At 42.5% G+C, this 72,089-nt stretch overlaps 1 long non-coding RNA gene and 1 pseudogene across 7 annotated transcripts in view; both read right to left on the bottom strand.

Annotated features, from left to right (window-relative positions):
* Nucleotides 1–25,205: 25,205 nt before the first annotated feature.
* Nucleotides 25,206–58,801, bottom strand: LOC146759806 (uncharacterized). Of its 6 annotated transcripts, none has more exons than XR_014932055.1 (8): nt 56,996–58,801; nt 56,576–56,661; nt 55,861–55,970; nt 55,432–55,555; nt 37,325–37,435; nt 32,439–32,523; nt 30,927–31,147; nt 25,206–25,429 (listed from the first exon to the last, which is right to left on the bottom strand). It is a non-coding gene; the product is annotated as an uncharacterized LOC146759806 (long non-coding RNA). The 6 variants fall into 6 exon arrangements; XR_014932059.1 differs by lacking the exon at nt 25,206–25,429 and having other exon boundaries at nt 30,741–31,147; nt 56,996–57,142; nt 58,703–58,787; XR_014932057.1 differs by lacking the exon at nt 25,206–25,429 and having other exon boundaries at nt 30,741–31,147; nt 56,996–57,414; nt 58,703–58,768.
* Nucleotides 58,802–65,498: 6,697 nt separating this feature from the next.
* Nucleotides 65,499–72,089, bottom strand: part of LOC146759805 (hydroxysteroid dehydrogenase-like protein 2) — an 8,962-nt pseudogene continuing 2,371 nt past the window's right edge. The window contains exons 4-11 of the transcript XR_014932180.1: nt 71,903–72,017; nt 71,276–71,379; nt 70,367–70,465; nt 68,497–68,691; nt 67,888–67,983; nt 66,865–67,011; nt 66,179–66,307; nt 65,499–65,802 (exon numbers count right to left, since the gene is read on the bottom strand). The product of XR_014932180.1 is annotated as a hydroxysteroid dehydrogenase-like protein 2 (transcript). The remainder of the gene's footprint in view (nt 65,803–66,178; nt 66,308–66,864; nt 67,012–67,887; nt 67,984–68,496; nt 68,692–70,366; nt 70,466–71,275; nt 71,380–71,902; nt 72,018–72,089) is intronic.

Raw genomic sequence — 72,089 nt, 5'->3', positions numbered from 1 at the left:
CAAACACACACAGCTCTCCGTGGATAACAAGCTCAGAGTACCAACAGAACTCTCGTCTATGAAAAGCAATAGAAAGCAGCACAAACAACCACGAAGCAAATCTGTTTCAGAGTAACAAGAGATCTTTGTTTAAGAAAACAAAGCCAAACAAACGCACACAGAACCCACCAAAGTTGTGAGCTGAAGCACCAGCCAGAACACACAATGTGTGTGGATTCCACTTCTCTACTACTGACAGTCCTCAGCATCTGCCCAAACGGTGCCACCAGCTAATCCTACATACTTCCCACTGCTACAGTGCAGAGGATGGAGTCAGAATGGATACAAGGATGAAGAATGAGTAGTATTGCAAACATGTATCAACACTGGTACTCTAAAGCACAGTAAATCTGCTGCATAGCTGTGCAGATACCGCGATGTTGGCTCGTTTTTAAGAAGTTGCCAGAATGATGTGCACGAGAGCAGCAGAGAAACGGGGCATCCTTTGTGTGCAAACACTCTCACAGCGGGTGTGTAAAACCTTGGCAACCCCAAGTGGTCCACAGATGTTAAACACTATTAGATCACTTTAGGGGAAGATCATGAAGCACTGCTCTGTCAGATGCACAGCTGCTGTTCCAGAAAATTTCAGATTAGAAGGACACATTTTTTAACAGTAAGGGTGATTAAACGCTGTAGCAGAACACGATGGGGGAGAGCTGCATCCTCCGCATCTCTGTGTTTGAGATGAATCTCTTAAAGACACGCGCAAGCTAAAATCTGTTCGGTTTGATAACAGTCACAGTCCATTTCTAAGCTGTAAGAGAGAGAAAATAAGTAAAGAAGGAGCAGAAGTGCCTGTCAGGAGGCGTGGGAGCAGATGGCCTCTCCTACAGCTCATTCCTGGGAACCAACAAGTTATAGGGATGGTTACAGTACATGGTTCACTTTACAGCCTTCTGAACTTTGTGTCTTAAAAGGACGAGAAGAAACTGCTGAAGCTGAGCGGCATCCTTGGGTGATTCGATCCTTAATCATCACATAATGCCCCATGGTTTCAACACTGCAAATAGGAGGAAGGTAATAAATTTGCTGTTGCGGAAAACGGGAAGCCAAACATCCTGGGATAGACTGCTTCAATAAAAATCAGAGCAGTGGCTGAGCTTAGGAAAACTCATATGAGAAAGTATTTACTGAAACCTGATGGTTAGATGAAGAGCTTTAACATTCAAGCAGGAAGCTCCATGAGATTTAATAAACAAGCAGAAGAGCAAAGAGAAGCAAGAAGATACAGATCAATAATCCTTCAGAAAATGACTACATTCCTTGATTTAGAGGAACACATGAAAGGGAGACCCCCAAAAAGCTGAAAAGCAGTCTTAATAAAACAGTTCTAATAAGGTTGCTGATGAAAACAACCAGACTATTAAGTGTACCCATTGCTGAGATTAATATAGACAAAACCTACACTAATATTGTTTATATGTTCACATGCCAGGATTTATTTCTAGAAGAAAACAAACCAACAAGAGCATGCTTGTTGATTCATCCAATATTGTTACTCTTCTATTAATTCCTCTGTACCACTGGAGTAGCAACAATCACAGGCAAAGCAAGAAAAGATCTTTGAAGAAACATTGTGATCTGACAGAAATGATGCTCCATCTCTAGAGGATGGTCAAGGTTTCCAGCTGGAAAATCAAGTGTTGGCAAAGAGTACAGAGAAAGGAAGGAAAAGAGAAGGGAAACCAGCAGATCTATTAAAGCTGAAAATATGCAATGGTTTCCTCCCCTAAACCAAAAATAGCACAATTATCATATGCAAAGGCTAGATTGACACCCATTGGCCTCAGAGGTTTTACACAGCATGTTGCATCACGCGTTTTACAAGATCTCCCTTAGGATGTTAATGTGGTTCAGTGGGCCACAAAAGGGAGTTTGCTTCTCAGAGAACTGAAGACCCATTTTATCCAGCTTCTGTGTTTTGTGAGGAAGAATTTTGTGGAAATGGCTTGAGAAGTCAAGTCTACAGAGACACATGATGTTAAAATTGCCTCATTTTAGATAACGTAACACTACTGTTCTTAACAAACATTTCCTATGGTATGACAAGCCCTAGATTGAGTTTGAACTATTCTTCTGTTTCTAGCAGAAGTGACTGCCATGGCATGATTGGGAATGCAAAGAGGATTTCAATAAAGCACTTAATCTGTTCAATCTTCCATACACAAGTCCAGAGCTGTAAGAACTTCACCTAACTATAAGACGAAATAAAACCACATTGTTTCAATCTCACAGCTCCTGCTTCCATCACCACCCCAAATGAAGTCTCATGTCCAGTTCTCCCATCCCTAAAGGTTACATATCTAACCTGGGCAGTTGTTCTCTTCACCAGGCCAACCCACAAAACAGAGCTGCAGTGTGCTCAGAGCAATATGTTTGGGACCAATGATCCTTCCACAGAGTAGCACAGATCTGAGCATATTACATAAAAAAAGGACTTGTTCAAGACAACTATTCCACATTGAATGAGTGCTTTAAAATTATATTCTATGTAGGAAAAAAAAACAAACCATGTACGATTTTGTTTTGGATACATGTTTTACTGCTGTTGCTTTCAAAAACAAAAAAGCCATTTTGCGATTACCTTCCTACATAATCAGAAAAATCTTGCCAGTACAAAGCTAAAATATTCTGTTGCTTAGTAGTTCTCATCTCTTAAAACAAGACGGCACAAAGGGACTTAGCACAGCCTCAGAAGCAAACAGTGCATTATTTCAGCATGCTTTCAGAAACAATAATCTCATCTTTACCAGCACTGAGCTTTAGAGCTTATACATCTGTGCAACTGAATGTTTTTATGGCTCTTATAAGATCGTTAGTCACTTTCTTACATCCCTTCTTTTCTTTCACGATAACAAATGAACGTGTCAGCTATACAAGAGGAATTCTCAGACCCTGATGCTATGTTTAGTTCCACAGAAGCACCAGCAGATCTCACGTGCCTCATGGTCATTCACATGCTCAGATGCTGTGGGTACAGTTAACACCTGGAAGCCATAACACCATTTACACGCTTACAGAAATTCATAGTAATTAAACGTCAGGTAATTAATCCCTTAACACTGTGACCACACTTTCTTTTTCTCCCCTTGAAATCCCACTGTCACAAGGACAGTGAAAACAGAGCGCTGGTCCTAGAGAAACACTAACCAGAATAAACAGCCATTGCTTCAGGACTGATCTGTGCTTAGCTGTGGTCTACAGACAGCATTTGTAGAATCATGGTGGGAGACAAGGAGGCAAAGATGTGGCAATTCTGCTTCTTCCATCACTTTCATTTCTCTGCTGTTGTATGGCATGGCAATTCTGAAAGCCTCGTTTCCTCAGAACCTCAGCACTAAGCCTCAGAATGTTGGTACCTTCTGGCAGGTTTACTTTGCCTTGGAGCATCAAATGACAGAATGGTTTGTGTAGGAAAGGACCTTTCAGATCATGTAGCTCCAATCCCCTGCTATAGGCAGGGACACCTTGGGTAACCTATGGCAAATTCTCTACTTTTGATTCCAAATCTTTCAAACAACATTGATATTCATCTTAGTTGTCTAAAGCACTCTGATCTGAGGCAGCAAGGCACACGCTAACTGGACAGGATCGAGTGATCTGCCTTTTCCAGCACAGCTGTTTACGCACTGTATGCTGGAGCCTATTTAAACAGCAAACCAGAAGGAAAAAAACAACAGAATGAATCAGCATCAGAACCTCTGTCAGATATCTATTATTTTATGGAACAGAGGTAGGGAAGGGAGTTTAGCAGAGATCAGCTGATAATACTGTTAAGCTGCACTTCCTAAACTTACAATTTCTGTTCATACAGACAGACATTACCCGAATTTACAAGTGTCCTCAGAGTAATATGTATTACAAATTGGCTTCATAAAGCATCTGAACAGGCAGAAGAAAAACTCGTGCTACTCTTCCATAAGGGCAGAAAAATGCCCCAAAACGTGCAGAACTCTCATACAACTCAAGTTTTAAGGGGTGCGTGTGCTTAATTATTTGCTGAGTTAATCAGCAAAGGCTGCCTTCAGAGGTAGGACAGCACAGTCTAATAATGCTTCAGATGAAGATCTCCATGATGCTAAATATACAGAAACCATTACCCCCCCCCTTCTTCCCCACCATTTCCCAAGATTTCTTAAGCTGGAATAAGTCAGAACAAACACAAGCTGCATCCTGTGACTGATGGAACAAGAGATATTGATGAGGAGGATGTAAAAACCCAAATCCATCAGACAGGGTTTATTTATTGAAGTTGAAAGGCTTATCAATGCTCTGCAGCTTGGAGCATGCAGCCCATTCCAGCTGATGCAGGAAAGAAAACATCCCAAGGAGTTGCACTAGAACTCTCCCTCAGCAGAAGGAAGCTGAACCTGCTGCTCTGAACTGCTTAGTGAATTAATGTGTTACTTCTGCCAACTCCTAATGCAAAAAGAAGTCACACGTGACTGCCAGAGAACAGCTTCCCCCTCCAAAAACCTGAACAACCCCATTCCCAGCAAACCCAACCAAAAGCCATCTTTTTTCCTGAAAACATAACATGAGAAAGATATAAGGACTACTTATGCAAGGTATTTTATTTGATTTATAGATGGTTGCATCTCTTGCTACACAAGCCACACCGTGAGTGATAAATTACAGGGATGCATGAAATTACAGAGTACACGTTGTCAGAGATGCCAAGCGAAGATGCAAAGTGCATCCATTCACAACAGCCAGTGGAAATGAAGCTCTTTTTGTTTGAAACGTTCCTAGGTGTACAAGTTCCCTGTGTCTGATTTGTTAGTTTGGGGTTTTCAAGGAGGAAAGGAAAGAGAATACTCTCTTCATGCTCTAGCTATAGAGACTCAGATAAGCAACAGTAGTGCTTAAAGAGTGCTGGTACACCTCAGAAGAGTTCTGCAGCTTTCCTAGGGTTATCCCAAGCACTGAACTGCTGCTGCTGCTCATCCTGTGCATCCTCAGACAGTGGTCTGGGTCCTACCCAGAGATGATCACTTATTCTCTCTTCCACCTTCCTTGCTTGCCAAGAGCCACATGCACCAAGTCCAAGGTGAGAAGCCCAGCTGAGAGGCAGTGTTTGCTCAGCACTAGCACTGCATTGGTGCACTGACAGCTTCTGGACCAAACACCTATGGCCTGCAGGTATATGACAGGAACCAGTGCTAAGTGAACAGTTTGGGGGTAGACTAGATGACCTTAGTGGTCTTTCCAACATTAATGCTTCTAATTCAACAACCACGTGCCCTGCTGACAGGGCACTCACTGACTCCTATCCACATGGATCTCCAGCAAGGCAGAGCTGAGCACAAGGCAGCCCAGTGTCCATACATGCTCTCTTGCTCTTGCAGGGTTGACAGCAAGCAGTAATTTCTAGAGGTAGACATCCTTCGGTCCCTGTCACAGGCCTCCCTGGAGACCAGAAGTCTCCTCATCCTCTGAAAGATGGCTTAGAACCCCAAAGGGAACTGAAAAACCCACCTGATAAATAAGGAAAGCACAAAAGAAACACACCCATGGGGTATTAAGAGTTAAAGAACTGAAGGGAGCAAAGTAGATTTAGTTTTCTTTTTCCCATAATAAGGACCATAATTTACACAATAGTAAAAGTCTCACATGCAAATGCAAACATCACTATAATCCCTATTAAGAAAGCACACAGAGAAATTAAAGCAAGCTTAACTAAGCAGTGTTTGTGAATATTAATGAGCCTAAAAAGCTAAATCCAAGCTTTAAAAGTTCTTTAATATAAAAAAAAAAGCAAAAAGAGGATTGTTTTCAAACTGATTTGTATTTTAAACTGGATGCTTTGCATGCGAAATGCAAGAAGAACCAACTATCTTGCCCTAGAAAAGCTTCAAAAATGAATACAACAAAGATCTTTAAAAACATCCGGATATCTGGATGGAGTCAGCATTTAAGCTGATACACTGAGCTGGGGATGTCACCGGACAGCAGCTCATTCCAAATCTCCACGCTGCATTTCTATACAGAGATCAAAAGAATGCATATATTTCTTCCTTCCTGTCAGAGCCCCCAGAAGTGAGGCTTTTCCACCTGACAAGTGGAAGCAATGCAATTCGCCGCCCACTGAAGTTTAGGACAAATGCGGAACGGCTTTCACATCTCGCTGGCAGCTCGGGATGGGTTTGGTGAGTGTTGTACAGCCCTCACTTCAAATGGAATGCTTTGAAATCCCACCAACTCCAGGGAGGAACAGAAAGCATGTCAGCCAGGATCCACTTAATTCTTAATGTGTTGGTAACGCAGAGATCTACGCCACCTCTGCTGGCTGCAAAGACAGTAAAGAGACAACAGTACTTGTATTCTGCACGTCATCTCACCCTCATGTATGTGTCTGGGTGAGAGGAATCACCCCTGAGAACCACCAGCTCCTCTCCACTGATTTTTAAAGAGAATTGAGGACTTACTCTAGTGCAGTCCACAGTCCAGCTGTCTACAGTGCTGTCATGGTTTAATAATTTTGTAATTTTTGCTATCAGTATTCCACATCATAACATCATATTAAGCATGAATAATTTTACTGAATCTGCAACTTACAGAAGAAGACTACATCTCCCAGAGAACAACACGATAGGTCACGGGACCTGGACTCTATATTAACTCTGTCGCAGAACAGACTGACGTCTTTCGAGTTCTGGCGTTCAGGGCAGTGTGTGGGAGCCTTCAGCCGTTCGCCTAGATTTACAGTAGGCCTCTCGGTTACGGGACTCATTCTCTCTCCTATTTTGCTTGATTCGTTAGCTCAATTTTCAATTATATTGTATTATATTGTGTTATCCTGTATTTCGATATAGTATTTAGTAAATAAGTGTGCCTCCTTAGATCGTTGCCGCTGTTTTCTTTTCCTAATTAACTTTTTCCTTTCGGCCTAGGGCCCCTCCGGGGCCCACGGCCCCCTGTCACGGACGCAGGTGGATTTTTAGTTCAAACCGTGACAGATTTTGGTGGAGAATGCGGGCAAATTGAGTTGCTGTTTTTCTGTGTTTTCTTCTGTTGCTCTTTTAGCTTTTAACAGAGCTACGAGTTTTTTCCCTGTTAAGGAGCTATCTCGTGTTTGCGATTCTGCACCTGCGAGCTTGACCTTGAAAGTCCAGGCGGACTGCCAATACTCCGGTATATTTTATAAATACTGCTGAGCTTTGTTTTCTTTTACTTTTTTCTCTCTATTGGAGGAAAAAAAAATGTTTTCTCTACTAAATTTGTTTTACCAGGGACTGTGTGCCATTGGTTCCTTTTTTGAGACGCTCCGAACATATTGGGTCATGTTTAAGCTAGCCACTTTTTCTTATGGAGCTATACAATTGTATAATGGATTGAAAGCATGGTTAGCAATGCTCACTTCGTATCTGTATACAGCTCCAGAAGGAGCAACTAATGCAACTAATTATACAGAAATGGTGATTTTTAAGCGTGCTCCTCTTTCTTTCTATGAATCCTTTATGCAGTTTTTGAATGATCAGTGGGCCACACTCTCAATCTCCCTGATCTTACTGTTGATTATTGTAATAATCTCACTCAGTATCTGGATTTATAACATCCGGAGGAAGTCTTCTCTAGAACCAGAGAATACTGAGTGGCAGGGAGTGTGGAGAGGCTTTGAAGAGATTCTCAAAGGACAGACATCTTCAGTGTTATGGAGCTTCACTCCTGAACACTTGAAGAATCCTGAGAGTTTGATTGCATATTTGAGGCAGGAATGTTGTGGCTCAGGCAGATCTCAGGAGGCACAAATGATTTTGGGCCTAGCTAATGCTTATCGGGCCTTAGTCAATACCATTCCTGAGAGGGAAGTTTTTGAAGCTGAGAGAGAGAGTCTCAGGGCCGAGAAGGAGAGTCTTAGAGCTGAGGCAGAAAAACTTTGGACTGAGAAGGTAGAGAGAGAAAAAGCTTTTGAAGCTGAGAGAAAAGATCTCCTGTACCAACGAGACTCAATCTGGTACGAGAAAGAGAATCTTAGAGCTGACGCAGAAAAACTTTGGGATGAGAAAAGCTCCCTGCAATCCCAACTCAACACTCTCCAGTCCGAGCACGACACTCTCCAGTCCGAGCACAGCGCCCTCCGGTCCGAGCACGACACTCTCCAGACTGAGCGCGATGCCCTCCGGTCCGAGCACGACACTCTCCAGTCCGAGCACAGCGCCCTCCGGTCCGAGCACGACACTCTCCAGTCCGAGCACAGCGCCCTCCGGTCCGAGCACGACACTCTCCAGTCCGAGCACAGCGCCCTCCGGTCCGAGCACGACACTCTCCAGTCCGAGCACAGTGCCCTCCGGTCCGAGTACAACACTCTCCAGACTGAGCGCGATGCCCTCCGGACCGAGCACAATGCCCTCCAGACCGAGCACAACACTCTCCAGTCCAAGTATGACGCCGTCCAGTCTGAGTGCGGCACCCTCCAGGCCAAGCATGATGCCTTCCAATCCAACTGCGACACCCTCCAGTCCGAGCACAACACTCTTCAGTCTGTGCATAATGCCCTCCGGTCCGAGCATAACGCTCTTCAGACTGAGCACAATGCCCTCCGGACCGAGCACAACACTCTTCAGTCCGAGCATAATGCCCTCCAGTCCGAGCATAACGCTCTTCAGACCAAGCTCAACACTCTCCAGACTGAGCACACTGCCCTCCAGGCCGAGCATAACGTCCTCCGGCTCGGGTACAACACTCTCCAGTCCAACTACAACAGCCTCCAGACTGAGCTTGGTGCCGTCCAGTTTGAGCGGAACGCTCTCCGAGACCAGCTATGTGCCCTCCAGGGTGAGTTGAATGTATTTAACCAACTACCAGGGGCACATGTAGTCCAATCTGACCAGCCACCGGGGGCACAGGTAGTCCAATTGGACCAACCATCTGGGACACCAGATACAATGTTGGTTGCCCCTGTAAGAGGGCGAAAGACAAAACAAGTTTCAACTCAGTTAGAGAAAATGCAGAAGGAGTTAGAAGAGCGGAGGGAGTTAGGAGAGCAGGACTCAGGAGACTCAGGGGAGCAGGGGGAGTCAGAAGACCAGAAGAAGTTGGAGGAGCAGAGGATGTTAGAGGGGTATAAGAAGATGATAGAGGAGCAGAAGATGATAGAGGAGCAGAAGATGATAGAGGAGCAGAGAAAGTTAGGAGAGAGGAAAAAGAAGGAGGGTTACCTGGAGGAAATAACACAAGCATCAGGGTCAGGGTCAGAGTCAGAAGAGGAGCCAAAAGCTAGTTTTTCTTTACGAGAATTTCTCAAGTCCAAACTTGTAGATGGGGCAGCCTCATCAACACAGTTGCCACCATCAACACCTGGGACTCTTGATAGAGCAAAAGGTGAGCAAAGTATTACGACCATTTGTCATGGTTTAATAATTTTGTATTTTTTGCTATCAGTATTCCACATCATAACATCATATAAAGCATGAATAATTTTACTGAATCTGCAACTTATAGAAGAAGACTACATCTCCCAGGGAACAACACGATAGGTCACGGGACCTGGACTCTATATTAACTCTGTCGCAGAACAGACTGACGTCTTTCGAGTTCTGGCGTTCAGGGCAGTGTGTGGGAGCCTTCAGCCGTTCGCCTAGATTTACAGTAGGCCTCTCGGTTACGGGACTCATTCTCTCTCCTATTTTGCTTGATTCGTTAGCTCAATTTTCAATTATATTGTATTATATTGTGTTATCCTGTATTTCGATATAGTATTTAGTAAATAAGTGTGCCTCCTTAGATCGTTGCCGCTGTTTTCTTTTCCTAATTAACTTTTTCCTTTCGGCCTAGGGCCCCTCCGGGGCCCACGGCCCCCTGTCACGGGCGCAGGTGGATTTTTAGTTCAAACCGTGACAGATTTTGGTGGAGAATGCGGGCAAATTGAGTTGCTGTTTTTTCTGTGTTTTCTTCTGTTGCTCTTTTAGCTTTTAACAGAGCTACGAGTTTTTTTCCCTGTTAAGGAGCTATCTCGTGTTTGCGATTCTGCACCTGCGAGCTTGACCTTGAAAGTCCAGGCGGACTGCCAATACTCCGGTATATTTTATAAACACTGCTGAGCTTTGTTTTCTTTTACTTTTTTCTCTCTATTGGAGGAAAAAAAAAAAAAAAAATGTTTTCTCTACTAAATTTGTTTTACCAGGGACTGTGTGCCATTGGTTCCTTTTTTGAGACGCTCCGAACATATTGGGCCATGTTTAAGCTAGCCACTTTTTCTTATGGAGCTATACAATTGTATAATGGATTGAAAGCATGGTTAGCAATGCTCACTTCGTATCTGTATACAGCTCCAGAGGGAGCAACTAATGCAACTAATTATACAGAAATGGTGATTTTTAAGCGTGCTCCTCTTTCTTTCTATGAATCCTTTATGCAGTTTTTGAATGATCAGTGGGCCACACTCTTAATCTCCCTGATCTTACTGTTGATTATTGTAATAATCTCACTCAGTATCTGGATTTATAACATCCGGAGGAAGTCTTCCCTAGAACCAGAGAATACTGAGTGGCAGGGAATTGAAGAGATTCTCAAAGGACAGACATCTTCAGTGTTATGGAGCTTCACTCCTGAACACTTGAAGAATCCTGAGAGTTTGATTGCATATTTGAGGCAGGAATGTTGTGGCTCAGGCAGATCTCAGGAGGCACAAATGATTTTGGGCCTAGCTAATGCTTATCGGGCCTTAGTCAATACCATTCCTGAGAGGGAAGCTTTTGAAGCTGAGAGAAAAGATCTCCTGTACCAACGAGACTCAATCTGGTACGAGAAAGAGAGTCTTAGAGCTGACGCAGAAAAACTTTGGGATGAGAAGGTAGAGAGAGAAAAAGTTTTTGAAGCTGAGAGAAAAGATCTCCTGTACCAACGAGACTCAATCTGGTACGAGAAAGAGAATCTTAGAGCTGACGCAGAAAAACTTTGGGATGAGAAAAGCTCCCTGCAATCCCAACTCAACACTCTCCAGTCCGAGCACAGCGCCCTCCGGTCCGAGCACAACACTCTCCAGTCCGAGCACGGCGCCCTCCAGTCCGAGCACGACACTCTCCAGTCCGAGCACGGCGCCCTCCAGTCCGAGCATGACACTCTCCAGACTGAGCGCGATGCCCTCCGGTCCGAGCACGACACTCTCCAGTCCGAGCACAGCGCCCTCCGGTCCGAGCACGACACTCTCCAGTCCGAGCACAGCGCCCTCCGGTCCGAGCACGACACTCTCCAGTCCGAGCACAGCGCCCTCCGGTCCGAGCACGACACTCTCCAGTCCGAGCACAGCGCCCTCTGGTCCGAGTACAACACTCTCCAGACTGAGCGCGATGCCCTCCGGACCGAGCACAATGCCCTCCAGACCGAGCACAACACTCTCCAGTCCAAGTATGACGCCGTCCAGTCTGAGTGCGGCACCCTCCAGGCCAAGCATGATGCCTTCCAATCCAACTGCGACACCCTCCAGTCAGAGCACAACACTCTTAAGTCTGTGCATAATGCCCTCCTGTCCGAGCATAACGCTCTTCAGACTGAGCACAATGCCCTCCGGACCGAGCACAACACTCTTCAGTCCGAGCATAATGCCCTCCAGTCTGAGCATAACGCTCTTCAGACCGAGCACAATGCCCTCCAGACCAAGCTCAACACTCTTCAGACTGAGCACACTGCCCTCCAGGCTGAGCATAACGTCCTCCGGCTCGGGTACAACACTCTCCAGTCCAACTACAACAGCCTCCAGACTGAGCTTGGTGCTGTCCAGTTTGAGCGGAACGCTCTCCGAGACCAGCTATGTGCCCTCCAGGGTGAGTTGAATGTATTTAACCAACTACCAGGGGCACATGTAGTCCAATTTGGCCAGCCATTGGGGGCACATGTAGTCCAATCTGACCAGCCACCAGGGGCACAGGTAGTCCAATTGGACCAACCATCTGGGACACCAGATACAATGTTGGTTGCCCCTGTAAGAGGGCGAAAGACAAAACAAGTTTCAACTCAGTTAGAGAAAATGCAGAAGGAGTTAGAAGAGCGGAGGGAGTTAGGAGAGCAGGACTCAGGAGACTCAGGGGAGCAGGGGGAGTCAGAAGACCAGAAGAAGTTGGAGGAGCAGAGGATGTTAGAGGGGTATAAGAAGATGATAGAGGAGCAGAAGATGATAGAGGAGCAGAAGATGATAGAGGAGCAGAAGAAGTTAGAGGAGCAGAGAAAGTTAGGAGAGAGGAAAAAGAAGGAGGGTTACCTGGAGGAAATAACACAAGCATCAGGGTCAGGGTCAGAGTCAGAAGAGGAGCCAAAAGCTACTTTTTCTTTACGAGAATTTCTCAAGTCCAAACTTGTAGATGGGGCAGCCTCATCAACACAGTTGCCACCATCAACACCTGGGACTCTTGATAGAGCAAAAGGTGAGCAAAGTATTACGACCATTATTGATCGATCTTTTAAACTGAGTGAAATTCGAGATCTAAGAAAGGATTACACACGTCAGCCAAAAGAAAATATGGTCACTTGGTTACTTCGCTGCTGGGACAATGGTGCCAACAGTGCATGGCTCGATGGCAGTGAAGCTCGCCAACTGGGTAGCATTTCCAGGGACCCACGTGTGGACAGAGGTATTGGCACATGCCAAAATCGGTCCTACACCCTCTGGAAGCGGATGTTGATAGCAGTAAGAGATAGATTCCCCTTTAAAAGGGACTTGGAGCCTGAGAGAAAGAAATGGACTGATATTGAGAAAGGTATCCAGTTTTTGAGAGAAAATGCTCTGGTGGAAATGCTATACAGCCGCGAGTTCAATCGTAATGATCCAGACCAATTACATGATCCCGAAGCAGTCCGCGTTCCACGACAAATGTGGCGTGACTTTACAAAAGCAGCTCCAGAAAAGCATGCCAGTGCACTTGCATTAGTATATGGCAAAGGGGACAGGAAACCCTTTGTGAATGAACTAATTGGCAGACTTCAGGAACTTGAATTATTTATAAGCGCCACAGAAGTTAATCTGTATACTTCAGCCATTGTCAAAATTGTGGAAAGGTTAAACGAAGTGGAGGGAACACAAAATGATATTATTGACAAATTGGCTAATGTGCCTGATGTAGATGAATCCACGGTGGTACAAGATGATGGAAACCAGGATTTCCACAATCGCCTATTGAGGAAGCTAAACAACATGAGTTCCTCTCGACCTGTATCATCGAAAATCTCAACCATTAAAAAGAGACGTCCTCGTATTCAAGCAAATGACGATGATAAGTCACCTCGAATCAACAATGAGACTACACGTCTTGCCTTGTTGCTTTTCCTCTGTAGTCATGGGGAGGACATGAAGAAGTGGTGTAATTCATCCACTTCTGCACTTCAGGCACGAGTGAAAGAATTACAAGGTGAAACAACTACCAAGGTGAACTCTTCCAAGAAGGGGAGAGTTCCAGTTGCTGCAAGTCAACGAGGTAAACAATAGAGGGGCCCTGCCCCCAGCCAGGGGGGGGAAAGGGACAACAGAGTATACTGGACTGTGTGGATTAAGTGGCCTGGCACATCTCAACCACAGAAATATAAAGCCTTGGTGGACACAGGTGCACAATGCACCCTAATGCCCTCAAGTCACCAAGGGACACAACCAATATATATCCATGGAGTGACTGGGGGTTCCCAAGAATTGACTATTTTGGAGGCCGAAATAAGCCTCACTGGTAAAAACTGGCGAAGGCACCCTATTGTGACTGGTCCAGAGGCTCCATGTATACTGGGAATCGATTACCTTAGGATGGGATATTTCAAGGATCCCAAGGGGTATCGATGGGCCTTTGGGATAGCTGCTGTAAACACAAATGGTGTTAAGCAGCTGTCAACTTTACCTGGTCTGTCAGATGATCCTTCTGCTGTGGGGTTGCTCCAGGTAAAAGACCAAGAGGTACCAATTGCCACCAAAGTGGTTCACAGACGGCAGTACCGCACCAATAGGGACTCATTGCTCCCCATTCAAAAGCTAATTCGCCAATTAGAAAATCAGGGAGTGATTAGCAAAACGCACTCGCCTTTTAACAGCCCCATATGGCCAGTGCGTAAAACCAGTGGGGAATGGAGGCTGACGGTAGATTACCGTGGCCTGAATGAAGTCACACCTCCATTAAGTGCTGCTGTACCAGACATGCTAGAACTCCAGTATGAATTGGAGTCAAAAGAAGCTAGGTGGTATGCCACCATTGATATTGCTAATGCCTTCTTTTCCATCCCATTGGCTGCAAAATGTAGGCCACAGTTTGCTTTTACCTGGAGAGGTATTCAGTATACCTGGAACCATTTACCTCAGGGGTGGAAGCACAGCCCAACAATTTGCCATGGATTGATCCAAGCTGTTTTGGAACAGGGTAATGCTCCTGAGCACTTGCAGTATATTGATGACATTGTGGTGTGGGGCCATACAGCAGCAGAGGTTTTCAAGAAAGGGAAACAGATAATCCAAATTCTTTTGAAAGCTGGTTTTGCCATTAAGCGCAGCAAGGTGAAGGGGCCTGCCCAGGAAATCCAGTTCTTAGGCATAAAATGGCAAGATGGACGTCGTCACATCCCAGCAGATGTGATTGACAAAATCACTGCTATGTCTCCGCCCACAAATAAAACAGAGACCCAATCTTTTCTGGGAGTAGTGGGCTTTTGGAGAATGCATGTCCTAAACTACAGCCACATAGTGAGCCCCCTCTATCAGGTAACACGGAAGAAGAATAATTTCTCATGGGGTCCTGAGCAGCAGCAGGCTTTTGAGCAGATAAAACAAGAAATAGCCCGTGCCGTGGCCTTGGGGCCAGTACGGACGGGACAGGATGTGAAGAACATCCTCTACACTGCTGCTGGAGAGAAAGGTCCCACCTGGAGTTTGTGGCAAAGAGCCTCAGGAGAGACCCGAGGCCGACCCCTAGGATTTTGGAGTTGAGCATATAAAGGGTCTGAGGAGCGCTACACTCCGACTGAGAAGGAGATCTTAGCCGTGTATGAGGGGGTTCGGGCTGCTTCTGAAGTAGTTGGGACAGAGATTCAGCTTCTTCTAGCACCTCGCTTGCCAGTAATAAACTGGATGTTTAAAGGACAGGTTCCCTCCACCCATCATGCTACTGATGCCACTTGGAGTAAGTGGATTTCATTAATTACTCAACGAGCTCGAATGGGAAAACTCAGCCGTCCTGGAATTCTAGAAGTGATCATGGACTGGCCTGAAAGTAAAAAAATTGAAACACCACCTACAGAAGAGGTATCACGTGCTAAAGAGGCACCACCATACAATGAGCTACCAGAAAACGAAAAGAAATTTGCCCTATTCACAGACGGATCATGTCGTATTGTAGGGAAGCATCGCAGGTGGAAAGCTGCTGTATGGAGCCCCACACGACAAGTTGCAGAGGCCACTGAAGGTAAAGGAGAATCAAGTCAATTTGCAGAGGTAAAGGCTGTTCAGCTGGCTTTAGATGTGGCTGAACGGGAGAGGTGGCCAATGCTTCATCTTTATACTGATTCATGGATGGTGGCAAATGCCTTATGGGGGTGGTTGCAACAGTGGGAGGATGATAATTGGCAACGAAAGGGTAAACCTGTTTGGGCTGCTGAACTGTGGAAAGACATTGCTGCCCGAATAAGGAACATTGTTGTAAAGGTGCGCCATGTAGATGCTCATGTGCCTAAAAGTAAGGGTACTGAAGAACATAAAAATAACCATCAGGTTGATCGAGCTGCCAAAATTGAGGTGGCTCAAATAGACTTGGACTGGCAGAACAAGGGTGAATTATTCCTAGCTCGGTGGGCCCATGAGACTTCAGGTCATCAAGGAAGGGATGCAACATATAAGTGGGCCAGAGACCGAGGGGTGGACTTAACTATGGACGCTATTGCTCAAGTTATTCATGATTGTGAAACATGCGCCATAATTAAACAAGCCAAGAGGATGAAACCTCTTTGGGGGGAAGGGCGATGGCAAAAGTATAAATATGGAGAGGCATGGCAGGTTGATTATATCACCTTGCCACGATCTCGCAATGGTAAGCGGTATGTACTCACCATGGTGGAGGCAACCACTGGGTGGCTCGAAACATACGCAGTACCCCATGCTACCGCCCGAAACACCATATTAGGGTTGGAAAAGCAAATCCTGTGGCGGCATGGCACTCCAGAAAGAATTGAATCAGATAATGGGACCCATTTTAAAAATTCCCTTGTAACCACTTGGGCTAAAAATCATGGCATTGAGTGGATTTACCATATTCCCTATCATGCACCAGCTTCTGGTAAGATTGAACAATTCAATGGGTTGTTGAAAACTATGTTGAAAGCAATGGGTGGTGGAACGTATAAAAACTGGGAGAACCATTTAGCAGAAGCCACCTGGTTGGTCAACACTCGAGGATCTAGTAATCGTAATGGTCCTAACCAATCCAGCTCCCTACGTACCGTGGAGGGAGATAAGGTTCCTGTAGTACACATAAAGAGTGTTGGGAAAAACAGTTTGGGTCCTTCCAGCATCTGGAAAGGGCAAACCTCTCCGGGGTACTGTCTTTGCCCAGGGACCTGGGTGCACATGGTGGGTGATGGACAAAAATGGGAATGTTCAATGTGTACCACAAGGGAATTTGATGTTGGGGGAGTGCAGCCAATGATTTTCCTGTAAATATATAGGTAGAGTCTCAGAAAATATTTCAATTAGGTACAGAATAGTTCAATTAGGTATAGGACTTAAGATAGAGTGGATTAATGTTAAGGAAACACTTTTTCTCTATATACCTTAATTAGGCATTCTGTAAGCAAGTTTTCCATCTGGACTCTATATCCTGCACTGGCCATGCATGTGTAGAGCACACATGGAAAGAAGTATAAGTCAAAAGGAAATCTGCTGTGGTGGCTGGGAAAGGATGAGTGCACCTTGATGTGGGGGACGCCCTACTAGCGCTGCCTTTCCCCTCTACCGCTGACATGTTTTCCTTTTTCTGGCAGTTTTGCCATTTTCTCAAAATTAATAAATAGTAGGTTAGGTTATAGAGTTTTGTTCTCAACTTAGGGATTTGTATGGAATAAATATAAATTGTTGAGAAAAATAAGGTTGCTGATTATTCACAATTATACATATGAGTGTGTATGTATGTATAAACATAATGTAATGATGTAGAATAAGGGGTGGAATGTCATGGTTTAATAATTTTGTATTTTTTGCTATCAGTATTCCACATCATAACATCATATAAAGCATGAATAATTTTACTGAATCTGCAACTTACAGAAGAAGACTACATCTCCCAGGGAACAACACGATAGGTCACGGGACCTGGACTCTATATTAACTCTGTCGCAGAACAGACTGACGTCTTTCGAGTTCTGGCGTTCAGGGGAGTGTGTGGGAGCCTTCAGCCGTTCGCCTAGATTTACAGTAGGCCTCTCGGTTACGGGACTCATTCTCTCTCCTATTTTGCTTGATTCGTTAGCTCAATTTTCAATTATATTTTATTATATTGTGTTATCCTGTATTTCGATATAGTATTTAGTAAATAAGTGTGCCTCCTTAGATCGTTGCCGCTGTTTTCTTTTCCTAATTAACTTTTTCCTTTCGGCCTAGGGCCCCTCCGGGGCCCACGGCCCCTGTCACGGACGCAGGTGGATTTTTAGTTCAAACCGTGACAGTGTAGTTGCCATAGGAACAGTACCGGGTGAACAGGTGCGTGGAAAGCTGTGATATATTAAATGACAGCTACCCTCTGCCACTGCGATGCAGATTGCCATTCTCAGGGTTTATTTATAGCAGGTAGTAATTAATCTGTGTGAATCTCATTTCATTGAGAAGGAAAAAACAAAAACGCACAGAATCATTAGCAAGATTCCTAATTACATCCATACCTTTGATTCTCAGAATTTTGTTGCCATCGGACAACCCTAACACAGAACTACTGGATTATTATTTGTGTGGAGCTGTCATTATGAGAAACTCTAAGCTGTCACCTGTAACAAATACCTTCTTACAGCTACCACATTAAAACTTGCATTAGCGTTGCTGCAGTGGAGCAACAAAATAGTTTTTACCCTTTAAAAAAGTAAAGAAACAAAAAGGAGATATAAGCTTTAGTTGGCTTTTAAATGGAGGCTCCTAATTCTGGAATGGGAATCAAGTGTACAGAAACCTGAATTTAGCCCAGACACCAACTGTTTCTGTGCCTGAAGCAAGCCCCTTAACCTCCGTTTCTCAGTCACTGTCTCTCAGGTGTTAGGTGAACTAAGAGCAAACAGTCTGAAAGCACTTCGAAGATGAAAAAACGACTCGTTATGCTATGAAAGGGATAAGCACTGTAATTTAAATGACTGCATGAAGTAGACTTATCTACCAGGCATACCAGGCATGACAGAGCCTGGTGTCTTAGAGCTGCTTGCGTAAAGTAGATAAGCTTGAGAAGACAAAACTAAACTACATTTTCTGTGGCTGATGAGAACAATGATTCTCACAGCGAGGCAATACTAGCACCAGGTAGAGTACGTGGATCTTGCCTGTGTCTCAGTTTTCATCCTCTTGCTTTCTTATTATTATGTTTATGATCACAGTTAGCAGCAAACACTCCAAGAAAATAGAAGTGATAGAAAACGATCACATTCTCAAAACACTCTTCTAAAAGTTTTGTCAGTACACATCTCAGATGAAAACATACAGTGATTCCCAGTCGCTGTTAGGGATGCTGTTGGAAACATTCTTACAGGCAAGTGTTAGAATCACAGCAGTGTTATGGGATACCCTGCAGAACATTATTCTAGAAATCATGCAAAGGATCCACATCAAGATTTAATTTCAGCTACATTCCAAAACAGCATTTCGTTCGTGGTTCACCAGGTTCATATTAGAACCCTGTAGGCAACAGGTAAACTTGCAGTTCTAAGATAAAGCAAAAAATCACAATGATGTAGCAATTACTCATTTCTTGAATAGACCCAGTTAAATCACAGCATGAAAAATGAAGGCTACATTGGTATATGCCTAACCTGCTGGGAAATCCTCCCATGATAAAATCCTTCTTGAGAATATAAATATTTCACAGAAATGGGTTACACATGGTCTGAACCCTGATATTAATCACTGCCTACTCAGACCATGACCTAGTTTTTAAGCTAAGCACATTCCACCTTTGCAACAGGCTCTACCAAGCTTAGTTCTGATGCTGGATAATACAGGGCAATAGAGAGAACATAACTCCTGCTATTGAGAAACTAAATCCCCTTTAACTGAGTCTTATACTAGACCTGCCTATATTTGATCAAATCCAAGAGATCTGATGAACATGAATTGAAATTCATTAGCAGTGTTTCCACATCATTATAGAAAATGAGGTCTCAGAACAATGGAAATGAGACTCTTGCAGACGAGACTGTTTCCACATCCAGGCTTGCGTGCTAAAGCTTTCTTCCAACTGGCCAGGAAGACCCACACCATTCTTAGTCTCAAGCAGATATTGCCCTGTTAGACCAGGCATAGCTGGAGAATGGGATGCTGTAACTTTAACTGCTGCTTGTATCCAGCATGAGTCAGGGACACTGAGCAGCCTGCAGACAGTTTATATGTGCTTTGTACCAGTTAAAATGTTGCTAAACTGGGCAAACCCAAACAGATTTCATCCTACTTCACGCAGCAAGAGAGGCCTGAGTATTAATGCAAAACTTTAGTTGGCAGGATATCAAACCTGAACCTCTCAAATCAGCTCATTGCTCAAAAATCCCCATTCAGGCCAATTTTTTTCCTAAGTGTTCCCTGCCTAATTAAAGATCCCAACCTAATTCACAGGTCAGAATTCCTCATGTTTTCCTACATCTGCCACAGGCCTCAAAAAATGAAAGAACACAGAGGCCAGCTTGGCAATTGGGAGCTCACATCTACTGGATGTTAACATGTAACCTCACAAGTTTCATCAGTTCCTTCAAAATCACTTCTTTTATCCCCAGTACCTGAATTGTCAGCTAGGAGAAGCTGCTGATAGCTTCTGAAGCTTACTGCATTACGTACTTGGTCTTCAAAACCAAAACCACATGGAGAACTGGCCTTTGTAAACATGCTTTTTTCACTGTCTCTTCCGGATGCTGCTCCTTTGCTTACTGCACCTCACCATGGAGTATAGTCCCAGTCAGACTGCAGCTTCCCCCAATAGGACCTCTCTCATTTTTAATCACACAACCACAGAACAGCAATAGTTCATAATGTAGTATATAACAGAGTTATGGTCAATCAAGGACATGGGCAAGAAAAGCACTGAATGGAAAGAGAAAATACTTCATTCTCCCCACCTCTCGATAAGAGATGTTGAGGGAAAAAAAAAAAAAAAAAAGACAAATTCTTTTACACCCAGGAGCTTGTCTTTTTTTTCCTTCCAACTCTACCCATTAGTTTAATAAAAGACAGTACTTGCTTTGCCTAATAATTATTAGGTCTAATGTCAAGAGAGTTAAGGTCTTAGTTAAACTCTATTTAAGCAGGATTTTAAATTTAAGCATGCAAACTTAGCATTCTTTACTGTGAGAGATCCCTTGTGTGCCTGTGTAAAAGAAGAAGGTGGACTGTATGGGTCACTGCTAGAACTCATTTAGAAATAGCAACCTGGATTATTTTTTTCTCCTCTCCCTTAGGAAAACCAGAAATATTAAAATGCAACACATGATTTCCACTAAGGCATTGGTTTTTACATGAAGCATATCAAGTACTCCATTTTGAACGCCTCTTCAGGGTCTCCCTTCTAAAGAAGCATCATGCAGTTCCAAGCTAAGGACCATACAACAGCCCTCTTCTGCAAATTCACATTCAGCTTGTGATTACTGTGTCACTTTTTCTAGGTGACACGACGTTTCTGCATCCAGAGGACAAGAGGAAAAGTTTTTCTGTTCTGCTAACGCAGGTTCCAAAGGTCTGATTCCTTATGAATCCATAAAAACAATCTCACAAGAGTTAACGCAGAATCAAAACTTATCACAGACTGATTACACCGCTGGGAAAATTGTCAGTAAAGGAAAAAGGGACCCACTATAATAACCCACATTCAAATTCCACTGCATGGCTGAAAAAGAGTCAGCTAGAATGACATCCAAACTAAACTTAGATTTGTGCAATCTGTGGAAAATACGTAATAACCATCAAGGTTTGGGTCCAGCAAACTTCTGGACAATTAAGGAAACCTTTTGTTGTTGTTTTGTTTTTAAATCAACAGGATTAACAACACACAGGAAATGGTCTTTATGAAGAAATCCAAGGCCTGCCTATCCAACTGTCTGTACAATTCATTGTCCGGTTTACTTCATGCTAACTTTGTCTTTCAGCCAAGCCAGCAAAGAGTTTCTCTATAATATTTACAAGAAAGCTTCATTTCATTTCAGTCCTTTCCCCCAATCCCAAAAGGAAACTTCTCTTTTTTTCATTGAACACACTCCCCTTTTACATTGCTTTGATAATTCCCACTTCATTGGCCTTTGTCAGAACTGTCATCTTTTCACTTCTGGAAAACCTTACTGGGATGTATCTCGGGACATGGCATCAGTGACACTTTAGTGACCACAGAGTTTGCTGTTGAATGAGCCCAACCTGCTGACCCTCAGATTAGAAGTTAGGTACCACAGCAGGTCTCTGCTAGAGCTTCAGAGCAAGCAGCAAAACAGTAAAACATTTGGTAGGGAAAGGAGAGGCATCATCAAATAGCACAAACTTTCAATATATGCAGAGACAGGAGGAAAGCTATCCATTGCAAATATTGTATCATTTCGGTTTATTTTCCAATCAGCCTCATCTTTCTCTTGCTTACCAGATTACTGCAAGGCACGGCTGCAGTTGTCCCAGGGCTCCCAGGCTCTGAAGGCAGCTTTCACTGAAGAGAATGGATTTTCCTCATAAGGATCCTCACCCTGCCTGGAAACTCTCAGTCAAGCATGCTCTGTGTGCCATGCACCCTGAACCAACTAGTTTAGACCATGCTTGTTTAGACAAAGAAAAAGGAAAGATCAGATCAAATTTCACTGGGATGTTTGAAGCCACTGAGGACTGCCAGTCCCACAGATGGCAAGCCTAGAAGAAACAACCAGCAGAAAAAATTAAGGGCACAATTATCTCAGAAGATACAATTGTTACAAGGTACGAGTGCACTGTATCCTAAAAATTTATGAAGAAACTTAAATTTATATTTATATACATACATAAAATAGATATTCAAAGAGAAGAGATGAGAATTCAGAGCCATCAGCTGCTATGGGACATCGATAGTCCATTCTGATGCAATTCCTGATCATTTTAGCTAATAAGCCAATAGATTGATCTACCCATGCAATCCCTACAAACCCAGCTCTGTGCTCAGCAGGCATTTTGCAGAGGATATTGCATCTTTTTTACTGCAGCTTGAAGTAGATCAAAATTCAACCTCAGCAGAGGCACAACCAACAGCTGCTGCTCCCTAGCACAGAAAAAAGCCATTGGAGTGCTTTTCAAAGCTAACCTTCTCAAGCTTGTGCCTGTGACCTGCTCCCCTCTCCATTCTGACCTCACCCAGGAAGCTTGCCTTCCTTGTAGCACATTCATTTTGTCTCTTTTGCATGGGTTGTACAGGCTGCTGTGTTTTCTTTTCCATCCACATCTTCACCCTCATCCTTCCCCCTACCTTTTTTTTTACTTCTTTTTTTATACTGTGCAGGCAAGCTGCCAGCATTAACACTTTGGTTAAGGACTAAGCTCAATCACTGGCCTGTTTCAATACAAATCCCTGAGCTGCTCTCCTGGGGGAAACAGGTTCTTCACTCCCCACTCCTCATTCAGTTTTCCCTCAGGAAACACCCGGCAGGGAACAGGCAGGGACTGGCACTGTACCCCGGAAGGACAGAGGAATAACTGGCTCAGACACTGCCCTCAGACCCAATGCACCTTCGTTCAGTGAGAAATAAGGTAAGCAAATAAAAAAGCAGGGGAGAAGTTTCTCACCGCTTGCCCTACTCTGCTTTTGGGACATGCATCCAAATAGCTCAGAACTGTTTATACAAACACCTCATAGTGTGCACATCTCCATTAAATCAACACAGAAGCTTTTCCAGGTAAATCTTCTCTGGAGAACAAACTTGGAAAACATGTGATTCTCTTTCCTCACCTCATTAATTAATGTGGGAGCGTTGTCTGACTCCCACATCCAGATCTGCTGCTGAACTGGTCTCTCTGGGCTGCTCTGCACATTGAGGCTCTTCTCACACATTACCACATGCCTCCTGCTCATCGAGATTCAAGTGCAAAACTCACACATCTATTTTTTTGTCTGTTTACCGATCAAGACGAAGGTATCCTAAATTGACCTTTTCAGGAATTGCTGTCTTTAATACAGTTACTCCTCTAAGAAGCCCAGCCCTACACAACCCTATCAGAGTAGAGAAACAAAACAAAAAAGGGAGAGTGGTGCCCAAGGTTCATGTTCTCCTCCACCTGCATACAAACCATTCTCACTGGATTCTGTCCTTGAAGCAGCTTTTACGCCAGCCTGCAGCCCGCTGTCTCTTGGGCAGAGTGCTTGTACTTCCGAACACAAACACCTTCCAGCAGGAGAGCAACTCTCAGCAGTTCTCCTCTACTCTTGTTGTCTCAAGCATAGCAACCTTGTTTAGTACGACTGAATATTAAGACAGTCTTAAAAACATGTTCTTATCTTCCTCCTTGCCCCACAATTGCTTCTAACTAATGTCTTCACTGATGTAGCAAAGTTATAAGCAATTAGTAAGTTCTAAATAAGGTGATTTGGCTTGCTGCAGGTTTTTGTTCTGAATTTAAAACTTAAGCATTTTTTCAGTGCCAGCCCGTTGCCTCCAACAGTCAAGACAAACAACCAAGGAGCGAGTTTTAGGACTGAGTCTCCCCTCACCTTAAGAATTCTAATCCACACCTTTTCACAGCACCCAGGTATACCTTGCCAGTGCCTGATTATTCCAGGTCACTCAAACCCTAGCTAGTGTGCGCACAACTCACCAAGGCAGACTGCTGGCTTCTTGCCCCCTCAAATCATCTTCCCAGCTCCAAGGCAGTCACAGGACACACTCAAGATGTGTTTCATGAATAAACTTGTTTGGAGTCACAATGCCCAAACGGGTCACAGAATTAGTCCAAGAAATAAACTGATGTGGGGCAGAGGGAGTGACATCTTCTTTTTCACCCAGGTCATCTCAAGAGTCAGCTTTCCAGCACAGACCTGCAAACTGCAGCACAAGGCACCTGAACCACATGCCAGCTTTCTCCCTGAGGAAAATAGATAGCAGAGCCAATCCGACTCCTTCAGAGAAGAGCAGCTAGTCAGACAGAAGGAGAGAAGGGACTACTAAAAGCTGAGCCAATCCAGCAATAGGAAGCCAAGTCAAATCCATAAAGATATGTCCTTGGTTTTGGATTTTGGCTTGTTTTAAGGATTTTTCTCGGTGGTGTTCATGTTTGGTGAACTTTTTGTTGTTGTTGTTCTTGTGTTTTGTTTTTTAAAGATAGTGTTCTTGAAGAGTTAAACTCACTCAAGTTCATTTTACAATGAAATCGGAATGTTTTAGATGGAAACAACCTCTTATAAGTGTAATCCTATATTCCTAATAAGCAGAATTAACAGTTCTAGGACCATTGTTCTCTCACACACTGTAATGGAGAGCATTATACCAGCAATGGACCATCTGGAACAACAGGCAGGGAGAGCCTTGGAGGATCAGAATGGATAACCATTTGCAGACTACATGGTTTTGGGGGAGTGAGACTTTAATAGCAGAGTGCAAGCATCTGTTTTCCCAGATACATGATCTGATTTGAACCATGACTCTTTGATACTGGTACCTACTGTTTTACTAGAGCCAAGTGGCTCTAAACAATGTCTATTCAGTTACTGCTAGAGAGAAATAAACAAGTTAACAAGCTTATTTTCAATAAAGTTTAGAATTGGAAGAAGAATCTACTTATGTTGTGTAAATCTCCAGCTAGAAATTAAAATATCTGGACTTGGCTTAATTACATTTTGAATGTGGCCCCCAATAGGACTCTGTAACCTTTAGGGTTTAATAACTTCAGCTCATTTAATGTCCTTTCATTACATTACTGTAGCAATCCAAGAGTAAGGTTTGAAAACTAAAACTCTGTGCTTCCTCCTGGGCTTTCCCATATGTTCACCATCTTTAGCTTAGACTCCCAGGATACTCACACCAAGTCTTACAAAATTGCCTTAGCAGAACAGAAAAATATCTTCTTTCACTTTATTCTATATACTTATTCTTTGTAGAGGAAGGAAAGGGGAAAAAAAGTTTGCCAAGCAATGCTCTGCTGAGTACCTACAGAAGATCCTGCCTAACTTCATGGAGAAAATCCAGGCAGCTCTCCTCATCCAGCCCCAGGAATAGGTCAGATAGCAAGGTACAGGCCCAAGACTGGCTGCTATGTTATGACCTGTTAAAAGACAGATTGCCCGACTTAAAACCTGCCACTAATAACCATGAATTTGAAAAACTCTGGATGAAGAGTCATAGAATTAACCAGACTGGAAGAGGCTTTTGGAGGTTGCATAATCCAACCATGCTCAAAACAGGGCTAACTTGCCCTAGTTGTAACAGCAAAGGACCCATTTGACAAAGTCTCCTACAGCACCTCCACTTCTCTCCTATGCATTATGTCAAATGAAGTGTTTTAGAATGTGGTTCTTGTGCTGACAGGCAGAATTAAAACATCTGGAGACTACATTTTCACATCTATGAACTCTAATGTCAAGGCAAAAATCATACTGGTGTGCAGGAAAGCAGAACCACAGAAATGCAGAGCGGGAGGCCAGTAGATGGGAAGCACCTCACTGCAGGAACCACTCTGTGCTGACACCACAGGTGGGATGCACATCACTGAGCTTCAGAGCTGATGACTGTGATACAAACATCTACTCTCCCTCCATAATCAGTGGAAAGAAATAAACCTCTCAGGCACAATTAATCTGACCTATTTAAGTGTTGCTTTAAGATAGCAGGAATTGCACTCGAGAATCTACTGACTGTCCTGATGTGATCTCCACTGACTCTAAAGAGACATAGTTGTAAGGAGATGAATCCTACCCAGTGATTGCTTTTACTCACAGCAAACCTTAAAATAGAAATAATGTGCATATGTGAACAAAGCAGGGGTGGAATATACCTTTCAAAGCCAATACCACTCAATGGAGACTGTAAAAGGATAGCGTTTCTCTTACAGTGAATAGATACAAATCTGTACAAAAGACTATCTAAAAATACATAGACATACACTTATAAGTGTTTCTCAGAGTTCCTTTCAACTACAATTTCTGCATCTCCAGGCAGCTGTCCCCCTTCATTAACAAGTGCGAATACATATCGAGATGCCTCTGACTCCACAAACAAACTGAATTCATGCTTTTACTTTACAGGGTGCTTTAAGAAAAAATATATATGTGTATATATATATATATATATATTTTTTTAATGACACTTCATTAATTTTTTTTCCTAAATCCTGTTCATAATAAACTAATTTCTCATGGCCCAATAACAGTGTGGATAGGAGGATGTTCTCTCCATGGATTAACATCAGGACTGTAAGTCCCAGTGCCACAATTTGGCCATGCCCACACAGACAAGTACTCTTCCCTCATTTGCCACTAAGGAAAGATTAGGACATTGTTTAATTTCTAGACTGTTCTAAATCCAGAACTGCTAGAAACAGAAAAGACCAAGATTCTTTTGATTCAGAGCTACTAGATATTGGAAAACACTGTGAAATTAATGCAACAGCCCAGAAAGGGAATGCAGTACATGGAGTGCTAACGCACAGATATAGAGTCTGCTGGCATATTTTTTCTTGTCTAAAAGCAGCCATAAGGAAGAGGAGCTCTTCAAAGCTCAAAGCCCAAGAGGACATAGCAGTTGCAATGCTCCACTACGAAATGAGAAATGCATGCAGGACGTTTCAGCCCTATTGTGAACCTATTTCCTAAGAGAAGGTCAACTCAGAGAGGCACGGAGGGTATTCAAAAGGCAAAAGCTTTTGACCCACAGGAGCTGTTGCTATGCCTGATATGGCTCTGAACAAAGACAACTGTTAAATCCAGGTATTATACACATATAGAGCACTTATACTTGAGTGCATAAAATAGCCACTAGGGCAATTACCATTTAAAACCATAAAGGCAATGTTATAACAGAAGTCTAGTGTTGAACATCCTCTAAATATTATGGATATAAGTTAAGGTTTTAAGCCTGATACCTACTCCACTACAAAATGAACGTGAAAACTGCAGCACCAGACTATAATCCGACGTAGGTTTAATCAAGACTGAAATTTGTCACTACAGACCTACATTTAATTTAACAAATACATAGGTGAAACATCTGTGAATCTACCACGGCAAGTTTCAACTTGATGTTATGCGCCCCATGTTTAACACAGGCCAAAAAGACAAAGCTCTGATGATGGAAAGCCTCAAATCAGGAACAAACAGCTCCAGATTTGTATGGCTTTGTACTGCTGCCACAGCACCCATATATGTCATTTATGTATACAAATCCACTCATACACACTGCTGAGCTATTACCAAATCTTGAAAGGAATTTCCCAGCTGCACAAAAATGAACTACCACTTGGGCTAGCAAATGAATTTGTATGTGCAGCAATAACATCTGATTGATGTCACTGTCACATTCTCTTTAGTTTCAGAGAATTTGATAACCCCATCAGATACTGCTGCTGTGAGGAGAATCCCTATTTGTTAATCCAAATGGCATCTGTTATTGGAAAAAAGTAGAGACATCATTCCTCAAAGATGCAGTTCATATACTGTTGTTCATATATTCCCAGCTAGACATGATTTCAAGTACTCTGAAGATTATAGAGGAGCTGTTTTGTGTTTCAATTAAGAAACAATTTGAATCAAACAATCAGCTTGCCTGCTCCTAAGGAATTATATTCTCGGTACATATATTTATGCCTACACAAATTACCTTTTGTGCATTCTCCTGAGTGTGTGTGGCATGTAGCTGTGTGTTGAGCTGCCCAGTGGGTGCTGGCAGACACCATACCTCTGTACTCATATTTGGGAGGAAGACGTACCAGCAACTGCCCCTAAGAAGTGTATTTATTGATGCTTGTACGCAAGTATGTCATGATGACCCATCGCTTCAGTTTTTCCTTCTGATCTCTTCCCCTCCCCTGCAAATCTCTGCTGAAGGCATAACAGTCCTTGAAGTATAGTTTTAAAGCAGATAAATGATTTCATTTAGGACTCGCCATAGATCCCTTTTTGTACCCAAGCTATCAAGACCAGACACTATCCTCTTCAATTCTGCTAAAAGAGCAGAATGATACAAGTACAAGAACAGAGGTAAAAGTTGAATATGACAAGATTCATGTTATAGTCAGACATCAATTATATTACAAAAGAATTTTCATTTGTGTCTCTAACAGCTCTAGAAATAAACAAAAGGAAGGCACATATGATTTAAAAGTTACATCCGATTTTTAAAAGCCTGCTTTAAAAGTTCTGATTCCTATAACATATGTAAGAGCATTGAAAGTGGAAGAAGCACATGACTCTAAATAAGTACACGAAGATTTAATGCAATACAGGGTAGGCAGTGTAACTGCCATTAGTGAAGTTGCAAGAGCAATTGACCTTATAGGACAATGATATTTTAAGTGTCTATAAACTGGTAGTAAAGATGTTTCAACATTAAGTGCCCATATAAGACTTCAATAATGTTTGCGGGGTTTTTTTTGAGTACTTCATGTTTTACTACACTGCATTTCTGGTAATAACAGAGCAAGTAAAACACAGCTTAAGATTTATAGCTTAAGATGGTCAAGAAATAAAGTCAAAGTTTTCTTTAAACGTAAATAATTTCTGCTCTCAAAAAATAACCTTAAATATCCATTGTTCACTATGCTCTCAATAAAGCAGTCTTTAATGAGACACTAAAATTTGTTTGTGGAGACTTGTTTTGTAACAGCACTGAGGACAAATCTATTCTAGCATCATGTACAACCGTAACAGTGTTCCCTTTAACTTATCATCTTACACTACATTTTTAAATTAGAAAGACCAGATTATCTTTAACTAGCTAGTCAGCTGCAGCTGATGCGCTGAGGACCCCACAACTTCAGGTTTCTCACTCATATTGTGAGAATGGCTCTTCCTTACAGTTTCAAGCACCCAGGACTGACGAATGAAAACCTAACATGATGCACTCTGCCACAGCTACTGAATGAAATCTTGAGTGTGCAAAGCATCTGACCCAAAGCCCAGATGTAGACATGAGAGGCATGCAAAGCGTTTCCATTCAGAAATGAGCATAACAAAGCAACTTTGATTTCCCATGAATCTGACGTCCAGGATGATCAGAAGGGTGAGCGAGCACAGTGATTTTCAACCTGAGATCCATCATCCAGAGACACTGAGCCTGTTGGCCCAAGCCCCATCATCAACTAATGCAATGTGGGACTCTTAGAGATGCCATGAATTCTGCAGGTTTCATTAAATGCCAGCAACTGACCAAAACATTCATAGGACTGCTCGTAAGTGTGGAATTTTGAAAGGCACAAGTTTCCCAGCCAATCAGACTAGTTTTCATATCTCCTGAGCATTATGTACCAGCATTTCCTATTTCCCTCTGATATTTTTATAATAGAAATTTATTACAAGAATTTAAATTAGCATCAACAAGATTAGTTAAGAGGTTTGTGACTTTACTAGTTTCTAGAGCATCCCCCTCATGTGATTTGACACGTGGCTGAAATTGGTTAAATTAAGTCAATGAAAAAGAGCTTGCATTACATATTTTGTTCAATTGCATCTATGCAGATTCACAAATTCTTCTTGCTTATAAAATGAAAGAGTCTGAAGTTAAATTGGATTTTATGTCATTTCCTTTAGGTTCTGCCCATAGGTTAGTACAGTGAGGTTACAAGAGTGTTCATGAAGAGCAAAACTGCTTTCCAGTTATGATTCTATGAGACTGGGCTCTTCCTACCTCCTCTCTTCACAGCAACAATGTGAAATTTAATTTAATCTATTTCAGAACTGCAAAGACAAGTACTTTTTTAGCAAAGCATAAGAGGGTTATAACTTTGAAGAACCACATTAGGCACTATAGTTCAGTCTTACACAAGAGATTAATTGACATGTGCTGTAGATTAATCAGAATAAGGCTTTTCATTATGAGTGGCCAAACATAACCAAATCACTTTGGAAGCAAATTACTGACTTGCCTAGAAATATATATGCAACAATTGCAAGTTTATTATTGCTGCTTGAGCAAATGAAACAGCCTTTCAAAAACATTTACCTTGATTCTACATGAACCTCCTCTCACCTGCAGAATGCCTACATTAAAACTAAAACTAATCAAAAGCTACTCCACACTCAACAGAGTACTAAGTTGTCAAGCACAACTGGCATTCTCCTCTCAACAGCAGTGCTTGAGTCAAATTTCTGGCTGAAAAGGCTGCATCCTTTCATATACATCCAGTTGATAAACTATGTTCTACAAAGAGAAGTTTAATGAACAGGAAGAAAAGAAATGGAAATAGGAAAAAGAAACCACAGTTCTCCTTTTGTAGTATAGCCTTGTAACAAATAGTGCAGCGAAGAATATAGAAATTCTGATCTTTTGTCACCTGTCAAGGAATCCAAAGGAGGCAATACATGTTGTTGACACTGTGAAACCCAAACCTTTTCGTCTGACTCTCACACCCTCTTTGCCCATTTTCCATTTGTTTTTAAATAAGGTCTGGAAAAAGCCCATAGAGCTACCACAGACTAAGAGCACAATTTAGGGCTGTAACACAACAGAAAGCACAACTACAACAGCAGAGGAGCAAGATCACAGGCTGCAACAAGTGAGGATTTGCTCAAACACAGCAGACACAGAAATAAAGAAAAGTAGCTACTTACTTTGAGAAGGCCTCAGGTATACAGGAATCTCCAACAAGATATCCTCACCTTCACCACCAACCCTCAAATGAGGTGTTGGAAAGGGTAGACCTTGGCTCCAGCCCTTCCAATCACTCAGACACATTACATGCACTTAAGCTCCCCTGGGTAGGCCCTGCCTTCCCACCAGGAGCTCCGTCACTGGTGCAGGCTGTGACTCAGCAGTTCTGCTTCAAGAGTATCTATGGGGAATGAAATAGAGAGAAACTTACCAACCACTGCACCGTGAAATTCCACAACATGAAGAGTATTTTCCTGAGTGCCACACCACAAAAGAAAAACCTTCATACACGTGTCCCATTTTTTCATAGGCTATTACTTTTGTTACATGCTTCACCCACCAGAAGGCAAGTTCTAGTTCAAATTCATTTTGATTCAAGTTTAATTAGCATCCTTTTCATGGAAAATTATCCTGTGTAACTGCTGACATGTCAGTGCATCACATACTTGTTGATCTTTGTTTGGAAGCGGAGAAAATACATTTTTATGGCATTTCAAAAGAAAAGTACATCCACGTGGAAAAAAAAAATCACACACTTGACTATAAAACACAAAAGAACTTCACGTGTACCAAAGCAGCAGCATCTGTACACTCAGCCCAGAAAATAATGTTTCTTTCCTGTGTTAAGTGCAAGTTTCTAGCACAAATTTACTTGGTGCAATTTTGTTCTGGAAAAAAAAAAAATGTTAAAAACTGTTTGGATACACAGTGAAATCAGATGCAGTACATCTTTATTTTTAATGGAATAATAATTGTACCCAAATTTCATATTCAGCCTTTGAAACATTTACCAGGGAAAAAAAAAACAAACAAAGGTGTGCTGTGAAGGTTTTTTCAGCATGACTCATATTGCTGTCATAAGAGTAAAAAAGTTTGAATTGATTTTGGTTGTATTGTTTCTTTATCTATAGCGATTGTCTGTCCTCTACTATCTATCTGGCCACCTACTACTTGTGTCAAACGAAGAGATCATCTAGCAAGTGACCCCTGACTTTGATTAGGACACTGATTGCACTATTACCTGATTGCATATTTGTATTCCTTGTAAAAGAGTCTGAACTACAAGAAGAAAGTATCTAAGCTCAATTTTGAATGAAATATTTTTGTTTTGTTTTGCAATAGATTCACCTCTCCTAGCACCTATATCACACCATCTTCTAGAAGTAAACAAGTGTAAGCCTTAAGTGAGATCTGATTTTGTCACTTATCATCTAGACACAAATGGACACAGAGCAGTCTTGTAAATAAACTTACAGATAAACAGGTAAAGGGCAAAGACCAAAGATTTCAAAACAAGGTTTATATGAATAACGTGTCCTCTCTATGAACTCTGTTTGACAGTGGATTGTGCACATATGGGTTTTCCAGGGCATAGGACAGGATATGTCAGTCAGAATAAGGTCATGAGCCCAAATGCTGACAGCTACATTGCATGTGGAACACAAAGCTCAAATGCCAAGACTGGGACTCACCTTCTGGCATAAACCACCCACGAATCCCAGAGCCAGCAACTACCAGCAACTCATGAGAAATGAAGCTTGCCAGCACGGGTACAACCTGGAAAACAAATCAAGGACTGATTGGCCAGAAATTTATTCCCACGTAAGGAGTATGTTATTTGATTTCCATGCCATTGTTCTTCTTTTCAGAGGAGAAGCTGAGTTATTCAAGCTCAGTTTCTCTTTGTACTTATTCAGTTCATTAGTTAATGAAGGCTTCCTGATATTAGTTAAATTCAGCCACCATTCATCTACCTGTTCCAGAGTTCACAACAGATGCCCTCTGGCACTTCACAAAGACCAGAATCTGCCTCAAAACAGGAATAATATATCTTATGAAAATGGAGATGCTATTGTTCATATGCTTTACCCCTGACCTATTTCCTCTGCACACACAGGGCTGACCTGTTCTCTATAATTTTATACTGACTAAAGCAGTAAAAGGCTGAAGTTTATTGTAATATTCCATCAGTCTTTGTTTAGCCAGAAAGGAGGAAACTGCATTCAATCTGTTTGGGTTCTTACTGAATAGTGAAGAGCTCTGTACTCATCCAAAAGCTGCAGGTTCTTCTTCCTCACTAGCAAACACTGATAGTCAGTTCCCTTCCTCAGGTCTTTTAATCCCTATTCTGCTACTACACACACCAGCTTCATTTATATCCCTACAGGTCACCTTCAGCTCTTCTCTTTCAGTCTTAACTAAAGCAAGTGGGTGCTGCCTACCTGTAAATCTTTCCCAGACTCAAAGCTGCTTCTTCTTCTCTTATTTTAGAGATGCTGATGCACACATTTTCATACTCCCAAACTGACTATCCTTGCTGGCAATCCTAACTCATTGTTTAACAGTTTGTACGGAGCAAACTCTGAATAACGCACTGATGTGTCAATTATGTGGGGTGGCCACAAACTGCTTGCTGACATTCTTGGCAGTGCCAACACACTGCCTGCCTCTTAGCTAACTTAAGTGCTGCTGATTGTTAAAAACTCCACACTGACACCATGAAATGTGGGAAAAGGTACAGAGCTGTGGACACCACCTCACTGTGGGAGCAAAGGGCGGTAGGAATCCCGCATTGCAACACCGGGGCCTGGGTGTTCGAATCCCCCTGTGGCGCAAGTGGTAGAAGTGTCGTTCTGCTACACAGAGGCTTGAATCCCGGGGGTTGGACTCGATGATCTCTAAGGTCCCTTCCAACCCGCACGAGACTATTGCTAATTGCTATTGCTAAAGGGGAGCCCTGCTGGTGGAGTCTTACTGATATTCAATCCCCACAAAAAAACAGAGCTTATTCCTACTCAGAATGTAACTGATCCAAGGCTTTGCAAACTTCCTACTTAAAGATTAGAGACTGCCTGACTCTAACATGGGCCATCCCAACCGTCTCAGTGAATAATGGTGCTGATTATGGATCAAAGTCTGGTAACTCAGCTTTTCCATCAGCAAACCCACAGAGGGCTGCTTTCAGTCACCTTCCTGACCAGGGTGTAGGATTGCGCACCAGAAAGTTACCACGTCATTCACTTTCCGTGCTTGAATGTGAACTTCAGGATTCTGCCTTAAATATCCCCAGCTTAGGCATAACCCACTGCTCATTTGTTTTGAGAGCTTCTCTCCTGATTTGCTCAACACAGCAGACATAGTTATTTCCTAATTGCAGACAAGCTCCAGATGTAGGTCAGGGAGTATTTAGCTAGAGGAGGCTAATAAAACAAGTCCCCAAGTGATGGGCTTGACTTTGTTTCCCTGACATTGCTTACTTTTGAACATCAGAGACTACGAGACTGTTTTGGTACAGGAAGTATGTTATGGCTGATGTAGCATAACAAATACTAGCTCTACATCCTTCTATTTAGGCTTCAATAATGTCAGAGGGCAGAAGTGACAATCAATGTATTTTGCATTCAGCAGAGATGACAGGCAGCTAAGAGCAATGGACAGACACAACATGGCAGAACAGAAGGTACTTGCCTGGAATAAATATCGTCTTTGCTCCAGGCCTTCAAGAAATAACATTTCCGGTTTAGATTAATTCGTAATGCACAATGTATGATTGCAGACCTTGCTTTTGTACACAGACCTGGCCTTAAACATTGTTTGAACTGGTGTTGTCAGTCCTTTCTTGATCATTAAATTTATTTCCTAAAACTTAAGAAGCATAAATGAAAGGCAGCTTCTGAAAAACAGTATTCAACATTTTTATGGAAAGTAGGTTTCTGGCTCTGCTCTTACTAATGCACCCTTCAATCATAAATAATAAAACTGGTGAGTTCTATCTCTTTTTCAGAAAAGTTAGACGGAACTATCACCCAGTGTATACAAAATAGGGCTTCAAAGACACCCGCACTGTAACATAATAGAAGAAATGGTGCTGAATGATGGATGGGAATCAGTTAAACTGATTTCTGGGACACGTTGTGCATTAATAAATCAGAGGCTGTGTGTTCACTGAAAGAAGCGTAGGAGGCACATTAAGAACTTTTACGGGAGTAAAGAAAAAAAAAGTTAACACTGTATTTCAAAGGAACCTACAGGAGGATTAGTACTAAAATCTTTTTATGAGCACTAATTCTGAGCACTTACATGAAGATCAAGAAAATAGTCAGCTCCACAGGAAATCCTGGAAGTTAATTTTTTTAGAAGACACTGCCGCATTTCACTGCATTTAATGACAACCACGCGCTGTTTCTGAAGTGCTCTTGCCCAGCTCACAGCAAAGGTATTAGTTCCAACACTGATTGCTAATTCTAACACTACAAAAACACCTTCCTGCTTAGCAAGAACACAGCTTCAGAAACCAAGAGAAAAGCACTGAAACTAGAATCAAATATACACCTTCATCATGGATCCCAAGAAGTGCCCGCTGCAACACTATATTGTGAGCAGAGAGAGAAGCCTACAAGTCCTCATGACTTGAGTCTGCAGACAACCTCAGTGCTATCTTATCTTCACCTTCCAAGTGGCTGGCTGAACTACATTTAAAAAGGAGGAAGAAAAAAAAAGAAATAAAACTCCTCCCAACCTGAACCAAAGATTGACTCCTTGCAGCTCCCAGGGACACAGAACTTGTGTAGGCAGAGAAATTTCACCGGAAAAAGGAAAAAAAAACAGATATTTTGTCTTATTCATTTACAGAACGACCCTGCTGCTAATAGCACATTGAGGGTGCTGTTAGAGGCTACAGAGCAAAATGATTAAGACAACCATAGAACAGCTATATGCTAGGGAAACAACATTTCAGTTAATAAGACAAGATGGTGCAGAAGTCTGTGAACACAGAACCACTCTTCTGTCAATAAACTCTTACCCTGTTTTCCTACTTTATTCAATTACAGACTCTTAGAATAAATGTACCACCATATAGTGGGCTTATATACCATTCAGTTAAGGTAACCTAACCATAAATACTTCCATGATTTCAGTAAATTGGAAAAAAAAACATGGTAAGTGAATACAAAATATGTCCTTCATTTACTGTCATTGTAATATAGTCGAGCTACAACACAATCTTCATTTAGGCAGCTCTAGGTACTAGACCACTTTCAGCAATGGACATGTTATAGCACAAAGAAACACGGGTTTCTTGAAAGCACTCCTGCATCAAAAGCTTAGCATTGTTATGGTGTGTGCATTTTAATGGAGTGGATTGTGTTGTGTATTCATCCTACAGCTCATAGGAGACACATTTTCTAGAAAGCTAGAGGTTAGACAGCATTCTTAAGATGAAGAGCAGGCTGTTATGAGAAAACATAAAAACATGATTTGAGACAACTAAAATAGAAATTTAGAAATATATTGTAAGGCTTATAAATAATTGAAAAGAGAATGTTCCAAAGTTTTGATGTGTCATAAAAGCTTAGTTTAGAAGGTGATGAAATTATTTCAATTAAACAGAACAAATGTCAGCCGTGAATGCCTAAGCATTTTAATGTATTCATCCTGTAAAAGTACGGTGCATGCTGAGGCACGGAGGTGGTAGGGGCTCGCACAAAGGCAAGTTATTTGTGAATATAATTTGGACTGTACAAGAAATACGTTCCCAGACTGAGGAAGAGTTTCTCAATACAAAATCTGTAAAAGCTCCAGTGTTGCAGTAGAAAACACTGACTTCAGAATGACAATATACAAAGATGAGGATGCAAATGGTCCAAAGCTACCGAAACAGTTTGGTCATAGCAACAGAAAAAAAAACTTCTTTAACTTGATCCTAATGCATATAAAACAGTTTTGGAACAGACTGATTCCATCGTCTTAAATGGTAGCACTCCCCACCCTGTAAAGGATACAATATTTTGTCTAACATAGGAGAAATATCTAAGTACCTAGTCAGTCCAAAGACAACATTCCCCTCAAGCAAAAACATGAACAAGGCAAAGAAGCTACGCACAAACAAATACAGTGGGTAAACCTGGTACTCAGATTATTTCCCTTTAAGAAAAAGTGACCAGAGAAAGAAAATAATCAGAAGGCAACAAGCTTTAAAGTAAACAAAAACAACCTGCTGCTTGGGCACTTCAGAAACTATCAACTGTAGGACCCCAAAAGCACTTCAGAATTACAGCTGGTTTTGATACCATTTCTTCTTCTTTGAGCCTGATTCCCTCAACCAACCATATCATTGAACTTGATACCAGATTTATCATATTTGCTAAATAGTGAGCATACATTACATACAGGTGAGTAAACAAGCTGTGATGGTGCCCAATACTCCAACCTGTGGAATCCAGAGATCCCAAGCTACAGACTGTGTCATATTCAGTATTCAGTATGCTGATGTACAATGTGCATTGTTAGTTATGATACATTTTCAATTTGGCTGCATCTAACAGCAGCACCATGGACTCAGCTGATGTTATATTACCTGTAGATGAAGGTCTTAGGAAGGTGGCTTTGTCACATTGTAGAGTGAGAACCAAAATCAGTACTTCAGGAAAGGTCTCTTTCAGGCAACTTCGTATTCTTACACATCTTCCTGTAGGAGAGCAAATAAATGGATGATACTTGTAGCTGCTCACAGCAGTTCCTAAACACCTAAGAACAAATGGATTTGAGTTATGACAATCATATCAAACCGACAAACATACAGAAAAATATAATACAAGCTCGAAGCACTAAAGAAGAGTGTTTATTACTGGTATTTAGCTTCTCCCAGTATCTTCCAGTCATTCTATCCAGCCAAAAACCAAAGCTTCCAGATCATACAAATAAAACCTGATTCCTTTGCTCCACAGTAATAATAATGTACTGGACTATATTTCATAGAACTTATTTGTGTCCTGCGAAACAGACTTTTCCATGACTGCCTGTTGTTAATAACCTCTCATGGGCTCACAGGAAACCTCAGTTTATGGCACAGCGGGAGAAATGTCTCCAAATAATAGTTTCATTTTAAACTTCTTTGGCAATCCAGCCAGGTGCACCAACCTCACTAAGGAACAGGGATAGAGTTCCATCTAAGAGACTGTCAGATGAGTGGTAACTCACAAAGCCAAGGAAAATGGGTATTTGGTAGGTAAAATCAGGCCTGTTGGAGACTTCACATGGTACAACTGGAAATATCAAAGGCTTGCTGAAGTGCAAGACTGAGCACAGCAAACTGAGAACAGACTACAGTAATAGCACTTAGGGAATGGTGGAAGCTGTTACACAATCATTACAAACAGAAAGAAGGCAAAACACTGCAGGTATTCAGCAATTTGTTAGAAACAGCAGCCTCTGACAGGGTGTGAGCTATGTAGACAAAGAATGATTATGGATCTTCAGGCTACAAATGAAATTCATTCCTAGGATTCAAGTGGAGAGCAAGCCAAACTTTTGTGAAGAAAACTAGGAGGAGGTCTCTTCATCACACAGAGAGAGGAACAAATTGTGACACTTAAAAAAAAAAAAAAAAAAGTCATGAGAAGCATAGAAAAGGGGGGAAAAAATCTTTCAATAATAATAGATGAGTCCAGAATAATCAAATGAAACACTTGGAAAATTTAGATATATGCAGCCATAAGCATAAAGCATAAGCATAAAACTACTTAAATCTGCTTTTAATTTCTATTGTAATTTTTATCTGCCCAAAATGGCTATTAGAGTTTGCTGAACAGCACAGTCATTGATATGTTGATACATGATTACACAAGGCACAATGTCACATTTGGCAATCCAAATCCTAATTAATGAACAGTCCTTGAAATAATACTAACTCGAATGATCAAAATTTAAAGTGATGAGCTTGCAGAAGGAAGCAGCATCCCATGATTTCTTTTCCACTGAACCATGAGATCTACAGGAACAAAATAGAAAATGAAAAATAAGGTTTTATGCAATCAAATTAAAGACAAAAGCAGAGAAGAAAAAAAACAATAACAGTTTCTTTATCATCCCGAGCACTGGTAGTAAGAGTAACTTATTCCTCATAGCCTGGAATGTCATGGCTGAAGCTGGAATCGAGAAATCAACAAGTCACAATCAGCATCTGGTTGATGGCCAGAAGGATGCTCAACATGTATTCCGGTATTAAAGACAATCTACAAGCAGATAATAACGTTGCAGCTTGCCTTGCCTAATGGTGTCCAGTGAATCCATATTTCACATCCCAGCCACACTTCTTGCACAGCCATCCTTTACATGAGGATTTCATACATTACAGAGGTAGTTAATCCGATACCAGCAGAAAGCACTTCCAGGCCTCCCATACATGCAGCAACCTATAGTAGCAGTAGCTGCATTCAACTTATAAAACTAAAACCAAGAGCCTCCTATTTCTAGGAATATATTATATGGCGAGGTACAGAGTAAATGAACAATACCTTGTATCTTTTCCTATGTATCATGGATTTAAGTTTTAATGAGAGCAGGAAAAAAAAACAAACACTTTTATAGAGGATTTTACTAAGATGAGTGACACTGTTCTAATTACATTGAATAATCTTGAACCAAAGAATTTTTTCCATTTCATGCCTTTAATGGATTTAAAGAAAATAAAAAATAAAAAAGAAAGAAAAAAAGAAACCCACAAATTACCTTAAGAACTGAATAGTTCTGACGATTAACAATATTTAACCAGAAAAATACTTCAAAGACATAAAGCATCTTTCCAAAATCCCATTCACCCAGCCAACAGGAACAAGCAGGTTGGTTCTGCAGAACAACTAGCAAGGATATGGCCTGCCTCACTGATTTCCACAGCAAAGCTGACTTATCCCAAGGAAGACAGTGAAATGGCATCTGAACTCCTTACAGAAATGTGAAGGAGAACTCTACGGGTGATTTTAAGGAACTCATCTGAGTTCAGACTCCTTCCACAGCATCCTGCTGAAGACCAAGGAGATTTTTTTGCCTAAGGCCCTGAAGCCAGATGCTGTGACAGCCTGTGCAATGGGGCAAAGACATATCTGATTGCTCTGGATCTGGATCTTCAGGATGTTAGGTCTCACAAAAACTGCTCAGTTGCCTTTTTCAAGGGGCAGGAAAACCCATAGGAATGATACCAAAGCTTTGGTCAGTTACCTTGACATTTCCTATAATACAAGCCAGGTTAAAAAAAAAAAAATAACAGGAAAAAAAAAAAATTAACAGAAATCTAACATTTGCCTTGTTTCTAATGTTGAAGGACAAATGAACAAAAATAGAAGTGTGGTTTTCTCTTTAATCTTCTCATTTGAGGACCAGACCTAAGAGGTATCTCACTCTATTCTGCAGTTTTAGACGAGACAACCCTGTGATGAAGGCTCTGCTCTTTGAAGAATCCTTCAGACCTCACATTCTCAGAGGAGAATACAGACAGAGGGACACATTTGCTACAAAATCCTCCCCCTTCTGCATGGCACTCCAGCTACTTTCAGATCTTGGTCCTTTTCTCAACCTTTGGGAATACCCTATTTAGCTTCAATAAGGATGCAGTTTGGGTAGTATTTCCTCACTACCATCTTCTCCCCTCCTCTACTGAGTGCCCCAATTTCACTGAACATGCTTGAAGTATAGATGTCTCTGTGAGAAAGTTATTAAAAAAAAACCAAACCAAATCACATTATATCCACAGTCAGGTCACAGACTGAAGAGGTAAGATCTGGACTAGAAGCACTGCTGACTTCCTAAATCAGTTTCACAAACCACACCAAGCATTCCACTGCTCTGCGCCAGCCACCCAAAAGATAAACTGAGGAGGGAAAAGAGAAATAAAGATAAGGCGTGATCACCACGAAGAGGAGAACTGTACACTCAGACACAGAGCGCCTCTACAGTGACACAGGTTCATGCAGATAAATGCATTTCCTCAGCACTTCAATAGAGATCAATAGCAATCCCTTGAGATAAACACCGCAAACAATATGCCACCACGGGAATAAATCAGAAGATTAGAAGCAGAAAGGATTATTTATGTAAAAGAGCTGCATTGCGTTTATTCCTTGGTTTGTGCAGCAGGTTTCTGAACGTCTCTGAGGAATTCTAAACTGTTCACTTAAGGACTGCTCATTACTTATAGCACTGAAAGGCAGCCACCCCAGGCCCGCTCTCTAGCCTCCACTAGCAATAGAGCCAGCATTGTTATCGTACATTGTGCTTTCCTTGAAGATGTGGCCATGGTTTTCAGATTATACAAAGAAAAGTCTCAGTCCTTTATTGCATAAGGAGAAACATGAATGCACCCTTATGCCAAAAAACTTGATAGCTACAGGACTGACAGCTGGTGTGAGAGCATGATGACACCACTCACTCACCACCTCCCCTCCAGTTGTTTCACCAAATACGACAGTCTTAGCAGACCCTGGCCTGTAGCCTTGGTAGAGGCAGATTTGTCCAGGACAGGTTTATGCAAGATCAGGTATTTCCACTGGATGTAAGACACTTTCAAGCTGGCATCTAAGAAACGCATCCTATGGAGAGAGTTTATCAGGGCTCCTAAAAGCAGTTTACAGTAATGGAAAACCAGTTCCTTAAAATAAAATAAAATAAAATAAAATAAAATAAAATAAAATAAAATAAAATAAAATAAAATAAAATAAAATAAAATAAAATAAAATAAAATAAAATAAAATAAAATAAAAATAGAAATAGGAAGAAATCACACACAGCACAAGTGTTCCTCATGAAAGGTGCTAAGCCTTTGCAGTGCTGCAAGGAGTGCTGTTTTGTACAGTCCTGTTTTTAATTCAATTATCTCAAGCTCTGCTGGAGGTAAGGAAATGCTGTTTTGACACAAAGGCTTTGACTTCATATGGTATACAAGGCTAGAGATGGTAATGTTGGGCCTTCAGAAAGCTTCAACTAAAGTCACAAAATTCAATGAAAAATAGTACGGATTTTCCTTTTTGATAGGCGCAAGGATTATCTTCCATCACTAGAAAAAGCTATAAAGTTATATTCTGTGAGAATACCTTGAATTGATATTTCAAAGGGCTTCTTTTGAAAGAATGTTTTATAGATCACAAAGATCAATGGGTCTTTTATCAAAGAAAATGGATTCCTTTTCTGAACCACAAAGAAAAGAATAATGACATCCTAGACCATATTTTTGAAAGTTGTGTACAGCAAAGAAGACAATAGCTACAGCAGGTTACCACTTTACAGCAATGCGAACAACTCACTAATTACAGATGAAGTCCTTACGGTGCTTTGTGGAAGCCAGAAAGCAAAAGTTATAGTGCAGGAAAATTCACACTGAGAGTTCTCTTACTCACTCAGCACATATTAAAAATTACATGGAGGTTTTCACTAATAAGTGCATATGACATAATAGAAAAATGGATACAAGTGTGCCAGTGTGCACACTTCATATCTTACCAGAACTCAAAACATGCATTTATGTTAAAGCATGCTCCCTGTATGAATTTTAAGTTACCTACTTCTTGACCACATCCCCTCCTCAGCTCAGCAATGAAATTCCTATCAAGTTTTTATTTGGATAGCCTGGATAGACAGGCTTTCCAAAATTATTTTCAGTGCTTAATGTGGTGGTACAGTTGATCTATTTCCATCATTTCATGCGCATCTGCTAAAGCATTACTCATCACAGCAGACATGAGATTCCCCCATTAGTTTCCTATAGAAAGTTCCTCCAACCCACCAAGCCCCAACCTTTTTCTGCAGCTCATGAGCTCACAGAACAGTCTAACCCATAACCCTTGGCACTCGACAACTGAGCTAAGTCAGGCTTAGCAAGCAAGAAGAAAAAGAGCATATTAAAATAACATAATGCAACCTGCAGCACGGTTTTTTTATTAGCTTAATCAAATAGACATGATAGTAAAGAAGATAAAATTAAGAGTAAATCCTTACACAAGTTTATCCCTTAGATTCCCAAGATATCCAAGGACAACATTATTTCTCCAATATTTTTATCAGTGCTTATTCCTCTAGTGCAGCATCACATTGTGCAAAGGGTACAGTCACAGGTAAGAAAAATCTTACTTCTTTGCTGCTTCCCTTTGTCTTTTTACTCTTCTTGTCGTCGAAAGCTTTGTTCTTTTGGGTTAATGTGGCATGTCTCCAACACAGCCTTGGAAAATGACTATAATGTGATTTGGGTTTGGTGTCATTAAACCTGATTACCAGGGAGTGCTCATGAAAATCCATAATTACCACACAAAACAAAAGAGACTTTTGTTTTTGTTTTGCTGGGGAACAACAAAGAGCTTCACTTCAATTTAACTATTTGGAGTACTCAAGAAAAGTTAGTCATATTTTTCTCCCTCTGCACTTCTCTGGGCTTTGTAAATATCATAAAATACCAAAATCTGCTGAAAACATCAATCTTCTCTCAAAACTGATTTCTTATATAATGCCAAATATACAGTCTTTATTTAAAAAAAATAAATAAAAATAAAAAGCCCTAGAGAACATAATGCGTCTTGATGGATGTGCTAGTGCTTTGGGTACAAGCTGGACTTTATGATTAGATCTATAATAGTGGAGGAAAAAAAGAAAAGTTGGCAATATCAGTGTAGTAAGCATTCAGATAATCGAACTGCCTCACCCCCCAGAACAGCAGTGTTGCAGGAGACATTAACCAGTAGCATGGTTCTCCTCCCCAGTTTTGGGGCAGTTCTACTACCACGGCTGATGGACAAGTGATGTCCACAAACCAGGAAAAGCTGGTTTAAGAGGCTTATAGTCTCTCCAGTTGTGTTAGATTAGAAGTTTATGTGGCCACAACCCTGGTTTTAAGCTAGTGGGTGTTCTTGAGCTACAAATGCCACAGACTCCTCCCCAAGCAGCTGTTATATCTGCATCCAGGGTTGTTCACCACAGGGTAAATACTGCCCCATTTTGACACTGAGACACACCAGGAATACCTGTGCAAAGCTTGCTGAACTCCATTCAGACACTTGATTAACTGTCCTCTATCTACCTGAACAGCAGGGTCTGTAGGCTGGGAAGCTGCCCTTGAAGTGCTCTAACATGCAAATTCAGTGCTGTAGGTGGAAACACTTGCTGTAAAATAATATTTGAGGAACTATCCAGCCCTAGGCTGTGAAGCTAAAAGACACTGACAATCTCAGTTGTAAAGTGAGAAATGTAAGAGGTAGACCAAAGTCACCTTCATGGTGTATGAGAGAAGTAAGCAAACTCTCTGTTGATTATATTAGAAGCAGGTAAGATTCCACTCACACATTTGCCCTCCACATGCAGGATGATCACGCTATCTAAATATGTGAAAAATAGCAAGTTTACTGCAGAAGCTCTTGGCTTGCCTCTCATGCACAGATTTGTAGGTACATGCAAGTACAGCTGATAGATTAGCTAGCTAAAAATTCCACCACTCCCTTCTGATCCAGTTTCGATTAATTCATTAGAAACAAATACCTGCATATCCTCCCCCTGGCCAGTTCCTTTTCAGCCCCACTGTATCAGAGACTTAAACACTGGGAGCCAGGTGAGAGCTTCCTAAAGCTGGAAACTGTCAGCAGTTCAGACTGAAAAAAGCCAGACAAATGGCTCCTGCATTTTCTAACCACTGAGAAGCTTTGGCTGCATGAGAGGTATTTAAGGCACCAAAAAGCTGTATGGTCATGTACAAAAGCACCAAATAACCCAGAGCTTCCATTTGCTTTCCAGTGAAAAAGAAAGCAGAACCTAGCTTACAATATGAAGGTGCATACAACAGACCTGGAGAGCTTTATCACACAAATCGAGTTGGTGGAAACAACCTCTTACACTTGCCACTTCCACATCATCTAAGAGTATTAAAAACAAATGAAAACCCCACCTGTTGGATTAACATTGAACCCAGACAAGGGACGATCACTTAATTTAGTAGAAAGTTTAAAACAACCTTCAAGTATCGTCAGCAAAGGCAGTGTAGAAATTCTCCTTTTTGCATGACACAGTTCTGCCAATTAGCCGAAAACTGCAATTACCAGTTCTTTGCTTTATTATTTGTGAAGAACCTAAACTTTCTGAGGATGATAAATGGCCTCGTGGAAAATGCAATGCTCAGTTCTGCTAAATTTGCACTTTTCTGTTGGTTTTTTTTTGTTCTTGTTTTTTCTTTTTCTTTTTTCCTTTAACTATTCTTCCATGTCATCTTTGAAGAGAAAGAGGCAGGGGCTGCTGGGGGAAACAGGGCAACAGGACACATATCAGGGCAGAAAATGGCAGGGAATGGTTTAGAGAAGAACACAGAGCTGTTCTCATTTAGCTCGCTGACCAGGGCCAAGGCATATTCCTACACCTTCATTAATTAAACAGAAAAGTTAACATTGTTAGCAACATTAAGAACAAAACCTCATTTAAATTGTTCTGAAACAAAATTAAAAATAAAAAAATAAAAAATAAAAAAGCCGATATATTCAGAGGATGACCTTTGAGAATTCTGGCTTCATTAACATTTCAAACAGCAAAGCAAAAATTAAGACAGGAAATAGAATTACAGAGCTATTTGACTGCAGAAGTATATATCATTAGCATGCCCATAATTAACAGGATACCAGTGTTTGTCCCATTGTCTCTGCTAATAATGGTGTAACATGCAAATGGGATTTCTCCTAAGAAAGTTAAAGGGGATATTTAAGTTCATTCCACGTTTCAAGCATACAAGCACAGCCAGACAAGCCCCTTTCTGCTCTGTGAAAGGGATGTCTCCATGCCTGCCTGCCTGCCCTCCCAGACTCCCACAAAACAATTGCAGAGGGAGGGCACCAGCTGCTGTGCTTGAGGCACAAAGGCCAGCTATCCAAGGTCAGACATCTTTTCCCACCTCACCACAGCAGTTAATTCTTTGGGGAGCTACCAGTGACCCACTCAAGTGTCATGGAAAGCAGTTCAGAGGCTAACATCACCCATCAACATGATGCCCTACAGGATAGCAGATATCATTCCTCTTACGGGGATCATATTCCTTAGACATGACAGCACAGCTCTGCCTGTCTCTTGTTCAAAATGCTGAGCTCGCATGACATCTGTCCATGACAGTTGTAAGCAGCCACACATCTCCACCGCCCTTACAGTGCTTGTAACTGAGCCTGCTCTTCTAAATGCCTCGGGACTTGGGATCCTGAAGCAAAAGGAGAAAAAGGCATAAAAAATAAAGCTTTACAGGCAAAATACAATTGACCACCCTATGTTAACAAAGGACTCCACTCTGGCCTAATTCACTAGAATAAGACATGAATGCAACACACTGAAATCAGACTGAGCTGAAGTGCTACCAGGAGTCTTCCTCTGGCATAAATCAGTGAAAATGTCCACCTTTGGGCAGCACACTTGGATCCTTCATTAGACTGCAAACAACCAATTGATGTACAGTTTCCCCACCAGGCAGATAACAAGCTCCTCCTCCTTTACAGGGCAGTGTGCATGGGTTGGTTCATAGTTATCATCCCACTCTTAAGATCATTTCTGCTGTTTTCCCAGTCATACTCAGTAGTCCTCACTGCTGTGAAACATTGCTCTGATATTCTGCCCAGTCTCAATTTCATTCTCTTTCCCTGTGTTAGATCTTCTCAAACAGATGCTCTTCATGGTGTTTGTACTCCCAAGCTGTGGCACCTGGAGGCTGCCTGATTGTAAACTGACAGGATGTAGCATTTTTCCATCTCTCTTTCATCAGATCAGCCTGAAAATCTGGTAAGATCCATCTCTGCCTTGTGATAGAGAGGCGAGACTCAGCTCGGAGTTTCTGAAAGGATCCTGCTTCTTCCGAGGGCACAAGTAAAGGCTGGGTGTGAGGGAGACTTGAAGCATTGCTGCTAGCCCTATAATTCTACGATTAAACAAGTTACATAATTTCAGTCTATTCCCTCTTTACCTCTTTTCCATGCAAACAGCCTGAAGTAGCACGGAATGCAGCTTATTGACTTGTAAGGAATGGGATGGAGAGGGGTAGAGGATTATCCATCACCTCCCTTTCTTTACATTACATCAGGGCATCATTTAGATTATAAGTTTGCTAACAAACTCCTTGATAAAAAAAAATCAGACAGATACTCAGCTGGTCAGCTGCTTTGGTTGCATAATAAACATGGACAGAATTTCTCATCCTCAAGCCATTGTTACAGCACAAACAAACTAAGGGCTAAGGAAATAATTACTGTGGGGCTGAGAGACTCAATAAACAGCAGAAGCTGTGGGATGAACCAGATTTGTTGATCCCAGCAGATAACTACAATTAGGATGTAATATTTCCTTAAGTTTTTGTTTACCCCTTTATTGTTTATCAGTATTAAAAAGGCAATTTATACTTTGCAGTTCTCTAGATCGACCAGTGTATTTCACAGCAGGCAGGTGATATTAAACTGTCCATCACCACAAGCTGTCCTTTCCCTGTTCTTATATTATCAAAGCCTATTGAGATTAGAGCCATAGGAAACTGGAGGAAATGCGTTCATTTGCTTCAAGTTCATAAGCTTATGAAGTTTGATTCCTACACACCTGTAGTCTTCTTTAATAAAAAAGCAAAATCCCAGAAGTTCCTTCAATGGTAATGAAAGAATTTAAGACTGAGAAACATTATATGCATTTTCTGAACTTTTCCGAGACATCACAGAATGTCTTCCCAGAGTGCCCTAACACAGCAGCCAATTGGAAAAGAAACCTCCTAGAGGCTGACCTGTTTAAATGGGGAAGCCATTTATCCCGCTTGGCAAGATCACAAGAAAAGCTTCAAGCTGCTTTACTTTTCACAGATCCCTTACCCAGCGTCTCCCTCACAAAGCAGTCAGAAGAGTGGTCTGCAGGTGAGGGACGCTTCAAAACGCTTCACTGGCTCCACATATGAGCACCCAAAGAAAGTCTTTCCATGACACATCAGAAAGCTGAACGGATTTCTGTCTGGAGAAACTCTCTGCACTTTCCTAGGGGTCTGAACCAAAACTTTGAAGCCAGGGAAAACCATATATAAAATAGATTAGGGCTATAGCTGAGTTTGAACCCATGGAACAGAAAGATAAATAAATAAGAATACACTGAAATAAATAGACTCATTATAGTTGCAACATATCTTGTTCTAGTCAGCTTAGGCTGTAGGATTAAACTGACCAATAGACCTTTTTAAGACTCTGGCAGTCTGGAGCCATGACCACTGACCTGGGGAGCCTGTTCCAGTGCCCAGCCTCCCCATGGCTGAAGCCTTTTCCTGATATCCAACCTGAACCTCCCCTGTGTTATTATATAGTTAACATTCAGGTAAATTACTTAGCATGAGCTAATTCAAGTCATAAAATCCACAGGACATCTTGACACCATGACAAAGAGAACAGCATAAGGAAGCAAGGAAAGAATAAGAAATTGCCCACAGAAAACTGCCCATGGAGCTCTGTGTCAGAACGTAGGCATATTGCATAGCTTTATTTCTAGTGTAGGCAGAATCTGTCTTTTTCTTTCTAGACCTCTTGTCAAGACCAGAGAAGTGGCTCTTCCAACCAGAGAAACTTGGGGAAAGAAGGCACTCTGGGCTGCCACATCCTTTTCTGCTCTCTGTGCTGATCAAACTTGGCCAAACTTTACCTTTGGATGCTCACTGACAAGTCCCTATTAGCACAGAATTAAAAGAATTTATGTGAGCATTTTTCTTAGAAGCCTCTACTAGATACCCTTTATAATTCCTAGTCAAAACCTCCTTTCTTCCCACTAAAGCCCCCTGCCACTTAAAAAGGAGAATTGCCTCAGGACAGATGTATCCCTACTGAGAAACCACTGAACACTTCCTGTCCGTCCCTTAACTCATGAGTCACATCCTCTGGGGTGTCAGTCAAACACACTGAAATTAAAAGCTTTCACAGCTTGGAGAACACAATGAAAAGGCAGAAATGTGAAAGAGTGAAGGACTGAAAATAGTTGCTCCTCAATATGATTGATTTTTAAATCCCCCGCTTCACACATATTAAGCAGCAGTCCTGCATATCCAGATGTATGTTTCAGTCAAGATGAATGGGCTCAATAAATCCAGTAAACAGGAAACTGTTGAGGACAGGTGGGCATAATTCTTTTTTCCAGCTCCAGTCTGCTAATTGATAAAGTATACGACTGTTGGCAGTTCATTTTTCTCACCCATTTACAGGAACTACAGCTACATATTCTTATGAAACTCCTCAGCAGCTTTAGACTGCAGAAGCAGGGGAATGGCGGAAGCAAAACCTTGCAGTTTGATAAACATACTGGAGCTAAGTGGAGATCTAATCTGGTACTATGATGGCTGACATTTTTGCAGGGTGAGACCTTTAGACAGAATCTACATCCAGATGCTTCTGTTTTCAGAAGTGGCCAAAATACACATCCTTGTGCTTTGCCCTCCCACCCTCAGATCTGGTAGCTCACAGTGCAGGATGTGTTTGAGGACATCTTTGGTGGGATCAAAACCAGACCTCACAATAATCACATTCAAGTTAATTGCTGCTATTGTGCTTGAGCACAACATCGACTGGAAGTGTCCAAATAAGTACTTTCATTTGGTGCTGCGCAAACTTAAAATTCATTGAGAGCGTCTCCTACCAATGACTCATCAGCAGCTATGGCGAAAACAAAAGGTGCCACATGGGTTTCATTGTCACATTTTCTAAAGGGAGAATTGCCCAAGTGCAAAGACGAGACCAGCTTTCAAAAATAGTACAGCAAGATGTATCAGTGAAAAACACTGTCAGCAAAGTATTTGTTTCCCAGAGCAGGCAAGGACTAACACTACAGAAGCCATCTTATAAAGAAGACTATGAAGAATAGCAGACATTCTTCCTGGCAGGATTCAGAAAATGATACGTTACTGCAATGCATGGCACAAACAGAAATGAAGAAGCACAGCCAAGATGAGATTCGGAGTCTATGTTTGCAAGGAGCTTTTACAGAGTAAGGGGACACGCTTGAGATTAACAGAGAAGCTTATTAACAGTAAGCCACCTTTCTATACTTACAGAAGTATCAAATCTAATGAGCAGAGGCAATGCCACAGCAGCAGTCCACAGAAGGACCTCAAGTCCCAGGAAAGAATCCAGACTTCAAGGGGCACATGCTGAGTGTGTTCCAAAACTTAGCACTAACCCTGTCTGCTCATCCAATATTGTTCAGCAGCAGCAGCCATCACAGTAGTCTGTCTACTTGTTAAAGTTCACAGACAGCAACGGGAGAACCAAAATCAGTTTCCAGGAAGAAATATTACAAAAAGAAACAAGCCCAGCAGTAAGAAAAAAAAATCCCCATCCACTGGTACTGTTGAGTACCAGTCTCCCTGCATAGATGTTAATGGGCAATAACAAGGAATTTTCATTCCCACAGACTTCATGTGTTTGAACCTCATCAAGTATACTTACAGCAACATAAGTAATGTGAAAGAAAAGGCAAACCCTGCGTTGTGACAGACATCCATGTCACCTTTCTGGTCAGGCTAACAGCTGGGCAACCAGCAAAGAAACCAGCTGGGAGGCAGCCAGGCTTGTTATCCTGCAGTAAAGATGCCATAATTTAGCAGGCACAAAGAGAAATCAGAAAGATTTATTTGAGACACTTGAGAGACCCCAGATAGTTTGTGGTAAAGGAGGAAGAAAAAAATAACTGATTTTTCAGTTCTTAAATGGAAGGGGTAAGATTGGGCCAAACACCTGCAGACATGAGCAGCAGTCACCCCTCTTCAGAGGCACAAATTAATCCACACAGAGCCCACGTGCAGCAGCAGGAGATACAGCCAGAGCTCTCTAGCTCTAGAAGGAAACTGTAGATGACTAACTGAGGGCCAAATAGTATTATCATTATTCACGTTGCCTGGTATATTACGCTGTGAGCGGTCCCTTTGGTTTCAATTAGTTGTTATCCTGATGGGTGCTGACTTAATAGCAGATAAATGCCCTTCCTTGGCAAGTGCTGAAATACCACCTTACGTGTTCCTACTAGATGCCTTATTGCTTTGCAGCTCATCAGTGCACTTGAACTGATCTCAAATAGGTCTCAATGCTATACCTCTTGCTTCAGAAGCCAGCTTTTTCCAGAGATGCATACCTTGACCATCAGCAGGACCCAGAGGAGCAGCTGGCCCAGGAACAACCCCAGCACTGAAGCCGTAAAGTTCATGGATTGCTATCCCTCATCTTCTGCAAGGTACATGTTGGTGAAGTGTGGCCAGGAGGAGGAGGCTGGAGAAAACATTTTTGATGTCTCAGTTTTAAGAGAGAGATAGAGAGGTGCTGCAGTGTTAGTTACAGCAGAGCCAGTGAGCTCAGAAGCCACCCCACGTGTTTCAAAATGGAGCTGTTCTGATTTTATATATGCCCTCTGCACAGGGCTCTGTGAGGGTCAAACAATCCTAAACAAAAATACTGAAGATAAACATAAACCTCCAGGAAGAAACATTTGTAAGAATCAGCTGCTACTTTTTCATTTCATAGCTTTTTAGGAGACTTTTACTGAAGGTTTTTTCATGGCTTCAAAAAAGTATGTTAAACACAGACTGGATGCCTTGTATTTATTATGCAGCCACTCTAGCTTGCATGGGAACAAGACATTGTTTTGCATTACATTTTTCTCCTAACATCTCCATTTGTATACAACACTAATCTTGCTCCGTAGCAGGAACAGACTGACATAATGTCTTCTAAAACTGCATGTTTTTCAATTCCAGAGAGGAAAAAAATAAGAAAAAAGAAAGACCAACTTATTATTTTCTCCTCCTCCACCCCCATCTTCAACAGACAAAGCAGTTTTCCTATGACCCCAAGGAGCACAGGCCAACAGAGAGTCATCAGCAGAGCAAGCCTGGGGGCAGCAACATTATAGAAAAAGTTGAAGCCTTTGATGAGAAGTTCCCTTTTCATCTGTAACTTTAAGCTCTATCAATTGCTCAAACTGCTTTTTTCACCTCTGATGACTTTGCTGAGCAGAATGGACTTTTCAGCACCAGAGTGCCTAGGAAGACCCCAGAGGTAAAGCTCCAGGTAATATCTTCTACACAGGAGAAAGCAAAGCATGCTCCCAGCAACACCCGCAATGGTCAGCAGGGATTGGATGGTCATGCACAGCTTGTTTTCTTCTTTCCAGCTGCTCTGTTGGGCCTACCTGACAGGTGGGTAAGAGGATTTATCTCCCCTGTGGTAAGTAGGAAAGTTACATAGGAGTTCAAATTACAAAAGTTTTGACTGTATCATGTGCCTGTTCCAGCCTAAGTCTTAAGTAGCTGTCTGACAAACAACAGGTGCTTCTGCTAGCAAAACACATGAGGAAAGATGGGAAAAACAGTCCAAGGGAAATAAGAGGGGGAAAAGCAGCAGGGAAAGGGAAAAGCAGCAGGGAAAGGGAAAAGCAGCAGGGAAAGGGAAAAGCAGCAGGGAAAGGGAAAAGCAGCAGGGAAAGGGAAAAGCAGCAGGGAAAGGGAAAAGCAGCAGGGAAAGGGAAAAGCAGCAGGGAAAGGGAAAAGCAGCAGGGAAAGGGAAAAGCAGCAGGGAAAGGGAAAAGCAGCAGGGAAAGGGAAAAGCAGCAGGGAAAGGGAAAAGCAGCAGGGAAAGGGAAAAGCAGCAGGGAAAGGGAAAAGCAGCAGGGAAAGGGAAAAGCAGCAGGGAAAGGGAAAAGCAGCAGGGAAAGGGAAAAGCAGCAGGGAAAGGGAAAAGCAGCAGGGAAAGGGAAAAGCAGCAGGGAAAGGGAAAAGCAGCAGGGAAAGGGAAAAGCAGCAGGGAAAGGGAAAAGCAGCAGGGAAAGGGAAAAGCAGCAGGGAAAGGGAAAAGCAGCAGGGAAAGGGAAAAGCAGCAGGGAAAGGGAAAAGCAGCAGGGAAAGGGAAAAGCAGCAGGGAAAGGGAAAAGCAGCAGGGAAAGGGAAAAGCAGCAGGGAAAGGGAAAAGCAGCAGGGAAAGGGAAAAGCAGCAGGGAAAGGGAAAAGCAGCAGGGAAAGGGAAAAGCAGCAGGGAAAGGGAAAAGCAGCAGGGAAAGGGAAAAGCAGCAGGGAAAGGGAAAAGCAGCAGGGAAAGGGAAAAGCAGCAGGGAAAGGGAAAAGCAGCAGGGAAAGGGAAAAGCAGCAGGGAAAGGGAAAAGCAGCAGGGAAAGGGAAAAGCAGCAGGGAAAGGGAAAAGCAGCAGGGAAAGGGAAAAGCAGCAGGGAAAGGGAAAAGCAGCAGGGAAAGGGAAAAGCAGCAGGGAAAGGGAAAAGCAGCAGGGAAAGGGAAAAGCAGCAGGGAAAGGGAAAAGCAGCAGGGAAAGGGAAAAGCAGCAGGGAAAGGGAAAAGCAGCAGGGAAAGGGAAAAGCAGCAGGGAAAGGGAAAAGCAGCAGGGAAAGGGAAAAGCAGCAGGGAAAGGGAAAAGCAGCAGGGAAAGGGAAAAGCAGCAGGGAAAGGGAAAAGCAGCAGGGAAAGGGAAAAGCAGCAGGGAAAGGGAAAAGCAGCAGGGAAAGGGAAAAGCAGCAGGGAAAGGGAAAAGCAGCAGGGAAAGGGAAAAGCAGCAGGGAAAGGGAAAAGCAGCAGGGAAAGGGAAAAGCAGCAGGGAAAGGGAAAAGCAGCAGGGAAAGGGAAAAGCAGCAGGGAAAGGGAAAAGCAGCAGGGAAAGGGAAAAGCAGCAGGGAAAGGGAAAAGCAGCAGGGAAAGGGAAAAGCAGCAGGGAAAGGGAAAAGCAGCAGGGAAAGGGAAAAGCAGCAGGGAAAGGGAAAAGCAGCAGGGAAAGGGAAAAGCAGCAGGGAAAGGGAAAAGCAGCAGGGAAAGGGAAAAGCAAGACTGAAAGGGAAAAGCAAGACTGAAAGGGAAAAGCAAGACTGAAAGGGAAAAGCAAGACTGAAAGGGAAAAGCAAGACTGAAAGGGAAAAGCAAGACTGAAAGGGAAAAGCAAGACTGAAAGGGAAAAGCAAGACTGAAAGGGAAAAGCAAGACTGAAAGGGAAAAGCAAGACTGAAAGGGAAAAGCAAGACTGAAAGGGAAAAGCAAGACTGAAAGGGAAAAGCAAGACTGAAAGGGAAAAGCAAGACTGAAAGGGAAAAGCAAGACTGAAAGGGAAAAGCAAGACTGAAAGGGAAAAGCAAGACTGAAAGGGAAAAGCAAGACTGAAAGGGAAAAGCAAGACTGAAAGGGAAAAGCAAGACTGAAAGGGAAAAGCAAGACTGAAAGGGAAAAGCAAGACTGAAAGGGAAAAGCAAGACTGAAAGGGAAAAGCAAGACTGAAAGGGAAAAGCAAGACTGAAAGGGAAAAGCAAGACTGAAAGGGAAAAGCAAGACCAGAAGGGAAAAGCAGTTGTGAAAGGGAAAATCCACAATGAAAGGGAAAAGCAAGACTAAAATGGAAAATCAGGACTGAAAGGGAAAAGCAAGACTAAAATGGAAAATCAGGACTGAAAGGGAAAAGCAAGACTAAAATGGAAAAGCAGCAGGGAAAGGGAAAAGCAGCAGGGAAAGGGAAAAGCAGCAGGGAAAGGGAAAAGCAAGACTAAAAGGGAAGAGCAGCAGTGAAAGGGAAAAGCAAAACTAAAAGGGAAAAGCAAGACTAAAAGGGAAAAGCAAGATTAAAAGGGAAAAGCAAGACTAAAAGGGAAAAGCAAGACTAAAAGGGAAAAGCAAGACTAAAAGGGAAAAGCAAGACTAAAAGGGAAAAGCAGCAGTGAAAGGGAAAAGTAAGACTAAAAGGGAAAAGCAAGACCAAATGGGAAAAGGAAGACCAAATGGGAAAAGGAAGACCAAATGGGAAAAGGAAGACCAAATGGGAAAAGGAAGACCAAATGGGAAAAGGAAGACCAAAAGGGAAAACCAGCAGTGAGAGGGAAAAGCAGCACTAAAAGGGAAAAGCAAGACTAAAAGGGAAAAGCAAGACTAAAAGGGAAAAGCAAGACTAAAAGCGAAAAGTAAGACTAAAATGGAAAAGCAGCAGTGAAAGGGAAAAGCAGCAGTGAATGGGAAAAGCAAGACTGAATGGGAAGAACAAGAGTGAAAGGGAAAAGCAAGTCTAAAAGGAAAAAGCAGCAGTGAAAGGGAAAAGCAGCAGTGAAAGGGAAAATTAGAAGTGAAAGGGAAAAGCAGCAGCGAAAGGGAAAAGCAAGACTAAAATGGAAAAGCAGCAGTGAAAGGGAAAAGTAGCACAGAAAAGCAGCAGTGAAAGGGAAAAGGAACAAGAAAATGCAGCCCTGAAAGGGAGAAGGAGCCCTGAATGGGAGAAGCAGAACTGATAAAGAAAAGCAGCCCTGAAAGGGAAAAGCAGCCGCGAAAGGGAAAGGAACAGCATAAAGCAACACTGATAGGGAAAAGAAGTACAAAAAGGGCAAAGCACTGAAAGAGAAAAGGAGCCCTGAAAGGGAAAGCATCAAAGCAAGGGAAAAGAAGCGCGGAAAGGTAAAAGGAACAAGCACAGGGAGCAGGCAGGTAGGCACAGCAAAGCAGCAAGCAAAGACCAATCTGTCAGAGGGGGCCTGCTAACAGGAAGCCCAGCTATTGCCCTCCCAAAGAAACTCCACCATTTTGACAGCCAAAACAGAAACTACGGTTTCGGTTCTCATGACTCTTCCCTGCGCTCCCAAATAAATGGTTTCGTGACATCCTCTACCACACTGCAACTGCTCAGAATAATCAAAATTATATCATTCATGACATAAGAAACTCACTTTTGCCTGGTGGCAACGACAGTCCATTCCCATCCTGTCCCTCCATGTAATGAACATTGCATTTGGCCTTCTAACAGCCTCCTGGATGAATCCACCAAGAGCAAGGAAGCACCCTGCCCTTACTCTGAAGAGAGAAAGAAAGCAAGGTTCATGGAAACAGGCACACAAGGCTCGCAACAAGACACGGTGCTCCAGATCATGACAGAGATAGGGCTACCACAGTGCCCGAACATGATTTACCACTAAAGGAAACATCTGGGGGCACTTCACAACTTCAGCACAAGCTGTAATGGCTCAGCATATTTAGCTTTCTTATCGTTCAGCTGGAGAACGAGATACTCCGAAGTATCAGTCAGCAAGCACTCAGATGATCCTGCCCTCTGGTTTTAACGATGACAGACATCATTACTGCCACCTCTGACACCTTACCAGGAGATGCTTCCATTTATTAGCCTGGTCTTGATTCCTTCCATCAGCAGCTGCTCCTAAACTGACCTCCATTCATACAGTGATACCATCAAATTCCAGCACGAGCTGACCTGCAAGACAGAGAAGAGAAAGCAGGATGGCAACAAACACTGACATAGCACAATCTAATATTCTTGAACAGCCGCAAATGAGACAAAACAGGAGATAAGTGCATCTGCAGCAACACCCCAGTTCATAAAGAAATGCAACTCCAGCCTGGCCTCAGCAGCCCTTATATATTTCTTACACATTTGATTAAGCCAACTGCAATTTGAACCAGAAGAATTCACAGTCTCTTGCAAATGTCACCGTAAAGCAGAATAGGACACAGCAAAAGAAAAAAAAAAAAAAAAGAAAAAAAAAAAAAAAAGAAATATAAAGAAAAAAGCAAGCCAAAAACCAGGGAATCAAAGTTTAAAAAACCACAGAAAACAAATAGAAAAAAAACACATACTATCTGTAACAGCAGAAAGACTAGCACAGTGTGAATATACTACAAAGGTAAGGAAAGAATGGCTCACCCACCACTGAGGATGGAAGTGCACAGAACAAACTCCACAGAGGAGAAACCATCAAAAACAATTCCACCCAGGGGCAGTCAGCCTTCAAAAATGAGCTGTAAGAGAGGTGCAGCCAGGCTCCATCCCTTCCAGTCACTCAGCTGCATTGGCCTCACCTGCACTAACCAGGGCTGACCAGGTCCCTTCCCTAGGTGATAATCAGTGGCTCAGACTGTGATTCAACAGTTCTCATACAGCGTATCTAAAGAAAAATAACAAAGCATAGATGAAAAACACAACAACAAATAAACCATGAAGGATTTTAGGAAATAACACAGAATTAAAAAAAAATAATAATAATAATAAAAGCAAAGAAAAAATAATAAACCAAACAAAAGAAAAAAAACTAAGACAAGGAAAAACAGAAAAAAACTTATAAAAAAAAACAAAAAACAAAATACAAAAAACAAAAAACAAAAAAAAAAAACACGACATAGAAAACACCAAATAGGAAAGAAAACCATAGAGCTGCAAAGGAAAAAAAATAACACAGCAAAGCAAAGCACAGATGATAAAAAACAACAAGGAAAACACACCTCCCTGACATGACATCTTGCCTCCTGAGCAGGTCACAGTGTCCCTCACTCAGATGTAGAGCAGGGAGGAAGCTGAGACCCCATGTGTTCCTTGCTGCACACTCCCATCTAAAAGGTCCATATGCTCCTTGGGAAGCACAATGCCACCTGGGGAAAAGAGAAAGCAGGAACAGGACATGCAGGCGGCTATCACCCAGCAGAAGGCCAGATCCTTCCGTCTGTTATCCGCTCCTCTTTTTAGTCCTAATAGGGCCCCGAGGATACAGAAATAGCAGTGCTTAGCAGAAGGACTCGGAGAAGGACCGGTAGAAACTGTCAGGAGGACAACTGACATCGTGTGGACACAAACAGGCTGTTGGTGCAAGGAAGGAAACGGCACCTGAGCATTTCACCAAACAGGTTCCCTCCTCTCTGTCTTCCTGCAAAGATACAAGGATAAAAACCTCATTTCCTCTGAGCAACAATTGGAAACAAGACCAGAAAATTATTCATTCAAAGGCACTTCTAGGAGATGTATAACAGAGTCCTTCCCAGTTACACGAGCTTACGCTGTGGCCTTTGGAGAAACAAGCTGCCTTTGTGGTCCTGAGGGTTCCTTTTTGTCATCTGTTGAGCACAGCAAGAGAGCTTTTCTTGTACAAATCTATGCCCTGTGTACCTTTCTCCATCCCAAAACCTAGAGTTGCGGTGCAGACACTGGATGCTGACCAGAGCAGTAAAAGAACAGAAGAGGGGAAAAGCAGATACAGGTAAGACACCTAAAGGAAAGGAAAAGAGCAGAAGAGAAGGAAGGATACGGTTAAGAACAAAGGACAGAAGATGGAAAGTGCTATAGAGGATTGGACTGGACATGAGCAGATCAGAGCTACACCAAGGTGTGGCTTCTCCCTGTGTCCCTGTCCACCACTGGCAGCATCCCCCAATGACAGGGATGATGCTGCTCCAGCAGCTGATGGGGTTGTGGTCTGGGGTTACGTTCTATGCAGAGCCTCCACAACCTGCTACAGACCTCCAGTTCCCTGACACTTCTTTTTTTTCCAGGTGTCTGCACACAAGGAACAGGTGTTCCCCATGCCCTGCATACTGGTAATTAGTGTGGGCAATTACTGTGTGGGAATTGGGGGAGGGAAATTCAGGGGTGGGATAGTGAGGAGGAATTGGAGGGGGCTGGGAAATTGTTTGGGTGGGATTGTAGAGATCAGATATGACTGCTAGGATGGGGAATATTTGGTTGGAAATACTGTCATTTCTATTACTCATTGCTTTGTGTGATAAGTTATTAAATGCTTTATGTTCCCTCTGCTACATCTCTGCTTGCAGTCATTTGTGCAGTGACAAAGGTCCTCAGCTCTACATGCCCACCTCCAAGGTAGGATGGAGCACCACAGATGGCAGTGTTCCACAGCTGCCACCAGCAGCCCCAGCTCGTCCCTCCACACCTGAGGTGTGAGTGGCTGTGAGAGGAATGAATGTCTCTGTGGAAGTGCAGCTCATTCCTCCCCTCTGATGGGGGCAGAAGGCATCTGCATTTCCCTCATGGCTCTTATTTCCTATGTTACTGTGGGAAATGAGCTGAGCCACTGTGCCTCCCTACTATGGCAAGCTCTGCAGCTCTGCCACTGTCTTTATACTCACCTGTTCCTGTGTGTAATGCTCCACACTTGGACCCTGCAGAGCCCAAAGGCCTCCTTGGTTGCTGTTACTCACCTGGACATTGAGGGTGCTGTGTCTCCAGTCTGTACCTGCTTCCAGGTGGCACTTGCAAGACACTGCGAGTCCACCTGGTTGGAACTGCAGTCAACAAACACAAATGTGAAAGAAATAAGAAAGGATTCTTTCATTTCACAGGCTTTCATCTCCATTGAAAGATGTTCTGCTGTGCAGCACAGCTGGGAGCATTTCATATGTGCAAAAAAGGGGGATGGGCCCTGGCTGTGCCGGGCCCCCTTCCGGCCCAGGCCCCAAAGCAGCCCCGACTGTGCTGGGTTCCCCTCTCACCTGGGCCCTGCAGTGGCCTCAGCTGTGCCTGGTCCCCCTCTGCTCTGGGCCCTGAGCTGGCCCCAGCTGTGCCTGGTCCTCCTCCATCCTGGGCCCCAAGGCCCTGCCTCTGCCTGCTCCCCCTCTGCTCTGGGCCCTGAGCTGGCCCTAACTGTGCCAGGCCCCCCTCTGGCACAGGCCCTGCCTCAAGCCCCGCCCCCTGTGGGCAGCAGTGCTAGTGCCTGTTGGTTTTGCTCTCTTCCCTCTTGTTTCCCTGTTCTCTTCACAAATGCTTTCAGATCCCCCAGGATGACGTGCACTGACACTGCTGCCTTCTTCCTGCACAAACTTTCTGGGCAGCTCAGCTTTTTCTACAGAGCAGCGTGCCTTTGGAAGTGCTTGGAGGATGTAAACTAACAGCAAGAGAACACTGAGCTCTTCTGGGTCTTTCTAGACATGGCAAAGAGACAGGATAGTGTGCTCAGCCTCGAGTGGTTGCTTGTATGCAGAAATCACAGTTGTCAACATCTGTGCTGTTTTGCTGTAGGCAGTAGTGTGTGACAAGAAGCCTACAATTATCAATTTAGTGAACGTAATTAATTGTAACAGTTCCCCTTTCTTCTTCCCTTGACACTTGGGTTATGGAGTTCTCCTATGCTATGTGCCGGTGTAATACCTCTGAGCCACAGCACTGTTGCGTTTAGCAAAGCTCATGGCAACAGGCTTTGGCCAACCTCAGAGCTACGTAGATGATGATAAGATATCCAATGATAGGAGGGAAAATGAACAAGCTCCAAGGTAAGTGTTGTTTTTTCCTTCTAGTCAGCACGCCATCGCTAAATCTTCCATGCTGTGACTTTTATCTTGATAGTGATGATCCCTTAACCTCACACCTTTAGCACAGCACTTTCTGTGGAGATTCCCACCAGTGACAAAGTATTAGTGCCGCTTTTCTGCCTGTTTCTTTTTTGTCTGTATTTTCCAGAATGTGGGTATTTCTTTCATTGCCCACAAACACTGCCCAGTGCAGGAGGAGGCAGGGACAAGAGTCAGGAGCAAGGGCAGAATAGTTTCTCTGTTAGTGAATGGAATGCCATTGTTTTCTGCATATGGACTTGCCATAGTGCTTCTTACAAGGCCTAACAGTGGGATGAAATGTGCCCTGAAGCAGGTGTGCTTGCAGGAAGGCAAAAGAGAATTGCAAATAATGCTAAGGGGGGCCAGTAAGATGATCAGAGGGCTGGAGCACCTTTCCTGTGAGGACAGGTTGAGGGAACTGGGCTTGTTGTGCTTGGAGATGAGAAGGTTCCAGGGAAACCTCACTGTGGCCTTCTAGTATTTGAAAGGAGTGTATAAACAGGCAGGGGAATGCCTGTTTACGAGGGTGGATAGTGATAGAACAAGGGGGAATGTTTTTAAAGTGATACGGGGACGTTTAGGTTGGATATTAGGTTGATGTTTTTCACACAGAGGGTGGTAACGCACTGGAACAGGTTGCCCAGGGAGGTTGTGGATGCTCCATCCCTGGACAGATTTCAGGCCAGGCTGGATGTGGCTCTGGGCAGCCTGGTCTGCTGGTTGGAGACCCTGCACACTGTGGTCCTTTTCAACCCAGGCTATTCTATGAGTCTATGGCTGTACAATTGTATCAGACCTCAGGGAAGTCACGTGGAAGAGACAAGTCTTTGAAATTAAGCTTGATTCGCTTTGCCCCTCATACACCTGATCACTGCATCCCTTACTTGGCAAATGGTCTTTCTGTGGGGTGTAGATGAGGAAAGGGGAGGAGGAAAATAAAGCAGCTGCTTTGTCTTAGAGCTCTTGTTTCGTTGGGTCTGGCCATATTTTCTGAAACTAAAAGACGATGTGTGAAAGAAGGACAGGGAAAGGCACAAGGAGGTTTTGGTTTTGGTGCTGACTCCAGCTCACTGCTTGCTGCTGGGAAAGGCACACTTAGCTCCAAGGAAGGATGCATGCGTGGAAATCCAGTGGCCAGGGGCAAGGGGTACCCAGCAATAGAGGGCAACGAGAGCTGGGGTGATTTGCTTTTAAACTGCAGCCAGTGAAGTCCTGTCCCATTGGATCTGACATATGTCTCCCCATTCCCTTCCAGTTTGTGCAGAGATGGCATGAGACAGAGGGCATTGCTTTCTGCCAGACTGCAGGAGCAGAAGCATTTCAGGTACCTAAATGGTTTGGTTTCCTCACAGAATCACACAGAATCACAGAATTACCCGGGTTGGAAGGGACCTCAAGGATCATGTAGTTCCAACCCCCCTGCCTAGCAGGGCCACCAAACATACGCCTTTACTAGATCAGGTTGCCCAGGGCCCTGTCCAACCTGGTCTTGAACACCTCCAAGGACGGGGCATCCACAACCTCCCTGGGCAGCCTGTTCCAGGACCTAACCACTCTTCTAGTAAAGAACTTTCCCCTAACATCCAACCTAAATCTTCCCTCCTTCAACTTAAAACCATTTCCCCTAGTCCTGCTATTATCAGCCCTTTCGAAGAGTTTACTCCCCTCCTGGGAGTAAGTTCCCTTCAGGTACTGAAAGGCTGCAATGAGGTCACCCCGCAACCTTCTCTTCTCCAGGCTGAACAAACCCAACTCCCTCAGCCTGTCCTCATAGGGGAGGTGCTCCAGCCCCCTGATCATCTTCGTGGCCCTCCTCTGGACCCTTTCCAAAATCTCCATGTCTTTTTTGTACTGAGGGCTCCACACCTGGACACAATACTCCAGATGGGGCCTCACAAGAGCAGAGTAGAGAGGGACGATCACCTCCCTATCCCTGCTGACCACCCCTCTCCTGATGGAGCTCAGGATCCCTTTTGCTTTCTGAGCTGCCAGAGCGCACTGCTGGCTCATGTTAAGTTTCTCATCCATCAGGACCCCCAGGTCCTTCTCTGCCGAGCTGCTCTCAAGGACCACTCCTCCCAGCCTGTACAGGTGCCTGGGGTTCTTCCAACCTAAGTGCAAAACCTTGCACTTTGCCGTGTTGAACCTCATTAGGTTCACTCAGGCCCACCTTTCAAGCCTGTCAAGGTCCCTCTGAATGGCATTCCTTCAACTGCACCACTCAGCTTAGTGTCATTGTGCACACACACCCATGTGGACAAATTCTGTATAATCATCTCCTCACTCTGGTGATAAAATCTCCCCGAAGAAGGATCCTGCAGCTCCACCATGGAACCTTCTAACTGAGGAAGAGGACCTTTGGTGAAGAAAAGAGCACTTGGGCAGTATGAGTCTCCAAGCACATGTGCTTCGTGTCTCCAGGCTGCTGCTGAGACCCAAAGGTGCTGTAAATCCATATAACTACCTTCACTTTTGCAGTATGACTGAATTAGACACAGAAATATGGATAAAAGAGGCATTAAAATCAGAGCAGTTGGCTTTCAAGGCACACAGCTTTCAAAATGGCTCGGAGAGCAGAGCAAACTCTTTGCAAGTAACTATTACCACACAGTTCCATTTGGCTAAGTCAAAACATGTGCATTCTATTCGAGTATGATGATCTTTACATGCAGTTTATAACTGTAAAAAGGTATGTTTCAACTTGGGGAGAGGGGAGCTGTGGTGAGAGCCATGGTTTGGAATCCTTCAGGGCCAGCATGCTTATCTGTGAGTCTGAGGGAGACGCCTCCAGGCCAAAGCAGGTGCTACAGAGAGAAAGGTTTGACACAAATGGTTTTATTTGACTGCTAGAGACAAATGAGTAGGAAGAAGCTATGATTTCTTTGCTGACTGCTGGTAAATCAGAACTGCAGACTGTAGGAGAGCTTAAAGGAGCAGTAGTAGGAGTGTGAATGAATGCTCTCTGTTCTGCACTAGGATGGATGTGTGACCAGCATGACATACCAATCTTCCACTCCCAAATCATGCTTTCCTGGAGGGCCTTCAAAACACTCTCACTGAGCCAAAAAAGACACTTTCTGGGCAGGGAAGGTCCCCAGAATGCCCATAGCCCCACCTGAGCACCTGACACTGGCACTCTGTGCCTGCCTCACTGAGCCTCTTTGTATTTTCACCTCTGCCCAGCATCATGTAGAAGGGCTGCCAAGGGCTGTGTGCCTGCGTGCTCCCCTTGTGACAGCATTGTGTTGTAGGTGCCAACAAAGGGAAAGCACGGACAGTGCAAAGTAGCTGATAATTGCATTAAATGGGACTGTTTTGGCAGCACTTTGATTGTGTGCTGAACATACTTACACGGATCTTCATTAATTTAGGGGCTGAAGAGAGGCTGCAGCTCATTGCACAACATTCAGAGGTTCCCTCCCACATGCAAACGCATCTTTTGAAAAGCCAAGCCTTGATCTCGTTTGAGGTACCTTAGAAAATTTAACTGCAGTGGATCTGCTGAAGCTGAATTATTTGTGGAGAGAACATATTACATGTCTTCCCTTAGATCTAGTCACTACTTATCTCACATGTGCTGTTGTATTAGACAGAAAAAGCACAAAATGGTGTACTTCCTCTTGTTCCAAAGGAAGTGACAGTCGTTATTCTTTCCAGCAAATCTAATTGCATCAATTGTTTCTCACACAATACTCACAATTAAGGTTTCCAAAAGAACAGCTAAACTATAAAGCAGAGGGGAGCTGTTATTCACAGGTGTTGGATTAGATCTAATTTATGAATGTAGCAGAAGCTACTTAGATGCGGGTGCTTAAAGCACATTCCTTCCCCCTATATTCTGAAAGAATACTTAGACCACTGAAGGATATTTCAATACCCTGAGCTTTTCCTGGAAATGCTTGAATATGGCGTAGGCAAACGAGAGATAAAGGAGAATCTTATAGCACAGGCAGATGACTAATGATGGTGCAAGCCATAAAAAAACACAGGACTACTAACAAGGGAATGGAGATCAGCTGAGTAACCAAAAGAACCGGGTTTCAAATATTCATTTTTACACAAATGCAATTGTGATAGAGTAGGTGCATTATTCCGAGGGAAGGCAGAAAGTGAGATAGAGTAAAAGCTCTGCACTGTGCTGGTCACAGCACATTCAGCATTTTGCAAGCAGCTCCCAGCTGCATAGAATTGAGCAACACACCCATGAGCAGCCCACAGCACTGGAGGTGCTGCTGCCCTGCTGTCACCTACAGGTTGTGCTTAAAAGTACTACTATATGTGAATACTTATGCTGCAGCTCTCTCCAGCTCCTCCAGATCTGAGCAAGACTGGATCAAAGAAGGGTAAGGTGCCCTGTTTTTTGAGGCAGCAAGGTTTTTTATTCATAGGGGAAAAGAGGTGTAGTCCAACATGAACATGTGCCTCTAAAATCTTTGTCAGTCTTCAAGGGAGGGAGCTGGAATTTCATCTGATTAATTTTTCCCCACTCTCAGTTCTCAGGAGGGTCACCGGCTGAGGAACTGGCAAAACTCTTTTCCCATTTTGTTTTCAACCTTTACCTTTTGTCAGCTCACTCTGCATCTTCTAGATCCCAGCCACCCCCAGTTTCCAAACACACCACCTTCTCACCCATCCTCTGCTCATACATGAGGTACCGCCAGCTGATGTTTATTCAGCTCAGAGAACAGCAGCGTATCTAACGGTCTTTAGTTATTAAGACCATAAATCTTACCATGTGCTCACACCAAGACAATCTGGTACCATCACCCTTTCAGGTCATGCAGCAAAGCACTTGTTTGACTGCTTTTGAAAGATTCTTTTTCTTGCACTATCCCCTCAATACTCTTCATGTTATCTAGATGAGAACAAGCCACATCTGCTTACATCTCCTTCCAGATGTAACAGCCCTGGCAATCCTAAGGCATACTTCCTGATTGCACTGCTGCAACCAGCATTACACATACAGTATTGCATAATGTAGCCAAGTGTGGGAACAACCACACAGCCACAGGCAAGCTGTCACCTCAAAAGGAAAGTTCCTTCATGTTTTTCATGGCGCTGGGACTGCAGAGTGCATAAGTGAATTCAACATTCTCTGTATTATTACCAGAATTCAACAGGGATGGAACCTTTACAGCACAAATAATTTTGTTTGAGCACAGGCTTTGAAGACTATAAACTATTTGACCATTGAACGAGTTAGAAAATAAATTCTAAGTCTTGAAATATTCTCTACATACTTAGGAGTAAAATGCCCTACATTTTGAGCAGTTCTGTTGGCAACACTGTGAGGTTGCTACCTCTGGCTTTGCACGTGCTCTTGAACCAGGAGGAGGATCTGTGCTCTTGTCCACTTAGAGAGCATTTGTGCTTTTTCTCATGAGTTTCCATTCTTTCCATGCTAAAGAGGGAAGGTGATGTGCCTGTAAACATGTTGTAGTTTAAACCTTCTGGTGCTGCACGCAGGTGCTGTGGGAGGGATTACCTTGTTTGTGGCAGTCTGGGCTGGGGGTGTGTTTGTGTGAAGATCTGCAAGGTGATATTTGCTCCTCCCAGACTTCTTATGGGACATGCACGCATGCAAGCAAATATGTAAAAGAAAACCCACTTCAGGTGTGTTGCATTGCTCCAAAGGAGTGTAAGAAAGGAAAACACCAGTTACATAATAGAAGTATTCTCAAGAAGGAATTGTTTAATCACAAACACCTTTCAGTCTTAATAAAACTAAATTAGATCTTCTCTAACAGATCAGCATTTTATCCACAGTTGTTATACACACAAAAAAAGAGAAAAAAGTAGATTATCGTTTTAAAATGTAGCACTGCTATTATAAAAGAAAGGCTGGATGTTCTGCTGGTACAGCTTCTCCCTCACAGTTTAGCATTAAACTGTGTCAGCATCTTCTCTAGCTTCAATGCTACCTTTAATCCTTAATTTTCCTGACATGAAGGCCATGGTTGGCTTTAGTTTACCTAAAAAGAAGACACAGAATCATCAGGAAAAGGAAAGGAACTGCAGATTGCGATATCATATAGTAGTTACTTTGCTACCAAGTTCTACTGTAAAAGCATCAGAAAAGAGGTTCAACAGATTGACTGGATGCTTTCTGAAGCTACACTCTGAAAAGTTCAATAGCTACTGAACAAAGCAGTAGATATTTTTATTATAAAATCATGGACTCACAGAGTGACTTACGTTGGAAGGGAATTTAAAGGCCATGCACTTCCAGCTACAGCTCATCCAATTCCAAGACCACAAAGAGAGGTGAGCCTGTCAGCTCATCCATCAGCAAGATGTTTCCTGCCACCAGTAGCTGCCTCAGTTCTGCCAAACCCGTTTGTTACTCACCAGTGAACATCTTCACAAAGTCGCCACTCGACATGCTCATCACAACATCAGCTGCTGCAGGAGGCTTCCCAAACCCAGCACTCCCACTGCTGGTTTTCAGGTCAAGGTACCAAGTGCCTCCTTCATCACCTGAGTGGAACAGGGAGAACCTGTGGCAGCACCACAAGGACTGATGTGCCCTGCCCTTTGCTACCCCCGCCTGCTTTTCTCTCCCATCTTCGTGCTAGACGTGCTGGAGGTGCTGTGCCAGAAGCTGCCCCGCGCTCTCTGTGCAGACAAGGTCAGCCCCAGCAGATGCCCCACAATGCCACAGTGTCAGGGGACAAGGCAGTGGCTGCTGGTGGAGCTGGAGGCAGCAGGGGTTTGGAACAGAACTACCATGCTGACCCTGTGCAGCACGGCCAGCAGGGTGACACAGCAGAAATGAAACACCAGGAAAACACACCACAGTCCCCAAAAGAGCAGCACATGCTGCTGATGCAGAAAGCATCTCCCTGTGACAACAGCAGCAGGGTAAATCCCACATGTGCTGAAGTTGGCTCTGAAAGGCAGCATCTTACAGAGCACACCCAAAGATGTCCCTGTTCCTAGACCAGTTATAAAAGACAAGTATTTACATGTGAAAATACAGACTGACTCTTGCTAGAAAAGTGAGCATTTGAGAATTTTACAAGTGATGGTCTTACCTGACAATTCAAACTGAAAGACGCCCTGCGTGGATTTCACTGTTTCTTTATTGAGTTCTCCCTGAATAACCCATAATGTTTCTGCAACAGGCCCCGCTGAAGCTGATTCTTTATTAAGCTTGGCTCCACCTGATGCCTGTGAAGCACCTAAAAGAAATAGATGGATTCTCTGTAAAATGCTGGAACACTCTATCTCACTTATCTTTCTAAGAATATATATGTTTTCAGCAGTTCTTCTGCAAAAGCTTCTAAGGTGTGAATCAATTCACTACTTTAATCAGCAACTTTGTACACTGCAGTGAATGTGCTCATTTAACATTAAGAAAGAGCATTTGCAATTTATAAGGCATGTAATGCTTAGCAGCCCCTAAAAGCCATGCAGAAGGTCAGTGTATCAGGAAATAATTATTCTACTCAGTGAATTGCTACTGTGTTGGAGATCTGGGCAGTTGGCAGTATCAGTTCCTGGCAGAAAAGTCTAAGTGCGCACTCACAAATAGTATTTTCAAGGGAACTGGGCTCTTTTCAAACTTAGCCTCTTTCTTTCCTATATTTGTTTTGGCACTCCTATAAAACATATCCAGTATTCCTATTTGCCCTCCAATAGAAACATCACTATTCTGAAAAAGTGAACCTGATGCTTTTGTAAAAAAACAACTTCTCTATTTCATCTTGTAGACATTCACATCATGTACGACTGTGAGAACTTCATGTAGGAATAGAAGCTTCTCAAGTTCTCACACTGCAAGAAAGATGTAACACTCCTGCAAAATATGCTGATTGCTTGTGATTTTTTTACAGCAATATTTACTCATAATCTTCATGCCACTTAACTCTGGTGGTAAAAAGCAAAAAGGTTGTTCAAAACAAGGTGCTGATTATGAACTGTGAAAGTTGCAGACACTAAAGTCACTTCCATAAATCAAACAGCCCAAATACAATAGATTTTGCCACATAGCTTGAATGTAGTCCAAAAGTAACTTGAAATAGAGGAGGCATTCATTATCATCACAAATAATCGACATGTACATGCAGAGGTTGCCCTTCCACGGCCTTCTGATTATGTGGCTGTCATGTCAGTTTCAGCATCCAAGAAGAAGTCAGGCATCAGGGGGTGACCTAAAGGGGAGTTGAACAATAACAGTAAGCCCAAGTAAGGGTGAACAGCACAAACAGGAATCCATTCTGAAGGCAACAGCACCTCAATTTACCAGTAAATGAACTACAGGTTGAAAGAAGACGAGGTGACATGTTTAGGTTCTGGTACATTTAAAATCAGACCCAGAAGCCTCTTACAAATTCAGTCAGAAACATCTGAAGATGAAGAAACACTATCTCACTATTTGGTAAATAGTAATACATGCGCTTATAGTGCAGGTCTATTTTCTTTTTGCTAATGGGTTTAAAAAAAAAAAAAATATATATATATATATATATATATATATATATATATATATATATTTATATAGGCATTGATTATTAGAGCCTCAGTGGACTATTATGTGCTTTCCCAGAATCCACATTCTCAAACGTGAGGCAAAGCATCTTTTGACTGAGTCAAAGGAATATATCCATATTCCCCATATGGCCTTCCTTCCTTCGCAAGCTTCTCATTTTAAAGATCTCTTTTACCTGGTGCAATTGCATAGACATCAAAATCCTTAACGCCTTCTTCTCTCAGTAGAACTTCATCAATAATGAAGTTTCCAGTGAAAGTTTTCGGCTTTGTTAAAATGCAATATGCAGCATCTGCAATTATGTCAGTTTTTCTGCACTGCTTCTCTATTCCGGATCCTCCCAGCATATCCATAGCAGCTGTATGTATGGCTGGAAAATTCAGAGGACAGGAAATTACAAGTTTAACACTAATGACATCACATACTCATCTCTTTGGCAAATGCATAAACTTTATTCTCCTCTCACATGAAAGTAAATCATGAGAAGACTAAACTGTGAAATACCATCAACCAGCGAAGAATGGTCAACCAGCAAACAATCCTCAAAGTGTAAAGATTCCCTTACTTGAAAAGTATTAAAGGAACCAAAAGAGGAATAAAGGGAAGAACTCCTTGTAATATTCATATTATTCAATGCTTCTATCAATACTTTCCACACAAAGACTTCCTCTGGCTTTATTCAGGACATGAAAAACTAACAGGACAACTATCTTTCTCAAAGTGAATGTGCATCAGCAATTAACATTTTCTGTAGCCATTACCATACTGAAAATCTCAATTTTAGACCCACAATAACTTGTGAGATAACAAAGTGACTCTAAGTTAAAGATGAGAAACCCAATAGCACAAACTCAAACTTTTCCTGGCTTATGCTCCTCTACTTTCACATTACAGCCAATTATTATTGTTCTAAATATAGCAAAACTATGGGCAAAGACTGATATGAAAAACCATCTACTGTCCTGCAATCTGCACATCCTTCCATCTATTTCATACAAAGTGCTGCTGGTTTTCCATTAATTCATACATACAGCATCTTCCACTTTGACCCTGCAGTACCTCTACTACTCATTCACACTCTTACATCCTTTTGGCAGGCTACCTCTTTCACTTTTAGTAAAATCGAGAGCTCGTAACATCTCACTATCAGCATATTTTCTTGTTTCAAGGAGCTGGATGAACCAATAGAACCATACTAGCACAGTGTCGATCTCCAGCATTGAAGCTGATCACATATATATGATGTTCTTTAAATTAAAAACTTTGTAATTGTAATGTAGATACTACAGAAGTCACCTCTCTCACTCTCTAAAGTAGTTAACTTTTGTTTTGGCAGATAAACCTTTCAAAACAACATTTTTCTTCCTAGACTGAACATTACTAACTTTTATACTTCAGAACATGAACAGTTTTCATCAAGGAAACACTGATACATACAAATTTTGAAAGCTCACTTACTGCTTCTAATGCTTTCAAGACACTGGTCTCTTTGTTCAGCAGCTACCAAACCTTCAACAGCAGCCCTGGTCCTCACTGACCCATGGACAATAAACTGGAGCTAGTATAAGATGGGCACACCAAGTTATTTTTCTGCTATGCGGCCCTTCAGTGTGCTGTGACTTGCAAGAAGGGTTGGATGGTTGTGTGAAAAAGCAATTGATTTCCCACTCAGCCCAAACTTTTTTTTTTTTTACATCTACAGAGGTACATATCTTGTCAGCTTCATCTATTTCCTGGCAATCTAACTAGCTGGGGATTCTAAATATTAACATAAATGTCCAATACTACTCAGGGATGGTGTGCAAACCAAAGTTTGAGTCATGTTGAAAGGAGCAGTGACAAGACAGGAGAAAAAGCAGAATGTGCTCAGGCTGAAGGCAAGTTTAAGTGAAAATAGGAAGGCAACAGTGAGAACTAGGAAAGAAAGCCAATACCCACACAACATCTTTGATCACAAAAAAATACACAGAAGTGCTCGGTGTTCTGAATCAGTCCTAAATAAGACCACCTGTATAGGACAAAACACAACAATTCAAAATAATCACCTGTTTTAGGCCATAAAACATTGACAGCAACTTCTCCTTTAAATTCTTCTGCCATTCCCAAGACACACATGGACATGCCATATTTAGAAATTGTGTAGGCTACAAAAAGCACACAAAAATCCCATATTTAGTAGGATACATATTTAGTCTACACATAGAATTTTACTTTTGAAGGATGTAAGTCATGGAAAAATCAACTTTCTGGGGTCAAAGCATCATCTTCCTAGAGTACAGAAACTCTCCCAGCTCCTACCACCCCCTTCAGATACAAACTGACCCTTTTACATGAGTATTGAATTGGGGAGGGAAAAAAAAAAGGAAAAAAGCACGTTGTAAATCCTTTTTGTATACTCTGAGAAGAGGATGTTGCAGAGAAGGAACATGGACTTGCAAGAGGAGTTTAACCATGTTCCAAGTGTTGAAGTTTAAAAGATAATCCACAGGTTTAAGATGAGCAACATATGTTCTAGCCCAAAGACGCAATTGGGGCCTCCTTCACTCCTCAAAGATAATTTCTATTTAAAAAGACAGCAATGAGTTTTATCGCTATCAAATCAAATGTGGAAGCATAGAGAAAAAAAGATTTTGCCTTCCTATCTCTATTGGGAATAGAAAACATGGTGTAGTATTAAGAAATCCTATGAAAAACTCTTATCTCTTACCTGCAGAACCTTCTTGGAAATATAAAGGCCACGCTAGGGGCATGAGATTTGTACTGTGTTTTATCAGAAAACAATTTTCTTTCACCTTTTCTTTCAGTGCAAAACACTCTGAGGAACCATTCCTGTCAGTCTCTTGTGAGCACTAAAAACACAATATCTGGAATTCTTGGCTGGCGCTCCTGCACACGTCATTAGTTACTCACACATTTCTCAACACATAACAGCAAAGGCAATGGATGCTACTTACCACAGTGATTTTTGAACCACGTGGGTTTCATATTCAGAGGTGGGCTGAGATTCAGGATATGAGGGTTCTTACTTTTCCGTAAGTGGGGAAGGCACGCTTTAGACCTGGAAGAGAGGAATCAAGCAAGACAGTCATCTCTTATTTTACAGAACATTTACCACTACAGCAGAGCAGTAGTTTCACTTTCACAAAGGTCCAATGGTGAGCTGAAACCCTTCCCTTGTAATCAAGTATTTAACTGATGAAAAGAACAGAAAAAAAACCTGTCCTATCTCACTTATCTCAGGAATAGCATTCATGTCTAACAGCTGGGCTGCATCCTCCAAGCTGTGCAGCAACTTCTACTAAAGCAGATATTCCAGATGTTCGGAAGCAATAGTCTCCTTGTAATAGTTCTGGAAAGGGAGTAAACCATGATGTGCTAACAAGCCAGATTACCAGTGTAGAGAATCATCTAGTCCCATATTTCTTACCTTCTGCTCACATATTTATCTCATTTTTAAAACCACATTTGAAAAATAATACAGTATATATGCGTTTAGTTATTATTACTCTCTGCACCAAGATCTCAGACAAACTGAGACAGCATTAAACATTTTGTCAAAATGGCTTTGCCTCAGCACTTACGTGAGGTAGGTTCCTCGTACGTTGACATCCATCATAAGATTGACCTTCTTGGTTTCTGTTTCCAAAGTGCCGGTCAAAGAGATGGCGCTTGCATTGTTCACCAAAATATCAATCCCTGGTTTTAAAGTAAGTCACCTCACATTAGCAGTGAAATAAGAAAAAACAGGAGTAAAGCAGGTTAGGCTGT

The sequence above is a fragment of the Coturnix japonica genome, chromosome 9, assembly GCF_054131305.1.
Source record: "Coturnix japonica strain WE chromosome 9, WE-NBRP24, whole genome shotgun sequence".
Classification (NCBI taxonomy): Eukaryota; Metazoa; Chordata; class Aves; order Galliformes; family Phasianidae; genus Coturnix; species Coturnix japonica.
This window is presented reverse-complemented; position numbering and strand designations above follow the sequence as displayed.